Source organism: Blennius ocellaris (assembly GCF_963422515.1).
Source record: "Blennius ocellaris genome assembly, chromosome: 17".
Classification (NCBI taxonomy): Eukaryota; Metazoa; Chordata; class Actinopteri; order Blenniiformes; family Blenniidae; genus Blennius; species Blennius ocellaris.
The window spans coordinates 16,364,148-16,436,236 of NC_137666.1; the positions used below are offsets into that span (position 1 = coordinate 16,364,148).

The 72,089-nt window shown below is 41.0% G+C and overlaps 4 protein-coding genes across 4 annotated transcripts in view; 1 reads left to right on the plus strand and 3 right to left on the minus strand.

Moving 5' to 3' along the window:
- LOC308142063 (cytochrome P450 1B1-like) overlaps window positions 1-1,961 on the minus strand; it is a 2,500-nt gene extending 539 nt beyond the window's left edge. Inside the window, exon 1 of the mRNA XM_080512362.1 lies at window positions 1-1,961. This exon is cut by the window's left edge and continues 539 nt beyond it. Coding sequence (XP_080368488.1) covers window positions 132-1,706 — 1,575 coding nt within the window. The 5' untranslated portion in view covers window positions 1,707-1,961 and the 3' untranslated portion in view covers window positions 1-131.
- A 1,911-nt stretch (window positions 1,962-3,872) lies between these two features.
- Window positions 3,873-5,800, minus strand: cyp1c1 (cytochrome P450, family 1, subfamily C, polypeptide 1). Its single transcript, XM_080512361.1, has one exon. The coding sequence runs from the start codon at window positions 5,674-5,676 to the stop codon at window positions 4,099-4,101; it is 1,578 nt and encodes a 525-aa protein (XP_080368487.1). The 5' UTR covers window positions 5,677-5,800; the 3' UTR covers window positions 3,873-4,098.
- A 29,875-nt stretch (window positions 5,801-35,675) lies between these two features.
- LOC308142310 (adhesion G-protein coupled receptor G2-like) lies at window positions 35,676-42,177 on the minus strand (the record flags this gene model as incomplete). Its single annotated transcript, XM_080512658.1, has 9 exons — window positions 35,676-35,688; window positions 35,835-35,985; window positions 36,076-36,359; window positions 36,448-36,538; window positions 36,675-36,883; window positions 37,904-38,025; window positions 38,118-38,218; window positions 42,001-42,072; window positions 42,144-42,177. 9 exons carry the CDS (start codon window positions 42,175-42,177, stop codon window positions 35,676-35,678), a joined length of 1,077 nt encoding a protein of 358 aa, XP_080368784.1.
- Window positions 42,178-71,697: 29,520 nt separating this feature from the next.
- bmf1 (BCL2 modifying factor 1) overlaps window positions 71,698-72,089 on the plus strand; it is a gene marked incomplete at its 5' end in the record, with an annotated part of 7,423 nt that continues 7,031 nt past the window's right edge. The window contains one exon of the mRNA XM_080513489.1: window positions 71,698-71,869. Coding sequence (XP_080369615.1) covers window positions 71,698-71,869 — 172 coding nt within the window. The remainder of the gene's footprint in view (window positions 71,870-72,089) is intronic.

The window sequence follows — 72,089 nt, forward strand, 5'->3', positions numbered from 1 at the left end:
TCACTTTGTGTGAGAAAACTCAACACATGAAAGCTTATTACATAGAAAATCTCACATACAAAGCATACACGCTATTTTCTCAGCAAATACCTTTTAATTTTTAAACATTGCTCCTGCAGCTTTTTTTTTTTTTACTGGCTTTTAAGTAACTCTCCCCTGAGTCTAGCAGTGATCTTATAATCCAAAGGTTTCAGTGTTAAACCATAAGAGCAGTTAAGAGAGAAGTCCTCATTTGGACATTTTTCAAAGCTACACTGGTGGAGCAGAATGGAAAAGAACAAAAATATCTCCACTTTGGCAATCTGATCTCCGATGCATCTCCTCTTCCCCGCTGAGAAAATCATAACGCTGTTGGTGAGATCCTTATCGAGGGAGCCGTTTTCATCCAGGAAGCGTGAGGGGTCAAAGATGTGTGGCTCCTTCCACACCAGGGGGTCGTGATTAACTGACCACTGATTGATGAAGACCACTGTGTCTTTGGGGATGTGGAGCCCACTCACAGTGACGTCTGATGTTGTCGAGTGAGGGATGGTGACGGGAACGAAGCTGGTGAAGCGCATGGTCTCATAGATGAAGGCATCCAGGTAAGCCATGTGTGCTCTGTCCTCGAGCGATGGCAGCCGGCTTCGTCCCACCACCTTGTCGACCAGCTGCTGGAGTTTGGTTTGAATCTCAGGATGTTTCGCGAGCAGAAGGACAATCCAGTGAAGAGCTGTGGAAATGGTGTCCAGTCCAGCGCCGATCAGATCGGCCACCGTCGCCTCCGCGAAGCTCTCGGGGAGCTCTGTGTCGCCGTCAGTGTTGTTGATGACACCGATAATGGCGTCGCTCATATCCCTGGTCACCGCCGGGTCAAAGCTCTCTCTGTGCTCTTCCACTTTGTTCTTCACAAATGCAAAGAACTCTTCATTCAGGCACTTGAAATTCTCAAAAACACTCCGGACAGGATTGGGAAAAGCCTGGAGCCATGGCATCACATCCACCAAGCTGCCAGCTCCCACTGTCTGTCCAAACTTATCTACCCTCTGTAATAACGCTCTGAACTCCACGTCGTCGCGCCCATAACGTTTTCCAAAACACAAGGCACAGATCACATTCGCGGCAGCTACTGTGAGCTCATGAGCCGGATTGAAATACTGCTGCTTCGCACTGAGTTCAAGGAAAATCTCAACGAGCTCTGTGGCTTCAGCTACAATCTGCTGTTCAAAAGCTTTTTTGGTCTGGCTGTTGGCAGATGAAAAGGCTCTGATTGTTGTTTGAGCAATTTTCCTGTGCATCCTCCACTGTTTGCTGTAATTTGTGAAAGTCATACTTTTCCCATCTGAAACAAACTGGAAAGAGACAAAGTTGGGTCTGCCTGCAAACTCTGTGCTGTGCTGTATCAGGGCCTGACGTATCGCCCGGTCTCCATTCAGCACCACAATGTCACTGCAGCCCAGCCTTATCTGATACACGCTGCCGTACTTCTTGGCCAGCCTGGTGAAGGCGATGTGAGGCATCTGACCCAGCTGCAAGGCGTTGCCCACCACGGGCCAGGCGAAGGGTCCGGGGAGTCTCCTCCTGAGCTTGTGATTCCTGACCCAGAGACAGGCTTCCAGGCAGAAGAGAAAAACAAAAGAGACAACGAGAGCAGGATGGATCTGTCCACCCCATTCCCTGATGAGGCTGCTGCTCTTCACACCAAACTCAGAGTCCACTTGAGCCATAGCGTGTCCTTTAGATTCTGTCCACTGCAAGTTTCATTTGAGAATTGGAAATCACTGATACAATTCCTCTTGTAAATATAAAAAAAAATATAGAAAATTAAAAAATGCTGTATTTTGTTTCTATATCACAACAAAAAATATATACTATAACAAAAAAAAAAGCAAAGTCTTCAAGCAGTGTTACATGCTGTGTCTACTTTAATCCTCGGGAGCTGGTGGGAATGGCTCTCTCTCTCAGGTTGAGCGGTTAGCAGTAGTGCAGCACGTCTTCAGATGACCACTATAGAGAAATGCAGCTTCAACCCTTAACACTTCGCTTATATGTATCTCTATGGTGGGAGGGCTCAGCGACTCAGGTTTTTTTTTATTATCTCTCCCCTCCCATTTAGACCACAGCCTGCAGACCTTCGTCCTATTGCCTCTCAGGAGCGTCCCCGGTAGCACAATGACAGAAATAAGGAGAGCAGCTACTTAATGAGCCATGATGCCAAATTCTACAGATAAACAACTCCACAAGCCCACGTGTGGTCTGGAAGATAATCATCGCACTTTAATTTTTTATTGGTATATTTGTTATTCTTGCAAAATGGCGCACTTAAACCGAGTGATAAAATTATTGGAAATTTTAAGTAAACACACTGAATACAGTTGTTTGTTTTTGTTTTTTGTTACCTCTGGGAATATATTACTTTTGCTCATTCCTGTGGACTTTCCTAGCCCACTTTAAACATGATTAAGTTTCATTGTTTACTACAAAAACTGTTAATTATAACCATACTGGGGGGAGAAAAAGCTCTGAGATATCACCATAAACGTTGTGGGTTTCAACGTCCAAACACACAAATACACTAAACTGTGTCATTTTTTATGCTCGATAAAATATATATGCAATATTATGGCTGGCATAATAGCCCTTTAAACTACAGTGTGTGAGCAAGTGTAGCTGTTATGGCTGTGTCAAATCAGTTAATTCAGAACAGAGGAACTTGCAGTTTTATGTGAGTGCTTGTGCAACAGAGGGGACTTTAATATGCATCAGCACTGGGTTTCAGTGATATTCTGCCACAAGTCGGAAGGTTCCAAAGGTTTCTATTTATGGAACAATGAATAATGACAGATATGTAAACAATGGCGGTTCATGATGTCAAATGGCTGGAATGGTCTGTCAGTGGCTGTAAAATGACTAAAACTCTCACATCCAGAGATATTCACGGAGCTTAGCAGGTTTTATTGAGCGCTCTGAAATAAACTGCACACGCTGACCATTGACAATCAACTTTATTCATTGCAGATACAGCTTATTTTCCATTGTGTGGGCCTTGAATGTTAAAGCGGTCACCACAGAATGAACCTTGTAGCATTCAAGGCCCACTGAGTTTAATTCTTCGCCTTGACACACACATACACACACATAGACAAAAACACATTCTGTGGGCATTGTACCATCAACTCCTGAATACAGAGGCTTTAGAGAGCGTGCAGTGACATCTATGTAGCTTTGAAAAAAAACAATGTTTTGTAAACAAACGTGTTTTTGAGAATGGGTGAACGAAATTTGCTGCACATGTGTTTAGTTGGAGTGGGGAGACATGTATTTGGCTTGCGTAGCTGCTGCAGAGCTGAAAGAAGCCACTGCAAATGCAAAGTGAAGAGTTCCCCCATTCCAGAGTGACGTCTCCTCCTCGTCTGTAGAGAAGTCATCCACGCTCTTTGATGAAAAACTTCTTACTTGCTTCCAAGCTCTTGTAAACATGTCATTATATGTCCTCCTCGGACAAACGTGGTGTGTTTATTGTGTTCATATGCTTTGAGTACAGTAGATGGTAAAACAGAGTAGATTTAAATAAACTTGTCAGACCTGAAATTATATATAAAAACAACTTTAACTGCTTAATGTGGAGAAAGTAAATACATTTTCTTGTTTTTTTTTTTTTTTTTTTTACTTATTACAAAATGAGAACAACAAGTCATCAAGTGACTAATTACCATTCACAAGCATTTCATACACATTTTTATTAGTTTATATGGACCTCTAAAAAGATGAAGTAAGTACCTGGACACATCACACAAGTACACACTCCATAGAGGATGTAAAACAAGAACACGACTAAACAATATGTACAAAACCTGATCAAGTAGTCTGTGAAACAGAAATGCAATACCCTTCCTCTCTCACCCCACAAGCTTACATTTCTTTTTTTAAATCTATAAAATCCTATTCTGAGAACCTCCAAGTACAGTATTTTCAAAATAGAGCATGTTATAGGACATCACTGGAGCATCTTTGTTAAATATGAGAACAGTACTATTAGTGCAGGTATGTTGTTACTCACTGTTGAATGTCATTGGTGGAGAAGTGTTTGATGGGGTCACAGTATTGGAGCGTGGCTGTTCATGCCGGGGAAACTAAGCCAAGCAGCTTTCCCCTGAGCTTGGTGCTGACACAGAATGTGAGGGGTTTCAGCGAGAGCCCGTACGAGCAGTCTAATGTCGGGGGATGCGAGGGGTCACTCTCAATCCTGCACTGGTGCAGCAGGATGGCTGTGAATAAAAACACCTGCACTTTGGCGATTTGGTGGCCGATGCAGCGTCTTTTACCTGTTGAAAAGATCATCACGCTGTTGGTTTTGTCTCTGTCGAGGGTTCCGTTTTCATTCAGGAAGCGCGTGGGGTCAAACACATGCGGGTCCTTCCACATCTGAGGGTCGTGGTTGACGGACCACTGATTGATGAAGACCACCGTGTCTTTAGGGATGTGGAGACCTTCGATCGTGACGTCCGAGGTTGTGGAGTGGGGGATTGTGACTGGGACGAAACTGGTGAAGCGCATGGTTTCGTAGATGAAGGCATCCACGTATGCCAGGCTGCTTCTGTCCTCGATTGAGGGCAGTCTGTCTGGACCCACCACTTTGTCTATGAGCTCCTGCAGTTTGGTCTGCACGTCAGGATATTTGACGAGGAGCAGGACAATCCACAGCATGGCGGTTGACATCGTTTCTTGTCCCGCTCCAATTAGATCTGTGACTGTGGCTTCAACGAACTCTTTGGTCAGCCCGCTGTCTTCTCCATGCTCGATGATACTGATGATGGCATCACTCATGTCCCGGGTCACCTCAGGGACAAAAGACTCTCTGTGCTGCACCACTTTATCTTTCACAAAGGCAAAGAATTCCTCATTGAGGTTTTTGAAGTCTTCATAGACACTACGGACAGGGTTAGGGAAGGACTGCAGCCAGGGCATGACGTCTACCAGGCTACCTGCCCCTACTGTCTCTCCAAACTTGTCCACTCTTTGTAACAGGGTCCTAAACTCGAGGTCATCGTGTCCATATCTCATCCCAAAGCAGAGAGCACACATGATATTAGCAGCAGCTACTTTAAATTCATGACCAGGGTCAAAATAATGTCCATCTGTGCTTTTGTGCAAAAATACCTTCACTAGCTCCATGGCCTCGGCTGTGACATGCTGCTCGAAAGTTTTTTTTGTCTGGCTGTTTGCAGATGAGAAGGCTCTGAGGCTGGACTGCGCTATCTTCCTGTGTGCTTTCCACTGTTTGCTGTAATTATTAAATGTCACACTCCTGCCTCCAGAAATCATCTGGAAAGAGACAAAGTTGGGTCTGCCTGCAAACTCTGTGCTGTGCTGTATCAGAGCCTGGCGTATCGCCCGGTCTCCATTCAGCACCACGACGTCGCTGCAGCCCAGCCGGATCTGGTACACGTTGCCGTACTTCTTGGCCAGCCTTGCGAAGGTGATGTGAGGCATCTGGCCCAGCTGCATGGCGTTGCCCACCACGGGCCAGGCGAAGGGTCCCGGGAGTCTTCTCTTGAGCCGGAGGTTTCTGACCCAGAGACAGGCTTCCAGGCAGAAGAGAAAAACAAAGGAGGCAACCAGAGCAGGGTGGACCTGTCCACTCCATTCCCTGATGAGGCTGCTGCTCTTCACACCAAACTCAGAGTCCATTGCCATTGTGACAAGGTAAACACACGTTTTTTTCTATTAAAAATAAAAACTAACAAAAAAAGCTTTGAACAAAGTTAATTAGGATCTTGAATATTTAAAATTTAAAAAAAATCTCCCATATATCCATATATCACTGATACAAAATATTTCAGATGTGTCAATCAAAGTTTATTGAGATAACTTTAATCAAGATTTAAGGCTTAAGTGCCTGCTTTTTGCTTGACTCCAGCCTCTTATATGTTTTGCAGTAGGTGGGCAGGGCTCAGGGAAACTTTCATACTCCTCCCATTGTGGTAGCCCTGAGCAGAACTCGCTATATTATCTGTGCGCCGTCTCTCGCACTTGGAGGCGCGCGGTGGAGCGCGTGGAGACGCACCGTGCGCAGGCTGCGCGACCGTCCACTCCACAGCAGAGAAACAGTCAGCAACTGGTCACCGGTTCCGTCGGAGCTTATTTGTCTTACTCAGTGGATGACCGGCAGCGATCGCAGAAAGTGTATCTTTCTAACATGATTTCTTCTGTGGCTGCAGGAGACTCAGCGTGCGCAGAGTCCGGGATGAGTTTGTTGACAATGTGCAGCGTGCTTTTAGGAGTGAATGCACTTTACTGCATGTGAGTTCCTCTTGGAATAGACTTTTACCCCCCTCGTCTGCATGTGTCGATAGGTTGTGACATGAACGTCGCATTTATCTATGAAGTGTTCGCGCACAATTTGTTGATTGTGAAATCGAATGACGTCACCTTTGCTTACTTGCTCGCGTGAAGCGTGCAGCGCATCCAGTGCAACGCACGTGCAGAGGTTTTAGTTTGTTTTCTCTGAAATCAAATGTATTATTGTCCCGAGGATTCTTGTACCACTATTAAAAAACAAACAAAAAACGTTCCCCTACTGTACTTTGTAACATTGTGGCAATAAACTTATTTACAACAACAAAATGTATTTTTTGATTTCCAAGAATACCACTTATGTTAGAAATGTTTTGGAGAATGTGTTACTCAATAAGAACATTTAAAAGAAATCACATGCTATATAATACAAATATTAAGCATATATAAATTAGTAACAATATTCCAGTGTTTGTCCTGTTTTTCAATTAAGCATTATTTTCCAAATTGATAAGTAATGTCAGAGTAACAAAAAACATATCAATACTTAAATCTGTCACAAATGATGTAGTCCTCGAGCTGCTCTCTTGCAGACCTCATGTCACATTATACATTCCATGAGCCCCATCAGTAGTAGTGATAATAATAATAATAATAATAATAATAATAATAATGAGAGTAATAAGTGTTTTTATGTGGCACCTCTAATAAAACTGCATCTCAAAGGGATTCACTAAAACAGCACATACACACACACACACACACACACACACACACACACACACACACACACACACACACACACACACACACACACACACACACATAAATAAACATATGTACATCCATATTCAAATGGATATTGTTGAGGCACAAATGCAATATTTTATTGAGTAAAAATCTCGTGGAGAAGCTACAGCATCAAATGTGTATTGTAAAACACTGATCAAACACAGAAACAATACCATAGTGAGAATCCCACCACAGAAGAAGACAAAATAAAAAAAATGGGGGGGAATCATTGTGGTACAGCAAAATCAATAAAACCAAGGTCATAAAGAACTGAGTGGCAAAATAAAAAGAGCTAAATTTGAGGTCAAATCCTTATATAAGTATATTTTTGATCTTTTCATTGGTTTTCCACGAATTTCTTCCCTAAAGCTATATTAATATTCACCACAACTGAGATGTAGGGAAATCCTGTTGCGTCTCCTCAGCCATCAGATCTATTGTCCCCTTTTCTACACTGAGGACAAGATTTGTTTCTTGTTTTCCGGCCGGCTCTGAGGCTTATTTTTGCTGGGAGGTAATGACCCTAATTGAAGGTACTAAAGCGTTTCCTAAGCGAGGCATTAAGTCAAAGGTACCATCACAGTGCTACCACACAGTCGGTCATTATCAGCAGGACAGGAATCGACAAAAGAATATGATGGAAAATGCTAGAAACTACATTTTATGAAGTTTCTAGAACTGTTACATGTGTGGATGGTCTACCATGATGGGGATTTATGTGTTTGTTTGCACACACTGTAAAAATAAGTGATGGATATATGCAGGCATGAGAATTTGTTATTATACACAGTCACACAAGTCCTGCAGCATGCATGTCTCATTAGTGAAAAGCACGCACTGTTTATTCCAACATAAAGTTTCCGTGTCATAGATCACATGACTATATTTGCAAAAAGAAAAAGAAAAAGAAACAGCTCGCTTATTCGATAATAAGAGTTTTTTTTAATTACATTTTTTTTAATGAATTGTTGTGCATTCACAATTCGGCCACATGCTAACAAAGTGCAGTGCAGCAGTTTGTTGATAAATAACAACTTCGACAGGCACAGCATGCTCAAAATGTGAATACAAGCTGCAAGGTATGACAATAAAAGTAATCTCAGTGTAACTGCATGATGTGCGATGTGTCATTCCTCCGCTATAATGGTCCGAACACAGCCTTTTGCAGATGGGGAGAGTTTGCAGAGCTCTGCCTGAGAGCTGTTTGTCTTGAGAAATGTGGTGTGGCCGAGCACCAAAATCCTCCAGAATGATTCCTCGGTTAACCAGAGACATAGCAATGTCTTCCAATACGCTGCCCGCGCTGGGGATGACTGTTTCTTTTCTGCTCCATTCCTATAGGGGGAATCCCCCCCCCCCTTCCTCCACCTCCTCATCTTCCTCCACCTCCTCCTCCTCTTCCTCCTCCTCTTGAGCCTGCTCCTCATACACATGTGGCCACTCGCATCCCCATCACACTAATTAGAGCCAGGTTTGTGGCTGAGGAAGGGGGTGCTTGGGTGGCAGCATGGAGGGGTCGGGTGTAGCTATGTGTGCTTGGGGGAGGGGGGGGGGGTAGATGACCGGGGGAGTTGGGGTGTCATGTGTGCGTTTTGCGTGTGGCTGCCGTGTTTGCCTGTGATTACCACTTGTAACCTGGCTGTGAAAGGTTGGCCCTGACCCTGCGTTGACTCTGGCTGATGGGGAGGGGCTGGGGGGGGGGGGGGGGGGGGGTGTCTGTATGGGGATGCATGTCATGTGCTGGCGGGTGGGCCCTCGCAGTGTAGAGACGGGACCAATGGTAGGCCGGGCCGCCCCGTCTCTGGAGCTAATCATTGTTTACTAGTCTCATTTCCACTTCTCAGTGAGCTACTGTCACGCACACCACCGACAGGGAGGAAGGAAGAGGGGAGAGGGGGTGGGGGTGTGGGGAGGGGGGGTGCGGGGGAAGGAAAGCCAGGGGTCCAACAGGCAGTTGGGGAGCTGGTGGGACTAAAGGAAAGTGGAAAGAACAGAGCCAATCGCGACGATTTGTTAAGAAGGTTTGGGGCTTGAAAAGACAAAGGTGCAACCAAGACTATTAAAAGAAAACAATATAGACAAAAAAAAAACCCAAACGAACCATAAAAAACAGCAACAAAAAACATCTTCTGGGCCTTTGCCATTACAGGCAGCCAGGCAGTAACCACCAGACATTACTTGTTAGAAATGGTGTTTCAAATAATATTTTGCCAGACCACAATATAAGGAAATCCTACTTGGATTTTAAAATTGTCGCTTCCTGACCTGATGGTTGTTTGTGTACAGAGAGCAAAAGTACAATTCATTTCAACAGGGAGATCCCAAATGGAATGTCAGTTTACTAAGTTTTATCAGCAACATCTTATATAAGGTAACATATCCCCCCAATGAAATAACTAACCCTAAAGTTACTTTATGTTTTGTTTGCAGAAATAATCTTGTCTTCCTGTTGATTAATTAACTTTAATTTACTCTCATTGCCTAAACAAGCCAAGACAAATCTAACCTCGACAGAAAGATTATAAAGACCTCTTCTTGTCTTAACGAACCTAGAAATCTTTTGTCGTCCACCTCTGTCATTCTCTGCACTTCTTCTTTAACGTATATCAGCTTTTCAGTTTGGTTTTGAGGTAGATGGCTCAACTGCTATTGTTAAATTTTATTGAACAATAGCACTCTGAAGCACTCTGAAGAGCTCAGAGTATGTGGACTGTGGAGCGGAAATCACCAGTGGTAGGATGAGCAAACTTTGACCAGAAGTGCATTAGTTTGAATCCAACTGCCGACGGGTTACCTGAGTATGGCTGCCGAACCACAGTAGCTCCCTGATGCACTGCAACGGTCGACAGCTCCTAGTATGTATAGTTAATGTACCTATGAATATTATGGGTTAAATACAGAGAACTCGCCCAAGCAAGTCAACAAAAGTAAACTATAACCTAAACAAAATAGCCAGTAGTCAATACAGACTATTTTGACCTCATAAAAAAATAACAAAAATTTGAACCTAGCCATTATCCTGAAAGATTGTTCATATTTTTCAAACACAAAAGTTGCACTGTTTGGTTTAAGTCTTTAGATTTCAAATACAAATCTGAAATAATCAGTCACATGAGAAAAAAGAAAAGCAGAGGTCATCTCACTGTGATATGATACCTGAGGTCTGCAAGTCCTTGAACTGCTCCTTACCTGTTGTCTTGGAATACAACTTTCCACCACAAGATGGTGTATTGAGTCTATCAAAAATCTCAATAGGTGACAATAGGCCAGAATACTGGCCGACCACTTTCTACTCCACAGATACAGTTTCTACACCATCCGCCTACCAAAACTATCAGTATTACTATTTAGAGTTAAGTTTTAAAGTTAAGTTTTAGATCACCAAACTAATATGAATGTATTACTTTTGTGACATGGGTTCAACATTTTAAAAGCTTGCTTATTTTCCACAAATGCAACTGCCAAGAAATGTTAAAAGACAAGCCAAAACTCGACTGACTGTCACTAAACCTAGTCAACACAGGCACTTTGTGTTAATATCTCCTTTTAAGCAAGACTTATGTTCATGTGAATTTTTTTTTTCTTAACTTGACAGGACTCATTATGAGGTTTTCTATGCAAAGTGTCATTTAATAGCCTTGAATATTAGTCTCGAAGCTGTATTATGCAATATCAAGAAAAAGAAGGAAAGAGCCTTGATCAGATTATTTACACCAGGAGTGTGAAACACATTTTGGGTCAGGGGTTTCATTCAGCCCAATTTCATCTTGAAGGGGCCAAACCAGTGTCGTTGCATAATAACCTTTAAATTTAAACTTTAAAGATTTTCTGTACGTGATGCGAATGTCTATATTTTCACAAAACCTGAAAAGGACTACAATCTTCACATGGAGCCAGTTTTGGCCCACGGCCCTTATGTTTGACACTGATGATCTACAACATAAATGCATATTCAAACTTAACATCCATAGCTAACTCTGTCCGACACAAAAAGACATATGCTTGCGATTGAGTTGAAAGATTTAAGTCCATATTATGTGAAACAAAAGTATAATACAAAAAAAGTCACAAGACATTTGCATGTGACGACCACTCTGCGTGTATTATGTTACGTACATTCCAGTACTTCCTAAACAATGAGCCACAAGAGCACAAAACTAAACTTAATTATTCAAAACATTAATTCCATGTTCTTAAAAATGAAAAATTGCTGAAAAGTTGTTTTTTTTATATTGAAATTAATCAGGGTCCAGAAACCCCCGAAATCTGTTTGTCCTGATATGTCAGTCGACTGAGTCCAAAGATGTGTCGCTGAAAACAATATCAAACAGCCCACATGAGAGAGGTGCCCACTGCTTTTGGAGAATACTTTCCTGGAATGATGTAAGATCCTCGGTTTTACCATGAAAACACGGATTAAGGCTCTTTCCAGAAGTACGATTTTAAACCTAAGCACAATATTTTCTTACACTACCACCCTTTCATGTGGTCCTGTAGTTTAGCGTAGCTACATTATAGGCAAGGTCGGGATTTTTATTCCACTCAGTGACCACCCAGGCTGCTCGTTTTTCACAGTTGTAATATGACAGGATGCTTAAGAATTAATCAGGGGTGGGCTGGTACTTCACCCGTGTGGCCGCATGGAGATCGAGGAGTGATGTGGAAGCCTTCGCCAGAAGCTGAACTCACAGCCACGAAATATGAATCAATCTCTTGATGATTTAATTCAACAGGATGTGATTATTATAGAGCATCTCTCTGGTCTCGGCATCATCCTCTTTGTTGAATTAGTATTACTTTTTTAATTGCAGGTGAAGGAGAGAGTTTATCTCCCCTTCATGAAGCAACGTCACCAAAAAACATCGGATAGTCCCTGAATCTATTTCCATAAACTATAAGCTCACGTTCAAGCAGTAGCCTACACCAAGTGGGACAATCTGTTTGAATGCCGAATATATCTCGTTTATAAAAAGAAAGGTGTACATTTCAACATCTAACCAAAATGCATTTGTTCACAAGTGATGTTAGAGTTAATATTGCATCTGTTTCTGAAATGAAAGCATCTGACACTGAGACCATGCTAAACGTTTCACATGTGACAGAGTTTTGTTTGCATGACATTATTGCATTTAGCACAATAATTTGTTGAGTGAAACCAGAAGTTGTAAAGCTCAGTAAAATTAATATTATTTTACCTTTAATCTGGTTTCCAGACATTTTTATTCCATCAGTGCATGGAAAACCACCCATTTCAGCTTTCATTACAAATCGTACCTTGGCAGCAACTTACAGACTTTTAACTCAATTTCTCTGGTAATTGTAATTCCAATATTAGTAAATAAGTTTGTTGTTTAAAAAAAAATCCAAAAAACAACAACTTTCCAGTCATGCCTCGAGCTTTTTGATGTTATTGAGACTTTTTTTTTTTTTCATTTTTGTTAGGTTCACAATAAAGACAATTGAAAGTATAGGGCCATAGGTATTATGTTTGTATTTTGGAAAAGCCCCCAAAAATGTGTACGTGAACCATTGTTTCACGTTTTGCTTTCTACAGCATTAAGTGGCTTTTGGAAACTATAATTCAGGCAAACATTCATAAAATTGCATCATTAATATGGGATAGCAGTAAAAATGTCAATTTTAACAAATTCTCTTCTCTCCTATAATTTGCAATACTATTTATTCTGTGCTATTGTGGGACGGACTTAATGAATCGTGGCCATTTTATTGTTTGTTGATAAACTTGAGATATTTCATGGGTTCATCAGTCAGCTCTGGTTTCCTCATTCAGCATTTTCAGGCTGACGTTGTAGTACGGTAAAACTTCTCCACATAACTATTTAACCAACATAATTATGAAGTGTGTCACCCCGCCTTTTAGGAAACTCTTAAAATTCCAGTTTTCTGAGAAAAAAAAAAAGAGCAGCAGAGAAATACCTGAAGTTTTTCTGTTACTGATGAAGTTACTCATCAGAGTAATAAATCGTGTTTTTATTTCTTCTCTCACACTTCACCCAAAATGGCCAGTCACTCGTCCTCTCTGTGCGCAGACTGCGTGATAGATCCTTGGCTTCATGTGGCGCTGAGGACAGGAGCCATGTATTATGTACAGTATAAGGATTTTTGTTTCTAATCCCGTGGAGTTTTTGCGTGCCAGGGGAGCGGAGCGGGGATGAGCTTGCGTGCCATGCCGGCCTGGCGTGCGCGGAGCTCGGTCTCTGAACTCCAGCTTCCCCGGGGAGCGGGGGGTTCAGGGAGGGGTGCGTGTGTGTGTGTGTGTGTCTGTGTGTGTGTGTGTGTGTGTGTGTGTGTGTGTGTGTGTGTGAGAGAGTGTGTGAGTTTGTGTATGTGTGAGGCTGCAGAGGGTGATTAAAATGAGACGAGGGAGAAAGCACAAGTAGGAATGGCTCCCAGATGACCCCAGATCATCAGAGGCAGGCTGAGACGCGGTCCGCGACGCACTTTCCACCACATGTACATACATTTGCTTCAGTATCGGAAGCAGTCCGTCTAAAGAGTCTACACATTTCACACAAAGAGGGTAATCGGGATCACAAAGTGCTGCATTCATTAATGAAGGTAGGATAATTGCAGTGTGTTTTGTAAACACGTCTTCGGCGGGCTAAAATGAGAACAGCGCTAATTGTCAGTGTAACATTTCATTTGTGTTGATGATGAAAAACATACAACAAAATCTGCAAAGCGAAATCGAGGACAAAAAAAAAAAATGTTTGGCAGTTTGTAAACCAGAATCCCACAACGAACAGGTCACCACTGTGGACCCCAGAGGATGACCTTGGATCCCCATCAGTGCCCTAATGTGGCGGCCCACTGCATCCGAGGAACACAATGGATTAATGCAGAAAAAGGACATGCATTTTATTAAATGTAATTAACTGTGATTAGATAGTTGTCTGTTTGTGTCTGTGATTAGTTGTATAGTTCAGCCCTGAACACATCCATATCCTAATGGCCATTTACAGTCATAGCGCCACCTATTGGTAAGAGGAAGTTTAAGGAATTATATTTTCACATACCATGGCCCCAAACTTTGCGATGTCATATGAATGTGAAGCACATCAGGACACTCAAAAATGTCATGACACCCATACTCTAAACCCAACAGGAAGTCCTCCATTTGGTGTTAACTGTGAAAATCTCATATCAAACTCCTCCTACAAGAGACCTAAAATTTGGCCTTGGAAATACAACGGTCTTTCCTTATGAAAAGGGGATCAAAATTCTTCAACAAAAGTTAAAGGGCGTTGCCATGGCAGCCCTTCGAAAACCCGATGGTTCGCCATGAAACAGGAAGTGATGTGTGACTCTGCTCTTCATGCTGCAATGGGCCTAAAACTTTACATGATCATCAAAGACTTCAGATCAAATCTATGTGTGAATATCACATACACAGACAAAGCATCACTTGCTGGCAGCAGGATAAATCACGTTTTATGATTTTATGTGTCATTATTAACTACATGACAATATCGACCCTAAATGTGATCATGAGTGTAAAATATGTTGATGATGACTCATGGTGAAAAGTGTGACTTACTCAGAGTCAGATGTAAACCCAAATGATTTTCTACATCAAAATAACAGCTATAAAACACAATAAAATGTTTTATCAATTTATTTAATTGAACAGAAAGCTTTAGCATCCAACTATTAATAGTGTGACTTGGTCTCTGAAAGTTAAAGATTGAATGTTTCAATCTAGTAGGAAATAAAAGTATAACGAAAAATATGACGAACTAAAGTACAGATATCTGAGAAGTCTACTGAAGCACAGTAAACACCACAGTAATCAGATTACAGGGTGGTCCTGAGCATTGTTCTGACTTTTTATGCATTAACAGCCTTCCTTTGAACTCGCTTCTCGCCTCAGTCACTCTCATAGATTTGAAAGATCATGTTTTGAATCCAAACTTCCTTCAGTTATGGTTTTCAGTTTGGTTGGACAGAACTTCTTTGTTTGAAAATGTGGCAGCATTGATGTTCGGGACTCAGTAAGATAACTGAAAATTACAGCTAACTGTTTGTTTGTTTTACACAAGGAGCACCAAAAGTTCAACTCATTCAGTTTGTCTTTGACAGAAAAGTAAGACGTTGCTGTTAAAAGGGTGTATTGCTCTACGGTTCAAGCTTGTAAAGGTCAGGTGTGCCATCCATCATCAACCAAATACAACTTTTCTGCAAAATGTGGATATATGCTTGGTATCCAAAAGTTAGTTTAAAAAAAACTAAACTAAAAAGGCAAAATGATTTGAAATACTGTATTGATGGAGGGTGGATATGAATTCTTCCATTGTAATACAATAGTTTTTAAACTTTTTCTCTGTGTTGCATTTTAAGAAAAAAGAGAAAGTTAACACTTCTATTTGGTATTTAAAAAAAAGAACTGATGATTTTTAATTTAAAAAAAAAGATTTTACGTGTGATGATGTGTAACAAATACAGGCAACAGAATGCTCAATTTACATTTTTTTGTTAAAAAAAAAAGATGATGAAGAAGAAGAAGAAGAAGAAGAAGAAGAAGAAGAAGAAGAAGAAGAAGAAGAAGAAGAAGAAGAAGAAGAAGAAGAAGAAGAAGAAGAAGAAGAAGAAGAAGAAGAAGAAGAAGAAGAAGAAGAAGAAGAAGAAGAAGAAGAAGAAGAAGAAGAAGAAGAAGAAGAAGGAAAAGCTTTTTGTGACCACCATAATGTCTGATTTTCAGTTGGGATTTTTAGATTTTAGTTTCTTTCTTGTTAATTTTCTCATATAAAGTCATCAGCAGCAGCACTTTGAGATTTGTTTACCAAATGTAAAGTGCATTCTAAATCAAATGTATTATTATTATTATTATTATTATTATTATTATTATTATTATTATTATTATTATTATTATTATTATTATTATTATTATTATTATTATTATTATTATTATCCACTCATTATTTTATAAGCTTGGATATGGGAAAATGTAATTCAGGGAGAAATACGTATTACAGTTCACATTATTAGCTGTTTTCATAGTTTTAGCTCACTGCGCAGCGACATGGTTGAAGTAGTCTAATTGCACACATTTTAATCCCAAAGACTGAGCTCTGTAAACATTAACGCATGCACAATTCCCATAATGTTGGAGGTAGTGTTCTTCAGGATTTGGTTAGGTGAGGGGATAAAAAGGAAGAGGAAGACCTTAAATCTAAGCGTTTGAGCCACGTGATCCTGTTTTGCCAGTTTTCAGAGCCAAGGTTACATATTTGAAAGCCACTGGGTTTACAGTTCCAGATCTTTTACTGTCTTCCCAGGACCAGAAAACCTGAAGTGCTTTTCCAGAGGCACCTGTCTGCTGCCTTTTCTCTTTGTATTATAGCTGTCTTTTTTTTTTTTTAATAACCCTGAGGTTTTTTAACTCATAAGTCACTGATGTATAGAATAATACACCTTTTCAATTCTGTACATTCCTTCCAATTTGAATTATGATACATTTTTAATTGTGTGAATGTAGACATATATTAACATCAGACATATTTGCTGGTTGGGGAGTCACAGCACTACACCAAGGCTTCAGTAGTTACTCTCATATCGAGCTTTAAATGGTCTCAGGCTGAAAAATGTCTGTGATTTATCATCTGGAACAGGTCGGCTACTGTATATTTATTTAAATCACAACCTAAAATAAGACTCTTTACCAGTAAAGAGATATTTGTAGCTTGTTTGTATTTGTTGGCTGGTTTATTGTTTCATATTTCCTTGTTTAAAATGTAATATCTTTAGCTAATTATTGCCATTGAGTTTACCTTTTGTTTCAGTTGGTCCCACATTGAACAATTTGGAGAATTGAAGTATTTCTGCAGTGCATTGAATCACTTTGTTTCTGTACGGAGCTATTTAAATAAGCCTGCCTGGCCCTCAATCAAACAGCTTTAGATCAAGAGTTGTTTTATGACTGCAGAACAATAAAGTAAATGTCTTAAATTTAATGGTGAATACATGAAGAGAAAAACAAACTTTCTCTAAAATATTGAACAATAAACAATATGACATTTCCATACATAGTTGTTCTCTGAACTCCATTCTCCATAGCATTAGATACATGACTGCACTATTTCTTGTTGTTCAAATGGAATCTTTTTGTTTTGCGCTCATGGAGTAGCCAGAGCAAAACATTTATGTATTTGCATCTCAAAAAAAACAAAAAAACCCCAACAACTTAGGAAGAGTTAACGATGACAGTATTTTGTCTCTCCATTGCAGGAATAACCTCATCCGTGGAGAATCTGCTCGGTTAACTGTGGGAGGACACGAAGGAGGTTTTTCATCTCTGGATGTGAGACAAGATGTTCCAGTTTCCTCTCTGTACTTTTTACTGACTCAGATATTTATGAGCTCGTCCATCTCCATCTCTCTGTGAGACGGGCTCTCAGGTGGGGAGGATGAGCTGGTCTGATTGTGGCTGTGTGTGTGTGTGTGTGTGTGTGTGTGGTGGTGGTGGGGGGGTGGGGGGGCAGTGGTACAGCCGCAGTCACACTGAACATTACGTGCAGTATGGATACTACCAGCGGGTTGCTCTTCTCATTGTGTAATTGGGCGGATAATGTTCCGTGATTCCCTCTCTTTTGCACCTCCATATGTTCCGCTTGAGCAGCTCGGTGCATTTTAGTATCCTGAAAATGAAGCCGGGTCACCGAGCGGTCGGGTTAACCCCCCACCCCCCCCCCATCCCTACCCCCCCCCCCCCCCCCCCCCCCCCCTCACTTTACTGCTCCACTTGTGCAGATTGGATGATGGTATAGCCACAGCAGTGGGGCAGTGTCCTCAGAGGGGGACGTTCCTCCGCTGTCCCAGACCCCAAAGAGCCTTTTGTTGTCTAGTTCGGGGATTCAATTAGAAAATTGATCCAGGCTCTAGGTAAACCTAAGCATTAATAACTGAAAGACATTCATCTAGCATCTATACCTGCTGTATCTAAGTTGGTACATGAAGACTGATGCATTGAACACCCATGAACAAACTCTTTACTCACTCTAGTCCAGGGGTGTCAAGTACATTTTAGTTCAGGGTCCACATAAACACCCAACACCATCTGCTAAAATAATGGCAAAATAATCTTTAAAGTAAAACTCTTTGTTGTGGCGCAGGGTGTACGATTGATAAAAGCCTATATTTTTCCAAATCTGAACAATTAAAAAAAAAAAAGAAATACTGCAATCTCAACAAAAATCCAAATCCAATGAGGCAAAATACAGTAACATGTTAAAAAAAAAAAAAGAAATCTGCAACTGCTGCTTTCGTGCAGGTGTCAGACATCTCCGCTAGGATCTCAGTATACCAATATGTCTATTACTCTTCAGAAAGCTATGATAAATATTCAATATTTTCCCCTGAGATATTCTTTTTTTTTTGGTTTCAGGTTTGGAGCCTGTTGCAGGAAGAGTTTTATTTTGAGGATATTTATGTATATTTTTCTAAGTAAACTTGCAATTAATGCAACACTGTATTACAATAATGTCCTTCTTGTTTTGTACAACACAGTGAATAGTTTACTAATTGCACTGAAGAAAGCAATGTAAGGTAACTCAATACTAATGTTGGAAGAGAATTCATATGAAGCCTCTTCACAAATATAAATAACTAGCTGATCCAACAAAAGCAAGAAAATTGAACAAATTAACTCAGGAATTGAAGGAGAGTTTATTTCTACATAACAGCGTTAAAGGGAATTGTCACTGGCAGCAACCTATTTGATCATATTTGGGTGCCCATTGAGTTCCTGGAAGCTTCACAGAGGAAACCGAGTCTCTCATCTGTAGCGCAGACTTTCAGTAGTTGCAGAAGTGTCTCAGACTTGCTGATGAAGTGTTTATATTTATGTCCAGAGAGCACAGGATGAGTGACTACAGCTCTTGGAGAGATGATGTATGATAACAGTGTGATACTTGGAGATGACAAAACTCCGGCTCCTCGCGTTGTTCCACTCCAGTGTGAGTTCACATGTCTGGCTGCAGCTGACAGATGACCTCTACATTTCCAGGAGTCAAGGCCCTCGGGGCCTCACAGACTGCCTCCGTGCTCTGAGGAAACAAAACACTGCAGAATAGTTGATTTGAAAAGTTCCTACTTGTCTCAGTTCTTAAAACTATTAATGATTTACAGATAAAGATGATTGTTTTTCTACTTTGTGATTTATTTTTGGAGTGGGATAACCAACGTGACCCCCAGTCTCTTGCATGCAGGAGTAAAAGCTGACATAACTTCAAACTGCATGACTTTACACAGAAATATTTACATTTCTCAGTCTCATACCTGAAGAGAAATTAGAGCTGACATGTAATTAGTCATCTCATTATTAATGGTTTGACAGGAGTAAAGGTTTGGGGTAATAAAACTCCCCAAGAATGTATACGGTGGCATCATTCCATCCAGATCATCTCTGGGTTTCCTGTCGTTATTACTCTTTCTCCCCCTGCGGTCCACCTGGCACGTGCACGTGAATCTCTGATGGAGCTGCAGAAGCTGCTGAAGCAAGCAGCAGGAGGAGCGTGGCCATAGATCTAATGAACTCAGAGTTATATAGAGGTTTATGGGCATAGATAGAAAACACTGGATGCTTCACAGTGGCACCTGTGGCGTGCCGACAGCACGTGCCATCTTGGGGCGGTCTCCGGCTTGTGCTATACACATAGATCCCAGGCTAGAAAACCCACAAAAACATTCGTAGCTCTCTTGCTCGTCCACGTGGCAACACAAATAACGCCTCATCCCATGTAAAATGTTCCCCCCTGCCAATCATTTTTCTATGAGGTTTCCAAGACATATATGATCTTAGCTGTCTTTATTGTTTTGGTGACGCCAACACTGAAAATGATACCAGAATGTTCCAGAGGAAATGTTGCTCTCTGCTACCTGAAGGGGGTCTTGTGCTATAAAATCAATCATTTTTGTGAATATGTTTCCACTTCAATTGAAAATAGACCAATTGAGGCAACTCAGATATTATTTCTCATTACACTCACCTTTCTAATGTAAGAACGATTGAAAAAAGAAGTTTGAAGTTTTACATCTACCTGCAGACTGTGTTCAAGCAAACTGAATGAGGCTGATTCTTGGGCCTGCCTAACTATCCTCGGTGGTTGTTTATTTTCAGATTTTTCTTCTTCAGCCATTTTCTGGCTCGTAACTCGTCACGCACCTCTGGGAGCATGGACACAAAAAGCACATCCAAACACGTGTGTTTCTTTATGAAACATTTACTCGTGCATAACATCATAACGTCACTGAAATGCTGGATGCTTGTATTCAAACTTTACATCTATGTCACTGGTCACTGCTAAGTTATTTTGTGGAGTTCCAGTTGTTTCCTATTTCATTTCTTTCATTGCCTTAAATCTGCTGATTTTCCAGAACTTCATAGTGAAGCCAAACAGTGGTGAAGCTGCTCTTATGCACCTGTCAGGAGTGGGGATTCGAACCTGCATCATCCTTTTCAAATCCGTTTCTCAAACGTCCAGGCTTGTGTTTGGGTTTTTTTTTTGTAATTGGAAGTCTAAGGAAAAAAAAAAACAAGTTGACAGTGATTGTATCTTGGCTTCTGTGTTTAGGTACAATACAAGTTCAAACACTGCCCTCAGTGGGTTTTGTCTTTATAAGGTTTGTTCTTTTTGAGCTTCAGTCATCAATGCTGGAATATAAACACACAGCAGCTTGCAGACTATCAACCATCAGAAACTCTATTGTTGAAGGTTTATAATCTGATTCAATGTAATGTTCTCGACCTAAAGATATAAAATACAGGTTTTTTTTTTACTTATTATCTGGATGCCGTCTGTCACTTTCAGGAAGATTTCTGATTGAACTTTTTCTATCTTCTGAAATGAACTGTAGCAGCGAAGAGATTCTTCTCTAAAGAGATTTTCAGACATGTGTTTATTGGTGCAGCAGACTCTGCGTAGGTCCTGTCAGCGGGGAGCGCCAGCGTCTGTTTTTATGGCGTCTAAAACGAGCCCTGCAGGCGCAGCAGGAGTGAGCCGCCATTGTTTGGGAACAATTTCACAGACATATGCGATAAAGATTGACGTTGACCCCACGCGTCACATGGAAGGACAAGGCTGTTACTCGTCATCCGGTATGCAGTGGCAGATTACTGACTTTATAAGGTACCGCAAGGAGAATGTGAGGCGTGTTTGAAATCTGAATTTCATTACATTGCGTGTTTTTTCCGTACTACAAAAACAACCACCATCTCTACATCATGCTCAGTCCGTGTGCAAGTGGACATTGTATTCGGGACGTTGCTGTGTAAATGCTAAACTTTTCTGAAATGAAAACGTAAAAACAATGTGTTTTCACTTGAAACATTGTTGTCTAAATGGATCCTAAGTAGTTTCCATTCTTCTTTGGCTATCTCAGGCCTCGCAGCGACGTAGCGGTTGACATCTTCTGGTCTGTCTGGAATTTGCATGTCTTCAGGTTTTCTCTTTCGATTCAATTTCTTCTCAACAAAACATGCATGAAAAGTGTTTTAGTCTCCCTAAATATCTTGTAATTGTTTGTCATGTAAAGGAACTGTATTTCCCAATTTGTGTTTTTTTTTGTTATTTTTTTTAGCTCAGATTGGTTCATCTGCCCTTCAACCGTCAACTGGAAAAAAGATGGATACAAGCTTGGTGTGTTTTCTTTAGTCTACTGAAGTAGCTTTGATCATTGTGATTGGAAAAATAAATTTAATCAATAATTGAGCAGAAGGAGGGGGATGCATTGAGACAATCGCACCCTGTTTATAATACACTTTTTAAGCTTGTAGAAACCTACATGATTTTTCGTAATTTCACACATGAGCTTCATTAACTCGAGACATCCCATGAAGGCAGACTCAGACACAAACAGCGGTAAAGTTTGACCCTGTGTGTTCCTTTGCCCTCTCACTTTTCCTTTTTCTTCTTTTTTTGCCCCCCCCCCCCTTCCTCCCATGAATGCATTTCTAAGTCACACACTTTCTGTAGGGAAAAGCGGGTACTGCCTAACAAACTAATCAGCTGAAAAGAAGACAGTGTTGGAAGAGTCCCTCATACACAATCTATTCCATATGCTGGCTGAGTTACCAAGAGGCACCCTACACCTCACATCTGGTATAGACCACCTATACGAGCCGATCCTCCTCAGATCATCAGGCTCTGAGTGGAAGGAGGACGGCCCCATGAATTATCTTTGATTTTGATGTGTATGTTGTGAAGCTACAGGGACAGATCAGATAATCAGAAAATGTTTGGAGAGATGTCGTTCCAAGTGATTGTTCGATTATCAAACGGCTGATTGTCTTAAACTCAACATTCTTCTTTGTGACTTCATTTCTGTCAAATGGCTATTTTGAAGACAGAACTACAGCATTTAATTTTTTCCCAGTGGCCCCGTTTACACGGAAAAGCTTTTCAGTTAAAGTGAAAAGCTTTCGTTGTGTTTTGGGAGACTCAGAGTTACTGAAAAAGCAACTTTTGTGAAAACGGCTCCTCGGGGGGACATTTTTGACAACACACCGAATATGTCTCTGTGGAGACAGAGGAAATGCAGCTATTGTTCATGAGCACTGAGGCTGTAGTAAACATTTCTTATGCACATGCGTAAGTAGATGGACAATAACAACAATGGCCGTCTCCAGGGTGTTGTGACTCCCCAGTCAATATTCGTCTGGATAAGATTATAGTTGAGAGTCACTCAAATTTCATTGCTGCTCATATTAATGTCTGTGTTCTCTCGCTGTGTGTGTGTGTGTGTGTGTGTGTGTGTGTGTGTGTGTGTGTGTGTGTTTGGTTTCAAAACAAAAACAAACAACAGCACCCACTTGTGGCCCAACATGAAACTTTTGTCAGTTTCAACGTCTCTTCCATTGCTGTGTAAATGCTAAACATTTCTGAAACTTAAAATGCAAAGCGAACATTGCCGTGTTAATGTGGCGTCTTTTGTTTCACAAGTATTTCGGTGGAAACTTTATATGAGCAATCGCTGCTGACTGTTGGTTGCGTCAACCAATTTCGGTGTGTTTTGGGGTTTTTTCTTCAGCATTGCTTAGTTTTTCAAACTGTTGACAAAAACTATTTTGGACGTGCCCTTGAAGCTGCAGTAGGTTTCACATTGACTGCCAAAGTTGGTAAGAGTCTGTGCTTATGTAGCGTCTTACCACGCATTGATGACATAGACCTTTGTGCTTCCAAAAAATGCTTTTCATGTCGGGTGAATTCAGGACATGCTGTGTGTGAGTAAGACAGATCGGACCGCTCGGGCTCCATACAGGCAGCCTGCTACTCCAGGGTGTGCTGAGGTCACTAGTTGTTCTCTATAACTTCTCTGAAAGGTGAACACTATATCTTCCATCTCACTTTTCTGCTCTGGTTGTGGATCGCTCCTCTCTCTCCTCTCTTTCTCATCCTTTGCTCCTTCGCTTTATTACCTCCGTCAGCCCTAATTTGGGTTGATGGGGTGGCTGTTGCATGATAAGACACATGTCTGGGCCCCTGCGTGAGAAGGCAGGCTCACTCTTGCTGGGCTTGTTTTCTTTGCGTGACCATGTCCCTCCCACTGTCACTCCTGGCACCTCCCGGCAAGCCCCCTCTCTGACCCCATTCATGCCCTCGTTAACGGGCATGCGGCTGGTTTATTTGCTTTGGCCAGTCGCCCGTGTGAAAGGCACATTCTGACCACGCTCAGAGTGGAGTGATGGCAGAGGTGTTTGGTGGAGGTGGTGGTGGGGTGTGTGTGTGTGTGTGTGTGTGTGTGTGTGTGTGTGTGTGTGTGTGTGTGTGTGTGTGTGTGTGTGTGTGTGTGTGTGTGTGTGTGTGTGTGTGTGTGTGTGTGTGTGTGTGTGTGTGTGTGTGTGTGTGTGCAGACAATTGAAAAGGGGATGAGCAGCTGAAAGAATTTTGTGCTTTGCATGTTGGCGGTAATGTGCGGCTGGTATATTTGAGTGTGTGACCTCCCTGCTTGGTCAAAGGGAAATATGTCACAGTGTAGCTGCTTTTGAGGAATGACATGCAACGGCAGGTCACTCAGAGTTTACGGTCCCGGTTGCTGTCCAGAGAGAGGAGAGAGCATGAGGACTGTAGCGGTGCGTGGAGAGTTCACTTGTTCCCACTGATGTAATCCAACAAACGCTCACGCTAACCTTCATGTCTCTGCACATTCTCTCTCCTGCCAAATTCCCCCTATTGTGTTCTCGCTGTGTATACAAATATAGATAGGGGTACGGGGACAGGACTGACACGAATCGGCAAAAGAATAAAAAAAAGTTCATGTGAGGAGAGGAACTCAAGACAGAGCCAGTACAGATTCTGTCCAGTTGCTCGGCACGCTACTGATGGTCGAGTTGCTCTAAGACTCACCAGCACGAAAAGCTGCTTTTCAACAACTTGAACGTTACCTAATCTAAGTCAAACAGTTCTGAAAGTGGGTCGTTTAGGGTTTTGACAGGGAGATAAGTGCAAGAGTAAACGTATCTCCGTCACGAGCAGCAGCCAAAACCTTTGTTGAAAGGACTTCACCACTTTCGTGCTTGATCGGTGGCCACTGGAAAAGTACCCTGTACTCATGTATCAGCCAGCTGGACACTGGGTGTTCACAGTCGGGGAATAACAAATTACAAACACATAAATAGTGACTGTAAATGAGTAGTATTTTTGCATGCATGTTTTTGTGTGTATGTAATTTTGTTCATATTGACACACAAGTTACACAATGCTATTAAAAAAAAACTTGTAATCAAACCTTTTGATCTGCATTTTTTTAGCCAATAAATTTATTATAACAAAAAAAGGTGCCGTTTCTTACACTGTACATCTCTCTCTCTTTTTAACCATTGTGTAGCTTTATCTAATTTATTGTCTGTCTGAGAAATGTGCTTTCAATAAAGATAAGCAATTCAGAGCCACCAGTTAGACTTAACTTTATTTCTTTGGACTTTATAAGGAAGCCATATACATGGAGAAAATGCACAACAAGAAGATGCAAACACCGGTGACCACCTCCGTACAAGAGCAGTAACTGTTAAAACAGTGTGTGGCTGTTTCAGCCTTATACAGCTGCACTTACTGTTAGGAACTTACGGTTTGGAAAATGCAACTAAATCTGCTTAAAAAGTGCCGAACACTCTTCAACTTGAATATTCTTTAAAGGGGTCATATTGTGCAAAGTTGTCTATCTAAAAAAAACTAAATTCATAAACCATTACAAGTTGCAGCCGTGCAAGGTGCTGTCACTCCAATGGGAGCAGTTTGGGGTTCAGTGTCTTGCCCAAGGGCAGTTTGGCATGTAGGCAGGCAGAGATGGTATTTAAGAAAGTTGCATTTCACTCCGTTTCCACAGAGATGGAGTCGGAGGAGTGGAAAGTTCCACTTTGGGAGCCACATTGAAAAAAGTTGCAATCTCAGTGGCTCTGAGCACCTCTGTCATGTAAATAGACACTAAAGACCCAATAAAATGTTTACATTCTCACTTTAAAATGTGGAAAATGTTCAGTAAGTTAATAAAATTCCTGAAAGAAAACTCAGTGAACAGATTCAGTATTCAGTAGTCTTGTAATAAATCTAAACAAGGACAGCAAAGAGTAACTGTATATAAGATTCAGTCACTGAGTCACCTGGTGCCGTTTATAAAGCTCACGGCCCTCTATGTAAATCATGAGTTTGCACGGAGGGGAAGAACATTGGCTGACGTCACTTTGCGCTAATCCTTCGATTCGGGGAGAAGATGGCGAACAGCAGCAGGATGTGGCCCACAAATCAAGCAGATTGTCAAGACAGGAGAAAAACATATCGTCACAAGTATGTTCCAGATTAACCCCTGCCACCCCTTCAGGCCATACTGCTGCGAGGATGGAAGCACTTGGAACTGTTATCGTGGATTCCCGGCACAGAGTTGTGAAATTTTCACACGATAATCCTGAACCATGGTAACTGCTGCATCATAGGGGTAAAGTACCCCTCACATCGCATGCATTAAATGGATTTATTCAGAGAAACCTATTAAGAGGATTTATTTGCCCCACTCATCGAGCCTTAATTGTGTGGTTCGTCCAATAACATTCTGGAAAAAATAAAAATGTTGACCACATATTGCGACAGTACACAAACTGCTCAAAGGAGCCACATCCTTATGTTCTTAGACTTCCATAAAGGACAAACAAGAGACATTAAAAAATGAGCTGCGGAGAGAATGAAAAAAGAAAAAGAAAAGAAAAGAAAAGAAAGAACAGCCTTCCTGGAAACAAACGATTTTGGTGGTCCTTCACTTTAAACCGCCACTAAATCGAATGCAAACACACAGATACAAACAAGATCTGATTAGGATTGGCACGCGAGCGGATGCCTTCCGTGTTTGTCTCCTCATGTGATCTCAGTTCATGTATTCACGCAGCGGAATTTATTCTCACACTTGGATGTTGTGGTAGGAACCGCTGCATGGTGATTAAGGCTTCCCTGTGGAGCGAAACAGAGGAAACAGACAGAAATTATCCTCGTTCAACAACAGAGTGGCTTCAGTGAAGTCACAGCCCTGCGGCCACGGGATATTTGCCATAAATACATATGCATGAGTAGATATTCATCTGGGAATGTGACAAATGAAAGCAATCTGGGGAATCTTTGGACACATTTTAACAAGTGTTATGTAAGCAGTAACAAGTGACCCAAACAATTACTCATTTTCTGAATGAAATCAGCAAATTATTCCTCTTCACTTATCATCCATCCCTCTTTCCCTGCCCGGGCAGCAGTACTAGACCTCTGGAGGTGTGCTGGTATCAAGCAGCAGATCCTTTTTGTCCAGTAAGTTGGGAGGTGAAGGCGTCATGGACCGTACTTGTTTTTCAAGCACATTAAAAAAAGAAAAGAAAGAAAAGCTTGATTGGATTGAGATCCGGGAAACTTGAAGACCAAGTCAACACTGTTTGTTTTGTTCCTCAAACCATTCCTGAGCCATTTTTGTGGCAGGAAGAATTACCCCCACTGAAACAGGCCACCAGGGAATAGCATTGAAATGAAAAGACTGCAACAATGGCAAGGCTGAGTTTTCCCAGCAGAACATTGCCCAAAGCATCACACTGCTTCCTTTAGTTCCTCGTGTCTTCTTCCTACAGGGCATCTCTGTGCCACACCTTGAGTTACAGCTATGGTCCACGCCATTAATTCTTCACACCAGGTTCTTCAATTGACTTCCAACTCACTGTGGATGGCCGATGGTTCAGGTATCCTGACCGCTTCTCTGACCAATTCAGGTGAGGAACATCTCGAAGGAGCTGCCGTGTGTGGAGACGCACTGACCAAGTCATGTGGCATCATAATCTGGCTCATCTCACTCTCGCTCAAATCCTTACGTCTGCCCATTTAGACCCCTTTTGGTCACAACATTTCAGGTAAAAATTCATCTTTTTTGCATTATTCTTCCTGAAAGGTTTTGCATTGACACGGCTCTCAACTGTAGAACAGCCTAATAACATTGTCGTTTTTGTCCATCTACTCACACATCAGAATCCTAATCGGGTTTATTGCCAGGTTTAGTTTACACAATACGAGGAATTTGTTTTGATACCACTGGTGCAACATAGAGAAGAGTGTCTCAGCAAACCAAAGAGGTCAAATTCAAAAAGTAGAAACTGCTGATTTTTTTAATGTGCTTCATCCACATTGGTGTTCAATGCAAAGGGAGTGTGCTCAACCCATCTACTGTGAGTAACACTCGCTGCAGATAACTGCAGCATAAAACTCTGCGTTAAATGATCCGAATCTACCACTTAACCTCGCCGTTACTACTTTAGTAGCCACTAACAAGGATCCAGACAAGGAACACGGAACACACTGATCCGCTATATAATTCTTGAAAGGGTTTTCGCACGTGAGCCGAGTGCTCGGCTTCCACCTCTAAAGATTTCATAATTCCGCAGCATTAAACCAGCGGGTGAATCAGTTCCTGTTGTAAACTGTTCATCATTGCGGGAAAGAGTCCACCATTTGTGTGATGCAAATACCACAACTTCACCAAGTGTGAATTTTAAAGGCCCAAACAGCAGCCAAGTCAATAGTGAGCAAACTAAGCGCAGCGTGAGTGAATCCAGACGGCTTTAGACTCTCAACCATGAGCTTTCATGTCCCTGAAGTGTGCGACCCGAGTGGTGGTTATGAGGTCTGTTTAAATTTTGCCCGAATGAGGACATACTTCAGAGTAAAATCCTGGATGCCACAATGACACGTACACATAAATGACTGTTGAAACTTTATAGCAGAATCAATTTATTTGATATTAGACACATGCAGGGAATGTGTGGGGGTTGTGGAGGGGGGGTGTTGTAGAGATCATTTAAACTTGATTATATCTACTCCTAATTTGTCTAAACTGTACTCAATTACAAGTAAAAAAAAATGTGCATGTTGTTTATGATACACCAGAAATTACACAATGCTCTTTTCCATAAAGTCACTTAAAGCCACTGATTTTAATTCCATTACATCAGAAAAATAATTAAATATATCAAATGCAAATAGTTTGTTTGTTGATATAATAAACTTTTTCGAGGCTGTACAGATAAATGCATATCCACAGGAGTAGCAACTTGTAATTTTAAAAGCAGCCAATGACTTAACACCTTCATAGTTGTGCAGTGGTAATCCCAGGGTTGATTCCAGACTGGGCCTTTCTGTGTGGAGTTTACATGTTCTTCCTCTTCATGTGCGAGTTATCGCTGAGCAAATTGAGACACCATTTATACAACAACGTTTTCAAGTGAAAACACAAAACTTTTCTTGCCTTTGGGTGTTCATTTACTGACTATGCTACTGCGCACGCGTACCACTGATCTAGTAAATAGCTCATGCCATTGTTAATGTTTATAGCCTATTGTTATCTGCGCACATGTGTGTTTTCATTACAAAATCAAACATCAGTACCCACTAGTGACCCAACATGAAAACTACAGCATTTACAAAACATCGCTGTGTAAATGCACATCTTTTCTGAAACAAAAACATAAAAATTAAGTGTTTATACTTGAAATGTTGTTGCGTTAATGGAGCCTAAATGTCATGATTGTGGTGTCATATCACTGCAACTCGGTTTATATTATCTCAGAATCATTAACATTATTTATCCAGATACAGCATGGTCACATTTTCAATTTTTTTCAGAATTGGTTTTGAAAAATATGCGTTGACAGGAAAATATGCACATTAACGGCCACTTTCAGCTAATACTTTTGAAAGGTAGTCCAAAATACTACTCAGTTGCAGTATTGTGAGAACTTAAAACAGTATAGAAACTGGATGTTCTCCTTTGCCTCTGAATGTTTTTTTTCGTGTTTTTTTTTTCATCCAGCGTGCTATAGAAACAAACAATAAATCCCCACCTGCTTTCAATTCTTCGTCTGCTGTTATGGGTGAGGAAAACTTACCACAAAATTCCTTTTGCATACAAAATGTGCAACGAAACCCCCGTGCCCCTACGTGTCAACGGCATGATGGAGTGATTGTGATAAATGGTGACATCTGACAGACACGTCTGCATGTGTGAGTGCTGCTCGGCTTCACCACTTCTCATTGCGGATTCGGGCTTATCGTCACATGACAAGGAGCCGCTGGGGTCAGGGGGGGACGAGGAGAACCCCCGATAAGTGAGGCTGCTGCTGCACATGACGTGAGAAGGGAAATGGAAGGGAGGGGAAGCTCAAAATCCAGAGGTCAAGCTTTGGATGGGAATGTTTCAAGAGGTTGCACACTCAGTCACCCTCCGCCCCTTCCTCCTTCTCCCCTTTCATGACCCCTCCATATCCAGTGTTCCCCATTTCTCCACAGCTGATGAAAGGCGTTGATGAAACGCAAAGACTCCCAGGACTCAGACAAGACAGAGTATCTCCGTCGAGTGGCGTGTACTCGGCCATCTGGCCACCCCTTCCGAATCACAACAAAGCCATGTTTGGGATATTTCACGATCGGTAACCTGAAAGCACCTCGGAGTGACCCTCTCCCCCTCCGAATCCGTCCATTTCTCTCCCAGGCTTCCTCGCTTCGTGCTCCTTGCAGAAGTAGCATAGCTCCACTGACGCGCCGTCACCGGCCGTCATAAATCTGCACACTTAACAGGCTCTCAAATCTATCAGCCTGAGTGCTTTGAGTCTGGGGCCCACAGTGTGCACACGCATGGAGGCGGGGAGGGGGCTCGCAGGTGCCCCTCCGCCAAGACTTATGGCCACCGCTCCCCCACTCTGCAGTCACGCAAACGCTGCCCCGCTCCTGGACCTCAGCTGGATTTTACTGCAGCCTGCGGGGAAACCAGACGCTACAAAGGCCCCGGGTCCACATCAATTTCACGAGCAGAGTTACTAGGAAATAAATCATTTTCAGGATTTATGAAAGAGGAGAAGGGAATGAGGAGGTCCCCCACGAGTGGGTTGCCTTGACCCACTGGAAGAGCGAAACCGGAGAGCATAAAATAAAGTCCATTTAGAGCCATGTCAATGGGAAAGGTCAAAATCTGAGCTTCATGTCAACCCTTAACTTGATAAATGCCAGATATCGAGTGCAGCTCAACATTATTATTAGGTTAAAAAAAAACACACACACACACATCTACCTGCATGCCTGTTGTGTTTGACTAATTTTATTTCCTCTTGACACGCAAGGCTCCAGGAACAAGACCTCAGACTTTATAGGTCATTTGAGATCCACAATTTGGCTTTTACAGGGCAGGATTCAGTCTAGACTGCTGATAATGAAACGTGTACAAAGCTTCTCTGCTGCATATTAATTGAGCAATCATAAATCCAGATATATTCTCTTGGATCTATAGTAACGGGAAACTTAGAGACTTATATATAGTACTTGATTATATAGTGCATATATACATATATATTTCTGATTACCTTTTAGTTTACACTCTCACTCTTTTTCACTCTAACAGAGTGTTTTTGAGTGTGACAATAGATATTCTCTATTATCACACTGAACAACAAAGGGTCAAAATCGGTGGAGGAAAGGTGTCACTCGCAGCAAAATGGAGAAACTTCCTTTCTTTTGAAATAAAATATAAAGATTCAAATGAGGTTTGAAAGTCTCGCTCATGTCAAACTCTCTCAACTCCGCACACTTGCCCATTTATGTCCTGTTTACACAACAACGGTTCGTGTAAACTGTGTAAACAAGTGAAAAATGCATACTTTTTGTGTTTTTGTTTCTGAAAAGATTTACGTTCACACAAATGTCTTGAAAATGATGTCGTTTTTCTGTTGGGCCACTAGTAGATGCTGTTGGTTGTGTTTGTAACAAAACCACGCACATACGTGCAGAGAAAAAATAACTATAAACATTAACAATGGTGAGTACACAAGCATTTATATGAACAGATAACAAAATTGTATTGCTATTGCAGTGACTCTCAACTATAAAACTATCAATTTCCCGTAGAATCTGAACTGTGAGTCATAACAATCTGCACTGTGTTATTGTTGTTATTGTCCATCTATTTGCCCAAAACGATTTAAGCAGAAGTGGTGATCTGTAGCTTTCAGGGTCATTATATAATGTCCATCAGTACATTGGCACTTCTTATTGTCTTCCATAAAGCTATTTTGAAGAAATTCTCCAGATTTCTTTCTCTTTTGAGGGACGTTTTATTAGTTTAAGCTAAATGCCTCTTCAAAGTATTCCCCCCACAGTGTTCAGCTTCTGTGTTCGAGGGCCGGCGTTTTGTGTCACTGAGCCTTTCTAAATACACGCCAGTGTGTTTCTCCATACATGTGGTTTGCGACTGAGAGCAATTAAAAGTGTTTTCTCAGTTTCGCTCCACTAAAGGAAACACATCTACATGTGTTAAAATTGGATTCTGGGGGCCACGTTTTTCACGCCGCTAACAGTTTTACGGCCTCGCGTGAAAACGCTGCATTCCTCGCTGTCCTAATTATCAAATGATCTGGATCGGCCTCCTGCACAGCCGGACGCTTCCACGCCAGGACTTCTTTTTCACGCACTGTGAAACCACACTCCAAATCTGTGTGCTGACTGACTCTTGATCCTGTGAATTAATGATTAAAAAGCTGCTCTGTTTATCTTCAGCTTGAATAAATCCCTTCTCGGGCCTGTCAGACTTCTGACCGTTGAAGTTGATGTATTTGTTGATGTATGTGTTTCACCATTCTTCACCACAGAGCTGTGATTTGTAATCACAGCTTGCGCGGCGAGCTCAGTTTACACACGAAGTCTCTGCTGTGGCTTACCTTGCAAGCCCCAATGTACAGACACTGGAGCTTTACTATAGAGGCCTGCTGTGCTCTGCATGAAAAGCCTTTTTTTTTTTTTTTTGGTGGTGGGGGGGGGCAAATTAGATGTGTTTGGCAGTAATTACCCCAGTTTTTGGCTGGCATGCTGCGGTCATTTAGAAGATTAATCAGTCATAGATAAATAAACAGACCTTCATCTCTGAATGACACCCCTCAAGCCAACATGCACAGGAAAACGCCGCTCTCCGCCTCACATGTGTTACTTTATCATGAAGTCAGTTTATCCGTCAAAATCAAGCAAACAATTGTCTGAAAGTCATTTCTTGCATTTTAATCTGGGGAAAGTTCTTCACCACATTGTATTCTTGCAGATTACAAATTGGTCAATTTTCAGATTTTGTTTAAGTTTAAGTAAAGTAGATTTAGGTGAAGGTGTGGTAAAATAAGCCTCTCAAAAAAAACAACAATATAAATGTCTCAATATGTGATAACTGACAATATTACTGAAGCAGATGTTGGAGAGAACAATGTGACCATGTCAACATGTGAATATTATTTAAAAATAAAATAAAAAAGCTCAAAAAAGAAGGAAATTAGTGTTTAATGGATTAGTTCTTTGTTACAACAATGTTTTTTAGCAATATCTCACATCTGATACTGATGCAATGTTTATTTTCCCCATGAATGGTTCTACAATTGTAAGAAAGCAATGTGTGGGACATTTGTAAGATGAGCAGCAGAGCTGAGTATGTGGCATGCACCATTGAAAATGTGGTGACTATCGTTTCTTCACTTACTGACCCTTAATAAAAGTCAAAAGAAACATGATATCCTACCTATATGCACATATATGCATATATCCTTCAATACATGCAGGAAAGTTAAAGTCAAAATAAATATAAATATAAAATAAACACAAGTTTAACTTAATTTGCCCTGTAAAGGCTGTTGCTTTGGATCACATTCAATTTGTTTTATTTAATGAAGTACATACTCTCTCTCTCTCTCACACACACACACACACACACACACACACACACACACACACACACACACACACACACACACACACACACACACACACACACACACACACACACACACACACACACACACACACACACAAAATGATTCCTTGTCAGGCGATAAAAGTTTGCCAAGATCCCCTTCACCTAGTGAATGCTGTAAAAGCTTGTTAATACACATTTTGTGGAATGGCTTCAAGGAACTGGCATGCCCGCAGGCATCTTATCACTATAGGTAGCCATGAGCTCATTCCTTGTTTGCCAGTGGAGCTCCCTGTGCAGTGGATACTGCTCTCTGTAGGCACAAGGTAATTATCTGCAGGCACGCAACACTAACTGGCTTGGTCTCCCCCCACAAGGCTGCACAGGATGCGAGGGACAAAACATCACTTCAACTTGTTTTTATAGTCTTCTGCCGTCTTAGAGCCATGTGACAAGCACATCAGTCACAAAACAGTCATATTTCTCCTCTGAAGCATTCACTCTGCATTCCAGAGGATGACTGGAGTTTTTTTTTTGTTCGTTTTTTTTAATTGGAGCTAAGTGATGTTTTCTGCATGAATCACAACCTTCTCTGCAGGCCATACAATGAGTAATGCCGACTTTCTTCAGAAACATAGCATTATCTTTACAAATGATTTCCTGGACAATGCGATTTGTCTCAGTGAAGGTAAATCACATGAGTTTATTTCCAAGCACATCATGTGTCGTCAAGGAGTGAGACGCTTCACAACCATACCAGAGTAAATACTGCCATCTTGTGTCAAACACAACAAACTCAGCATCGTCCGTCCCTGCGTTGCACTTAACAGCCATATCATTAAGACCACTGAATAGTGTAAAAAATAAATGATAAGAATTTAACGGTGTTTGACAAAAAAACAACAACACAAAAAAGCCCCAACACAATACAACTCGGTCAGATAATTTCAAGATAAGAAAAGACGTGAACCTGGGAAACAATAAAGGAGGTTTAAAGCTCAGCGATGCACACATGGTGGCTGTGTCGTCCACTCCAACAGTCCAAGAAGTCACGCTGCTTTGGCTCAAACTGCAAAAACAACCAACCGAACATTTGTGTGCATCAGAACTGGACCTCATGTTTTGTCTTAAATCACTGTGGCTGGATGGACTGATGGACTGATGGACTGATGGACTGATGGACTGATGGACTGATGGACTGATGGACTGATGGACTGATGGACTGATGGACTGGATGTTCAGCACAGCATGATGCATTTTTGGGAAAAGGCAAAGCAATGTTCAGCTGTGAAACATTGCCTCTTGCAAGGCTCTGCAACCTTTACCACCAAAAGAGCAGTTTTTATCTCTCTAAAACATTTCTGGAGCTACAAAAACATGTTTAATCATAAAAGATCACACAGCTTGTAAAACTGTTTATGTAGTTTTGCTAAATGTACAATCATGATGTTTCATGACTCCAATTTTAAAAATGTATATAGCCATTTCAGCTTTTGTAGCCGTTTTTAGCCGTTTCGTTTATTTTTGAGTTTGGTTGTTATTTTGACAATTAATTTATTTTTTTGTCATTTTAACTACTTGACCTGTTTTTGTTCCATTCTTGACAGTTTTCACACTTTTTATCCTCAAAGTTTTTAAATTAAATGAGATTGGATAAACCTTTATTAATTCTACAAGTGAGACATTTTAGCAATTTGACCAGTTTGTACCATTTTAAAAAATTTACAAAAATCTAAATAAAATTAAAAAAAAGAGTAATATAGTATGAAAATTGTTCTACATAGAACATTCAGAAAGCTCCAGACAGCCAGTACAGAGGAACTAAAGTGTGACATGCAGGTTGCGAACCCTTGATTTAGACTTTACTTTGACAAAGATTTCACCAAATTTTCAAAGCAACAGAGCACCTCTGGAATGTAAACAAATCCAAGTGCAACAGTCAATAAACATAAACTTCAAACTACTTTATTTACCCCACAAGGAGCAATTTATTGTAGCTTCCCAGTCCACGTTCATGGATACAGTCAGTCAGCAAGATAATGAATCACTAATATATAATCAACCTGTCAAGGAAACATTTTAAGCATGGGACAAAGGGAGATGTCACAATACTACAAGTAGCCTCTGTATACAAATCGCAGAGCACATTAAAACTACATAAAAGAGAAAGGAAATGAAGTAAAACAAGACAACTTAAAAACTGCCAATACCAACCATGACGAGAGTGTTGCAGAGTATTTATCCTCCATAAATGAATGTGACACTATCACATTCATTGTATATATTCATCAAAAATAAAACTGCACAAAACCTGCAAATAAAGGTCTGTATTATTTTTAAAATAATTTTTTCTAATGCCATTTCAATCATGTGATGACCCTAACAATGAAAAAGGTGAAAATGATTACATCATTGGACATTGTTAAATATATTATTGGTTGTTACATGCAGGCCCCACCTGAAGTCCGTACCTGGAAGGGTCAGGGCTGGTTTTGTAGTATTTGCACAATTATTATTTTGATAACCATGAAGTTATGTCTGATTGGTTTGCGGAAACATTATCCCTAACATTTACATCTGTTTGTGCCGTGGCGGTGCTGCTGCTGTCTGATGACTGGTTCACATTGTCTACAAAGATCCTGCTGGAAGTGTAGTAGTAGATGAAAAGGAAGAAACCTTAAAAAAAACACACACACAGAAAAAACAATAGTAATGTTAAAGCATCATATTTTTGTTTCGACACTCGTGGATCAGGTTGGAATCTACCTTGGAAGGTGTTGAGGATGGTGAAGATGTAGTAGAAGGGCAGCGTCAAAGGTCCATGGCTGAAAAAGATGAAGGCCCAGGTGAGGCCGAAGAGGAGGAACAAGGCCAGGATAGAGAAAGCTTTTATCTTAGCCGAACTCTTGTCATGATCCGACTGTATTGCAGATCGAAGCAGAGCCATCTGCCGCACGATTACAATGAAGATGCTGAAAGTAAAGACGAACACTACAGCATAGTATCCGACGTTAACCCCCTGGTGAACAGCAGCATCAGTGATCCAGCACCTAGAGAGACAAGTTATATGTAAATTCACTTAAGAAGGGTCTTTCTAGTTAATCATTTGTCATCAAAAAGGCTCCAATTGTCGCTTACATGTTCACGTGTGTCCCGTCACTGGTGGGGATGCGCAGGAGCTCGTACTTTTGCAAGATGAGGAGGACTACCACCGCTACACCCGGGACGACTAAGAAAACAGAATAAACGTGTGTGATAAATGAAGACAAGTCATCGAAGTAGCGACAAAGTTGTTCAGCTGTCCTCACCCCAGCCTGCAATGCAAATCTTCTTCATGTAGTGTTTGATTTCAGAATGGATTCTACAAAGGCTGAAGTACAGGTGTAAAGCCTGCATGAAGAACCAGGTGAACGTGGCCAGCAGGCTGTAGTGCAGGATGGCGGCGGCGGTCACACACGTAGCCACGTTCTCGAGGCCAGCGATGTTCTCGTTCGTCAGGAAAGACAAGTTCATGGTAAACATCGCGATGAAGAGTTGGATCAGGATCTTAGTCTCCAGGCTTGATTTCCGTTTTCTGTGAAACAAGTGAAAAGATTCAACTGATTCTTGTTGCACTGATCAAATTCAATTCAATTATGATTAAACCTGATTGGTACAATCCTGCTCAACATTATTGGCACAGCTTCGTGTTTTTGCAATAACCTGAACAATATCTTCAGAAATAAATAGAATTGTACCACATTTCTATCATTGGGATCTTTTAACTGGAGAGCCAAAGTATATATTTATATATATTTATATATATCTCTCTATATATATATGATTCCTGTGTCAAGTCCTCCAATACCCGATGAAGCAAAGCAGCCCCACTACATTATGGTTCCTCCACCGTGCTTAACTGTTGGTAGGGTGTTCTTGTCCTGATAGGCTTCATTGTTTCATCTGTAAACAAACTTATTGGAGTGCATTGCCCAAAAGTTCTCTTTTTGTTTCATCTGTTCACAAAATAAATTGTTTATCGAAGTACTCTTTGTTTAATTTTTGGTGATTTTTCCCACAGCAATTTTTCCCATCATTGGCTATTATTTTAAATTTATGTTTATCAATTTGCTCTTTTGTATAAAACACAAATTCTCTACAGTACTCCAAAATACACTTCAGCAATAATAATTATAACAGTTACTAGTTTCTTTAACTCAGCAGTGTCAAACATAAGGCCCGGGGGCCAAAAACTGGCCCACATGAAAGTCCAATCCGGTCCATGAAATAACATCATCAAAAACAGAAAACATGCACTTTTTAAACATTTTTTAAAATAGAATATTAAATATAGAACTCATCACAACTCTGACCTAAAGAGGCATCATTCAAATTGGCTTTATGTTGAGATTTTAGCACTTCTCTGTGCTCATTATTTGTTTGTTTGTTTGGTTTTTTTTGGGGGGGGGGTCACTATTTTAATCACTTGAGATAAAATTGGGCTGCATGTTTCTCCTTGAACTGGAACGAGTTTGACAAGTGGGGTTTTGTTAACAGACACCTTCAATGCAGCCATTTATAATGTAAAGAGGAGTATTACCCCATGGTCTCTCACCTGATCAGACAGTGCATACAGAGAGCGACGACCTGGAAAAACAGGGACAGGCCGCAGCCGATGGACGTGATGATAGTCAGAGACTTCAAATCGGACACGCTCAGCTCTGCAGGTGCAGGCGACTGGGTTTCAAACAAGGACAAAGACGACGTGTTTCATTAATGTGAGACGTGTCAACCAAAGGAGTAACCACGGACGAATTCCTTCCTCTCACCATCATTATGGCGAAAAAGGTGAGATGAGAGCAGAGGCACGAGACGCTGCTGTTGGTCTCCTTAGTTTCACAGCCATCTGTGACCCACACTGGGGCGCCCCCTGGTGGACGGTACAAAGGCCAGGAGAGGACTTCACATTAATTACCCTCCATAGACCTATGGAGGGTAATTAATGTGAACCCAATGAGATACTTCACAGTAAACCTGTTGTTTTACTTATACAATCAAGTTATAACACTATGTTATTTCTTGGGTTGTAGCCAACAGCCGACGGTATAGTTAATAGTTTTAGTATTGTACATGTTTTTTTTCAAATGGGCAATTTAATTTACTTATTTGGTTTTCATCATATTTGAATACACCTAACATTTCAGTTATTTCAACATTTGTTAACCATTTTGTAACTTTGATATCTTGCATTTCCTGCCGAAAAATATGTGCTTTATTTGTAGGTATTTTTTACTGGCAAATTATACTGAGTGCTTGCTATTGCAATATTATCTGCCACTTGATTCAGTTTATGTGTTGAATACAGGAGTGTCAAACACTATTCAGTTCAATAGATTCAAACTTTAAATATTTCTTTGTTGTGGTGCAGAGTATACATGATGGAAACGCTTATATTTTTACTAAACCAAACAATCAATACCAAAAATAATTGCAATCTCTGCATGAAAGCAAATTTGAAGTCAGTCTTCTGCTGCAAAACTCACTAAAATGTAAAAAATAACAACAAAAACACTTCCTGTCGCTGCTGCATTATACATGTTTTTGCAAGTGTTGTATTGGCAATGGCACTTAAGATATTTATTACAAAATCAATATTTGCTTTGAAATTCTAACACCCTTGGTGGTTTGGCTGTATTGGAGCCTCTGGCATGTCAGTTTTGATCCACAGGTCTTATGTTTGACACCCCCAGTCCAATATATCATACATTGAAAGCACATTTCTCAGGCAAATAGTCTGTATAAATTGCATTATGGTAAAACAACTGAATATTTCTTTGGTTGTTAGCGAGAAAACGCTGTGATTATGTCATTTGTAATTCATTACCTCTAAAGTTAATGACTTATAAAGTAACGTTTTTCTTACCTTCACCATCCCAAGACCTGCACGAGAAAATGCTCCCGTTCTGCACCAGAAACCACAGAAATCAGCCTACATTTTCTCTCCACTTCATAATAATCACCAAGTTCGTCAGTATAGCCGCCTTACCATTGGCACTCCATTAAAATGGATGCTTATGGGCTCAGCGAGATTAACAATTCTTGCTCCCATTTCAACTCCCACTACCTGATTATGTAAAAAAGTGCTGGAGGGGTCGTCCTGTTGAGAGTCAAAGACACATTATTTATTACACATGAAATAGTGAAAGGGAGTGGAGGGGATGTTGCTTTACTTAATATCAGCATTGTGTTGAAGGTTATTACAGTGATTATTCGGTGTGACAGTTACACACCATTCATTGGCTTCTTATGATGCCAAAATTCTTTTTTCCATCATTAGTTTTGTCTGTACCAACATTAACTGTGCCACCACTAAACCACAGCGTGATTTTTGCTAAATAAACCCAAAGAGATTTCTGGCTTCACCTCTTTTCAGTTGTAAATTGCGTAAGACTTTATTATAAGTCATTTTCTGCATTCTATCCTGTTTTAGTTGCATCGCTACAATATCTTTGGTACAACAGGCCTCATGCACGCAATTCCCCTCATTTGAATCCACTCGAGTGCAAGATGTCACTATCAGTAAATCAAGCCCCAAGCTGTTTACATTGTTATATTACTGTATATCAACTTTACCTACCAGCTGCATCCCTGGAAAAAACAGAACTGCAACCAATGAAGAATTTTTCGCCACAGCCACTGTGCTGGCTTCTTCTGGGATTTCGACTGTTTGTGAGTAGGCCATCCCCAAACTCCTGTTTCCAAGCACAATCTAGAAGAAGACCATAGTTAATGTTGTTGCAATTTCTCGACTTTTCTGATACTGTGTTGTGGAACCTGAATACCGAGAGATCGCCGAATGTGTCTCTGTTAAATGACATTTTTGTTGGACTTTTTGGGAGTTTGGTCATGATCCCTTTGACATTGCCGACTGTTAAAGCAGCTGTGCTTGAATTCCCCATCTGTTCCCGCAGAGAGAAAACACTCTGCAACAGATTTCTGAAATGAAAACTCAAATTAGTCAGATAAAAAAAAAAAGTTCTTGTTTGTTTTTTTTTTTTTACTGTGTCACACAATCATTTTAGTACTGTGCATTCATATCTGTGAGTGAGTGTGATATTTACGCTGCTTGTTCAGAGCTGGTGGTTTCACTGCTGTTGGCGACAGGGATTGTGATAGAGGTTTCTGGCTGGGACCCACAATGGTTCTCCTTATCAAATATGACCTGGAAGCCTTTTGGAACACGAGCCGACGCACACAAACAGAAATGTTGTACTATGCACTGCAAAACAACCGACGATGATTTCATATCTTGGTATTAAAACGTCTGCAATGCTGCCATATTTGCCTGTGCGTATATTGTATGTATATATATTGTGCATGAATTTATTTATATGAAGTATGTTGCTGCTGCTGTACTTGTTTGAGTCTTTTTCTGTTCTTTCACACTTGTAAAGTACAGCTCCACAGAATATCTCATCTCATCTTATCTCATGCAACATCCACACCCCTGAAGTCGTCAGGAAGATGTTGACTGAGCGTTTCAGAATCAGACAAAACGAGGTGAAGCAGTGTTTAGCTCCTGCGCTCCTCACCTTTGCCAGGTTGTGTTGGCTCACACTGGTTAACCAGCTTTGCTTTAGTCAGCCTAATATTTTGGACACCTTAAACAAATGGAAACGTTTGTAAGTCATAGTTGACAGGGTTGATCTCACATCAGTGCTGCTGCCATGGAACAGATAATTTTACTGGCGTTGAAGCAGTTGTGGACGTGGTGGAGGAAGCCTGCAAGAGAATAAAATAGGATTGGTGAGAAGAGAGAAGTTTGTTGTGTAATTAAACTTTTGGACCAATAGAGGGCGGTGTCTCACTGCTCTGTTTTCAATACTACCTGGTTTGTTGGAATCGTTTTTTATGCATAGGAAGGGAACTGGTTGCTCTGTCAACACAACAATATCCTGTTTGGATAAGGCGTCGTTTTTAGTTAGTCGGTAGCAGTCCCCTTTACTTGATATTACAACTTTGTAATCAAAGTCTGTGCCACAACAACGCCCTAAAACAAAAAGCACAATCTTGGTTAAGCACTCAAAAACGAATCAAAACCAAACAAATAAGCTGTAGTTTGCATCAATATAATGCAAACTTATACACAGTGCTAAATAAAAAACATTGAAAACCAGTGGGATTGTTTACCTTTTAAATAATTATTAAAAAGATGCAGATCATAAAGTCTGAATTTTAAATCTAAGACTCAACTTTCTTCATCATCATTTCTACTTTAACAAGCACGAAGAAACCAAACCAAACAAATTAAACTATCATGACTACAGATCAAGTAAATATGAAATAAATGGAAAGGTACACACTGTGTGGTGCAAATAAAATCAAAACCTCAGCCATACTTAGTGGAATGTGAATTATATTTAACTAAGAGTAAATAAAATTTTTGAATTACATTTAAAAGTCCCTAAATGCTACTTGATCACAGTCATGTTAGAATACAGTATGAAATTCATTACTGCCGGCACCGAGTGTCAAAGACATCCAACAGGCTGTAACGAGACAAAAAGAAATGACCTTTGTCTTGAATGAAACACAGCTTGACTCCTTCTTCTTGATAGAGAACGTCTGAAATACATTTTAAAAGTCTTAATTTTTCTGTGAAATCTTCATGTTAATTCAACAAGATCTGTCATTTTTTTTTGGCCAGCTTACCTGCATCTGCATGAGGGAACTCTTTGCTCCTGATGAACAGTGTGTTTTTGGGCTTGTGAGCTACATTTGCGTCTGCACGGAATGACAAAAACAGAAATTTATGGCTGATTCAGAGCAAGTTTATCTCGCTGAGCTTTACTTACCTGAACTCTCACATCTGTGATTCATGAGGAACATCCCGGAGAACAGAATTATTGTCTTCAACATGCAGCGATGATTTGCACGCAGCAGTAACATCATCCTCCAGAGCAGAACTGTAATATTTTAGGTACTAGCCTGAGTAATAGAAGAGCTTCACTGACTGCTACCTGAGTCAGTTGATATTCAGCAACGTCCCAGCCTCCTACGCCCACAGAGATATGATACTGATCTTGTTCCTGGCTGATTTCCTTTCCAAATGTGCTCATGTTGACATCGCTTTTTTAGCAAACATCTGGCAGGGTTCCACTTTAAACGGTGCGCCAAGATGAAATGTATCAAATCGTTTTGATGTTTGTTGCTGCAAACACTTTCAGAGTCACATTTACACATGAATCCTGGAGAGAAGCTTAAATTCATCATTAAATTCCCTGTGTGCAGTCAGTATTGTTAGGTGTGGCACACATTTAGTACTTGTTTTGTCATTTAAGGTCATTTTGTTTCTGTCTTTCTGTCTTCAACCCCTTGTTTTAAGTAGCCATATTTGGTTATTTATTTAATGTTTTTGATTTCTTCTAAGCTCTCAGATGATGTTAAAAATACATTAAATCGGGTGCTGCTTGTGTCTGAACTTGACATAAACCAGGGGTGCCCAACATTAAGGCCTGTGGGCCAAGACCGGCCTCCAAGAGGCTCCAATCCGGCCAAATCACCAAGCAAATAAAAAGGAAACATAGATTCTTTTTTCCCCCCACAAATTTCTTGAGAGTAGTGACACAAGACCACACTGAGACCCGGGCTGGGGTATCAGGGATGCCACCATGAAAGTGAGCTTTCCTATCAAACTCGCCCTGCTGTCAGGGTGAGTTTGTAAAAACATACATAATGCAACAGCTACAGTATAGGAGAAGTTCTCTGGCCATTTCACTGTATTTCTGCACCAGAATAGGCTTTATGTTGGGATTGTACTAATTTTAAATTGTAATTGTTTGGTTTTGCAAAAATGTAGACATTTTATCATATACTCTGCACCACAATAAATAAAAAGTTGAAAGTTTAAAATTTAAAAGGTATTATGGCCCACTCAAGATGAAATTGTTCTGTATGTGGCCCCTGAACTATGATGTGTTTGACACTGTTAGAGAAATCATATTTTGTCTCACAAAGACCAATGTTTAATTTGCAGTTTGTGTTCAAGGATGACCTGTGTCAGCAGTTTTGGAGCCTCTGTGGTGCTTTTGGTGTCCTTCAATGCAGACCCAAAACAATCTAGCCTTTAACAAGGTGCTGTCTGTCTTCAGAGTTAGACAAACACCTGGACAATCATGCAAAGGTTGTACTGTGACTTTGTCTCTTCTTGCAAGAATAATGTAATAGAATTGTTTTAAACCTTTTAAAAGGCTCTCAGTCTATTTCTTGTGTATTTTGTCTCCCTGAGGTTTTTTTTCTTTTTTTTTTTACGAGGTAATTCTCCTGACAACTTGGTCCTTCCAGCTGGATTCCAACATCGCTCTCACCACCAGGATCAGGACTGAAATGTGCTCGGGGACAAGGCCAGTCTGGTCTTTCCGAGAGAGAAGTCCTCCAACTGAATTGTTGCAAGAGGTCGATTCCCACTGGAGGTGAGAAGGTGATGGAATCCTAACAACAGTTAACAAACGGAGGCAGATCCAGGATCAGCTGAGAGCGAACGTGTTCTTTTTAGTGTGAAAGTTGTCATGTGGACGGGACGGTGTCGGATGTCCGTTCATAGTGCTTAGTAAGGTTGCACTGTGTGGTAAAAGCTAATACAAGGTTATTCCAGACTAAAATATCAGACCCAAACACACAATTTCACACAATCAACAAGATCTTAAAAGTTCTTAAAAAAAAAAGTACCCCATTAAAAAAGCTATAAATTACAAATTATTGGCATATTTGGTCAGTGACACTATTTCCACAGATTTATTATGAAAATAAATTGTACGAAATTATTATTCTTCCCTTTGTTTTTCCTGTCAGCAAGTTTCCTGTAAAAATTGGGCACTTTAGTATTCCTTAAAAAGCCCCTATATCAGGGGTGTCAATTAAATTTTACTTCAGAGGAAACCGACAGCACAATTTGATCTCAAGCAGGTCAGACCAGTAAATAATAGCACTAAATCCACAAATAACTCAAACTCTAAATCTCTTTCTTTGTATCAATCCGACAAGGTATTACTATATTATAACGTTCATATTCAATGATCTAACCATTTACATCACTTGAACAATTTCAATAAAAGAACAACCATTTCACAACAATATCACACCTCTGATCCCCATGTGATAAGTAGATTTCTATCTCCTGATTTACATCTTCAAAGGCATAAAGCATTTGGCTGGAACTCAACAATATAGTCACCTAATTCATATAATGATCAGAATAACTTCTTGAATGATGTTTAATGGAGACTGATTTCTACATCGGCTCACCTGAACAGATTCACCACATATCACAACAGTTATACCCTGTGTGTCTCTGATGGGCCAATACATATATTGCCTTTAATGTCATAATTTTTCACAGATGGAAATTTTCCTCTTGTGGCCCGATTGGACTCTCTGGACCGTATGTTTGACATTCTGTCCTCCGGGATTGAAATCTGAATGAGGGTTGCTGAAGCCCCATTTGATCATTGGTCAAAATAAAGTGTATTCAATATAAATCTTAAAGGGACCTTTTACAGGACAACATTCAGGTGAAGATGACAAACTTTGTTGGGAGCCACAGAAAAAGGAACCGAGTACATCACCTGGTCTGGATCACATGTGGAGACATATGTCTTTGTGAGGCACAGAGAGGACATGGAATTTGAATATTCATGTAATCTTTTGCTCAGGTTTTCAAAAGCACACTGTGTGTCTGCTAATCTATTATGAAATAATTATAAAGCCATCGAGGACTTTTACTCAAAAACAAACACTTCCTCCCTCATTTCAGTAAGTTGTTTTCAGTATGAGCATTAAAAGACCTTATTATCTTCTATAAACTCAACGTGTTGCCTCTGATCCTGGTATGTCAGAACAGAATAACTGGTAGGATCCTCTGAATCATTGTAGAATTTATTCCGACATGCTGGTGCTTTATGCAAACCAAGTAAACAAAGTAGTCCATGTCTGTGATGGAAGGGATAAGCAAGACCACAAGTTTGCATTTCGGTTGCATTTTGCCTCAATATGAAATAACAGAGTTCATTTAGAACTGAACCTAACAAGAGTAGTGCGTTTGTATTCCTTGAAGTGAAGGAAATACAATGTGGCCAGATATGCAAATTACCATTTTTTTGAAACCTCGTAAAAGGGAATAATTGTGTTTGGACTTTTAGAATTAATTTCATTCTCTAGAGAAATTACCTATTGAACCAAGCAGTTGACATAAGAAAAAGCTTTAAAAAAAAAAGAAAAACAACCAACTAAATAAACAGTCTCTCACACTTTTTCTCTGTCAGATTGATTTTTCAATGCTGTTTAATGCCTTGAGATCACCACACAAACTACACTTAGTATCACTGCTCCTGATGATGAGGTACAACAACTAAATACAAAGAGTAACGACTAAAGATCTGTTTATCTTCAGCGTTGTGTTGTACACTGTGCAATATTTAACTGCATCTAGACAGTTATCATGTCCTCTCTCCATGACAGTATTTTAACAATTCAATTCAATGCGATTTGATTTGATTACATTCGATTCGATTTGATTCGATTCAATTTGTATTGTGCCCAATACAACACTATCATTGGAACATTGTCAAAAAGTTCCAACTTGGAAGCCGTTTTCAAAAAGTCATGTTTTCAGTGTTTCCGACCACGGTTATCATGTAAAGGGAAAACCAAAACGCTGTATAAAGTTTAGCGTTTTTACTTGAAAACATTGTTGACCGTCGGCCGTAAAATTCTCCTCTGCTGCCTCCTGCTGAAGACCTGGAGACAACGGCTTGTTTCATCACACAACACAGCACGTTTTAGCTGCCTTTTTGTTTTATTTAAAAATTTAAAAAAAGCTTATCAAATAGCACAGCAGACAACCTGCACAGCAACCGACTGTAAACTGACAGATGACAGAGCCGTTTGGAGGAACAAGTCAAGCTTCTGTGTGGCTGTTAACAGGTCGGTAATGTCATTACAGCCAGCCTGCTAGACTGCTAAACCAATTACTGCATGGCCAGGAGCACTAAACACATTTTAGATCTAATCCAAGTCTGAATGGGCTTGCTTGGATTCATTGATTGAGTTTTTATTGACAGTTTGGAGTTAACTCCAGCTATTGAACCATGTGGTCAGTCTGATGATGTCATTGTTGTCTTAATATTGGCGACTTAGGCCATTAGTTGGATGTTGACACAGGAGAAGCTCTTGATAGGTGAAGAAGCATCTGTCTATTAAACAGTCAGTTGTCGGATTAATCATGCAAAAGTTTTGTACAGATTAGATCAGAGGCCAGTTGATTTCATCTCATTGTGACCAGAGCCAGAATGATAAACTATTAATAATAACAACAGCAATTCTTGGTCTTTTTTCTTGCGTGAAAGTCTGCATTTAATGCGAAACTCAACATAAACGATGCAGTGAAATGAAATCCTAATCTATGATAACATGACATGCTAATGCTATTTAATTTCTCCCAGTGGACAAATCAGGAATATATTTACTGAAAGAATGCAGTTATGATCTTATTTGTAATTTTTATATTATGTAAGGTCAAAGTCTGGTGGCTTTGATCCATGTTCTATATGTTTGGCTCCGGTAGTCATGTTGCACATGGTTGTAAAACTCTTGCTTGAGCATGAAGGTAATAAAGGGTTTTTCTATCCTTGAGATTCTTCTCTCACTCCATGTTATTGTTGTTGTTGTTGTTGTTGTTTTCAGGGGCAGATTTCTTGGTGATTCGTTACACAGCACTACGGGGGTACACGCTGGGGGCTCTGTGCCGTTTGGCAGATGAATATTTGATGACCCTTAATGGAGGCTTTGCCTTCGTGCCACAGCTCTGTTGTTCCCACCACTCGCACCGGGGGAGCTTGAGCTGAAGCTATGCGTTCGGCATCCATTTTGGAAAACTTCTGTGGTGACTGTGGCAATGCGAAGTGGCAGCTGCTGTGATTTTATTGTGCCAGTTGGTGGAGAAGCTTCGACAACGGAGAGGACAACTTGCTGGCAAGAGAGGCTGCAAGATCGATTGCAAATGTATCAACATTACAACATTTCAAAAGACTGAAATACAATAAGTCACATATTTCCTTGCACTATGTATTGATTCTATCCACGTCAACCTATTTCGCCAATCAGAAGGAGCCTTTCTGTACTAGATGCCATTTGGTAGATGTGAGTAGCTAAAGTCACAAAGTACATGGGGAGCATTTAGTAAACATCATTATACTCCACTGCGCAACTTAATTTGAATCTTGGTTATTTTATGTTATGAGTTTCCACTTAAAGCAGATCGATGTTACTCGGGCAGTATGTTTAGGATATTTTCTATCATATTTTCCCACTGCCCTGGTAACCCACTAATCCTGACACCTCTGAGAATTTGTGTGTAAATGTTTAATCAGCATGGGTCAGCTGTTCTTCCAGGCTTTCAGGCCCCATTAACTCGGCCATGTTTACAAGTGCAAAGCAGAAAACATTCACTGTGTTGGAAAGTGCTCCCAAGGTGGAACTTTCGAAAATTCTCTTACTCCACCTCTGTGTAAACGGAGGAAAATGCATCTTTTTGAATACGCTGCTACTGCACATGTGCACACGGCCGTCGTCAACAGTACTTCTGCACATGTAGATGGACAATAACAATGATGGCAGCCTCCAGAGTGTCATGACTCCCAGTCCATATTCTCCTTGGACTTTGTAGTTTTAAAAGTGAGAGTCACATGGAATGTCAATCCAACTTGGTTGTCTGTCTATATGAATGTCCGAATGTGTACACACCACTGTTCGTGTATACACATTCTATTTTTGTTTTCTGCGAGTATGTGTGAATGTGGTTTCATTAGAAAAACGAACAACAGTGCCAACTAGTGGTCTGGCACGCTTGACTACATCATTTAACAGTTGATGTTGGTTTAACTAGTCAATTTAGTGGCAGAAGCTATGTCGAAAGCCACAACTGAGATTGAGCCAACAGCATAGTTCGATCTGATCATTTTGAAAATAAAATCTTATCATGACGGTGGAATGTATTTCAGTCCTTTAAGTCATTACTGGTGTCATCAGTATGAAGTCATGTAACATTATGGAAAATCATGTTTTTGCATTTATAGACACACAAAAGACCCTTTTACACACCACATATATGGCACCTACAGGGGACAGCTGGATACTGTCAGATGCTCCATGGTGGGACACAGTATATCACGTACATACATGTACAGACAGCCATGCTGCTCCACGCTTCACCCCACGCCCTGTCCCTGAACCTGTCATCGCCAAGGTCACCTGCCATCTACGACACACCGCCAGCCTTGTGTTACACGGCCTTCCAAATACATCTGGATACGTGTGTCAATATTTATGTCCACTGGGTATAAAACATTGTCGGCATCAATCCTGTTGAAGAGATTAAGATCTTAACTCAGGAGATATATGACCCCCGCTTGTCCTTCCAATTAGAAAAGTGACAGTGAGGCAGAGCAGCGACGGTGACCTCACCCTCCATACAGCCCGATCCATAACTATCCCACACAGAAGGTACTCCCACTGACGTTTTGCTGTTAGCTCGGTGGTGTATATGGATCTGGTAATCAAAGTGCTTAGAAGTCTTAAGAGTTTCAGCAGAGGGCATGAAGAAAAGGAGGAGCTGCCTCGGCCTCGTGCTGGAATGTCAGATTTCAGGGTCTTGGTTGTGCATTCTGTGTGTGTGTGTGTGTGTGTGTGTGTGTGTGTGTGTGTGTGTGTGTGTGTGTGTGTGCGTGTGCGTGTGTGTAAATATATCTATCCATACAGGCTCAAACTTGCAAGAACAACATAGACAGGTGCCTTAGAATATGCACACACACACACACACACACACACACACACACACGCACACACACACACACACACACACACACACACACACACACACACACACACACACACACACACACACACACACACACACACACACACACACACACACACACACACACACACACACACACACACACACACACGCCCATTAGAATCATGCTATTTCTGACCTGCACAGTCAGCGAGTGCCATGGGGATGAGCACAAGAATCACCAGTTTGTTCTGAAGGATAACTGCTGTAAAATTGCTTCAATTGTACACAATTACAAGTAAAAAATTGTGTTTTCAAAGTACTCTTTAAAACTATTTAGATTGCGACTTACTTTAATCCCAGATTAAATAGCATTTTCAATAATGGCCACCCAACTGAATTTGTCTGTATAGAATGTCTGAATACGTTTGAAGCACGTCATTCTCAGAAGAAAAACTATAAAGTATATCAAATCAACACGATATTAAACAAATGTATAAATAAAGAGGATATTTCAGATATAAATATTAGTTTGCATTGTGGGCATGCTAAGTTGTTAACCTATGTTTGCTTACACAACAACATTTACAAGAAAACCAAACAGGAAACAAGTACAATTCATTTCATTTCCAAAAAAGCATTTTTGTCTAAACAAACACCCAGAACACAACAAAATTATAGCAATTTCACTTAATCACATGGTGTAAATTTGGATATAAGATAATTAATTCAGCATTTTTAAAATGCTTCAAAAGCGAATAAGTGTTGAAATAGCTATCCCACAAATATTTTCCAATTGAGATTACAACGTGTTAATAATACAAGTACAAAAATAATGTATTATTACAGCAATGTGAGTATTTGGGATATTATTACTCCCATCCCTCGCTCCTTCAGATACGTGCTGAAACATATACATATCAAACTTTATATATTTTTTGTTTTGAAATGTAGCGTGAAGTCAGTGACTGTGACTCTCCTGCTGTGAATCAAAACTGACTCACAGATAGTTCTACAACATCAGCCCTAAACTTGATCAACACGCAGCTAAAACGTCTCACATTTTCATATAAATCACTTTAATGCAGTTTGGCTTCATCCTCGGTTACACAACTATAACCATTTCACCCACATTTGGTCTGTGTCCAAACACACAGTGAAGGTAATTTGTCAACTGTGGACGTTCTGTAGTCGCAAATGAAAAAAGAAAAGAGACGGTAGAATTTCCTTCATTCATTTTTTATTGCTTCTCTTTTACAAGGTCATAGGTGGCAACTTACACTGACCAGTGCAGCACAGATCTCCACTGCACGTACAAACAAATAGAAGACAAACAAAAACACTTTGACGAGCCTCTTTGAGAATTCGATTCGAGGTGTAGTGATTCAGGATGGTTGCATTGCCAGTGTAGGCAGTACAAACGACAACAGAAAGAAGATCTTTGCTAATCCCCTCTTGTTTTCATGAATTCCCGTTTCTGCACTGCACTTCCCGCCATCTGACTAATTCCAAGCACATTTTTTTTCACAGAATTTCCGAGCCCGCTGTGACATCACCCGTCTGCAGCCCAACCCCGCGGCATCTCGCCGTGACATCAGTGTCTGCGGCCAGACGGTGGGTGTCTCTCTCCGCCACGTGACTCAAAAAAACGTATCGCTTCTTACAGATCAGCAACCCCGAGTACAGTAATATTACTCTCGGACCTCTGGCTTGACCCTGACGCAGGCCGGTCAGCAGGGGGTAACAAGGAGGAGACGCTTAGAGCAAACTGAGATGGCGGTGATGAATTAAGGAGGGGGGGGGGGGGGTTGACCAGATAATCTGCTTTCAGGTGTGGAGCAGGGAGGCCACACTGAGGTGTGAAGGGCTTTTTGAGGGAGCCAGCGGGACACTCACATCACAATAGAAGTAGAAACTAACGGATGAGTCCCATGGTAGTGTGAAAATGTGAGAAACGGGGTGGGGGGGGGGGGGGGGGGGGGGGATGAGGAGAGAATTGGTGGTCTCCTATTGAGATAGTGAAAAAGACTAACACCTGGGTGAGGTGTTAGATTATTCAAGGATTTGGAGGGGTCGTTAGCAGTGCAAGTCACTGGAATCACTTCGAGGACCTTGTTTATGCGACAACGCTTTTCAAGGGAAAATGTCAAACTTTGGATGCATTTTTGTGCTTGGAGCCACTGAAATCCAAGCTTTTTGAAAATTCCCCAACTCCAGCGCTTTATAGTTGACAGTCATCCGCAATGGCAATCCAACTTCGCCATCTGTCCACATGAATGTTCGTCTACTCATTTCTAATGTTTATAAACAAACAACAGCACCCACTAGTGGCCCTACATGAAAACTACATCATTTTCAGCCTCTCTGCCGTTTCCTTCTCAATAAACATGGTTTTATTGTACCAACGTAAAGCTTTTTTGAAACCCCCCCCCCCCAATAAAAAGAAAAGTCAATAGTTAATGAAAATGTAAAAAAAAAAAAAAAAGTAGTTAAGGAGGTTTACAAAAGGTAACCTTTCAGGGAAAGAAATGTTTTTGCTAATGCTAACAGAAGTCCGAGTTATTCCGTGGCAAAGGAATCGATGACATTGGTCAGTAGGTTACCTTATTATCACGGAAGTATCGTCAACACTTCACAGCGTGCTTGAATTGCAAAGAAAGCTCTGCGAAGAAAACACTTTAACATTCTATTTATCAGGGTTTTACCTCAGATTACCATCTGTTTAAATTCTCCTGACCACATGCCTTCATTCTGTCTCTAAAATGTCCCCTGAGGTTCGTCTGAAGGGGCAAATAATGACAGGAATGATCTCACTTTGGGAAACGCCTACAGATCCACTTTCATTATGAATTGACGATTTCATCACACAGGGGTAGAGTTACGACCGAGAGGCCAGTTGGACACTTCCAGGCAATTTTAATGGAATAGAGAGATTTTTGTGGTGTGGTGCTCCCCTCCACACTCTTTATTACGAGTGCTTTGTGGTTCTCGCCATCTTTCAAATGGACGAAATCTTGCAGATGCTGTTGTTAATAGCAGTCACATTGGCTGTGAAGTGCCAGTGCTGCCAGGCAGGAGACAACCTGACATCATTCTCTTTGTGTTGAGCTGCTGTGTTGGTGGCTGTCTGCTATCTGTCTGAAAAGCTGCCAGCAGCTTGATTTGTCTGTCTGCCTGGTGTTTGCCAGGAATCCCTGCCTGGCTCGGTGCCAGCGGACAGAACAGAGGCTCGGTTGTCATTAAGTGGAACACCGAGGCTCTTTCAGACCAATACTTCCACCTTTTGGTCAAAGTATATGTTTGCTTTCATGTTGAAGAATGAATCAGGAGATCGAGAGCACTCACATGAGGAATGTCATACTGCATTTACTTCTTTGAGATGGTTTGTTTATGTAAAAGTTGCAAGAAAGTGCCGATATATTTCTTAATTGTACAGATAAATATTTCTATAACACAAAACCTGCAACATCAGTTACTAATTGCTGATTCAGAAGAGTTGTTTTATTTGAGAAAATGTCCTACAGAACTTCTTTCCATAATTACTTTTTTTTGGCATGAATTAATACAAAGACTATATATTTTTTTAATCTTGTAGAGTTATTTTGCTTATCAGTCAATATATCTACAAAGATTCCTTGACCCCTTTTGGGAGGGACACAAACGATCACTGATTGGTCAAGAGGGTTTGAGCCGATCAAAATGTTACATATATCAAAGAAAACCAGAATAAAACCTGAAAATTGTTTATTTTGAGGGTTCTATTACTATTTTATATATGTTTCATATATCTAGTATATGTCCATATATATAATTAGTATGGTATCATATGGCTTTTTATTCTCGTGAAGAATAGTCTTCTTTGCGCACGCGACGGCAAAGTTCCGTCTTTCCCGTTTACACAACAATGACGTTGGAAAATTTTCAAAAAGTTATGTGAATTAAGTAAGTACTCACAATTTGAAATTAAATTAATTGTGTATATTCAATTGTTCACCATTGTGTAATATTAATGTATGTTATTGTTTGACTTAAAAAAATTTATATAGATATTTTATATTTTCTAAAATGAATTGAATGCCTGCAGCACAGTCGTTGTGTTTGAGTTAAGATTTTCTTTGGGGTTATTAAACTAGATATTGCACACTACACCGCAAGCTGAAGTCTGCAGCGTGATTAGGAAGATCTTTGTGTGCACACTGATCATATCGGCCGTGCACAGCATGATATCTGAGGGAGAAGTAGCACTTCATCTAATGAACAAACTGTCTCTTTATCCATCGTAGCCATCAGCACTCACTGCCAGCACAAACAGCTTTAAGCTGCCAAATGAATTCTACATAGAGATGTAATCTCAAATGCAAATATAAACAATTCTGCATTTATTTAAGGAGCTTCTCTTTTGTTTCTTGGCGAGAAAGGGGTTTTAGGATGCTGCATAAAATCTTGTAAACATTACCTTTGCAAGTACTGATAAAGATAAGAGTTCACACAGCTTTAGGGAAAGCTGCACAGCCCCCCCGGTCACTGTCCTTGTTGTGTTGGACACAAAGAGGCCTCCCAGCTTGACCTTAAAGAGGTGCTTTTGTCAAAGAAGTTGCCTTCGTTCCCGGGCTGTCCCCCTGCTGCAGGTGGTCAGGAGCTCCCTGCTGAGAGCCGGAGAATCCCGAGTCAGCACATTAGCCCGTCAAAAGGAGAAGATTAGACAACTAGGGAGAGCTGGAGGGAAAAACCTCTGCAACCCCCCCCCCCCCCCCCCCCCCCACCTCACCCCACACAGTCTCCGCTGCTTTATGATTGTAAACATTTGTACTTGCTTGAGATAATACCAACTCAATTATGTCGTGCTGCATTATTTCCACCAGATTCATTATACATTAATGTGTAGCTACAGAGATTGTTTTTTTTTTAATGCGTCTGAGACTCCCTTTACAACTTAATTGTTGGAGCTTTACATTATTGCATTTTATATATAGAGAGCTGCTGCGGTTGATTTATGCACTCCTGGATAATCTAATTATTATACAAAGGACAACATAGTTCATAAGGCTCTTCTCAGTGGTGGTCGGAGGCAAATGAAGCAGCGATGCATTCAGACACTAATAATTTCTCTGACCTGCTGGATGGAAGCAAACAAACCCGACCTGCCGTCGAACTCGCTGGGATCGTACCAGCAAAGGTAGGCGGCGTGAAGCTTGAGGTGAGAGCTCGGAGAGAACTTCACAGCGCATTTGTCTGCTGTAAGAAATCAATAAAACTGCTTTCAAGTGAACTTCGCGGGAAACAACGACCTAGAAAAAAATACTCACACAGGTTCATTAGTGATTATTCTGGTTTTTTTCTCTCCACAGCAGGAAGGAAACTGTGAGAAGTTGCCTGAAGGCGGAGTAAAAGGGCAGAAAAAGACAAAAAGAAATGTTTTTTCAAAAACTGTGAAGCCCATTGGCTCTGTACAGTAGATTTCTCCTCCATATGGGAATGCCAACATAAAATATGCATGCTAATCCATATGTTGAGTCTTTTACACATCAATATTTAACACAGTAGCCACATTGTGGGATACAACATGAAGCTTTGCAATGTCTAATAACAGTTGAGAGGTCCTAAGTGCAGAGCCAGCCCCTCTCTCTCCTTGATTATCCAAGGCATTGCAATCAATAAATCATAGTGTCTGACAAGCTGCATCAAAAGATATGAATATCAAAGTCAGCTGGGCTGAAGCCAAGCAACACACACACACAAAAAAAACTTTGTTGACCACCTGGATCAAAACATGAAAGAACAAAGCCACTCCGGGAGCAAAATATTGATCGAGAGCCACACTGAGGTGTGGAGAGATCAGGTGTGTGTGAATATGGATCTGAGCAGCTATAGTTTGGTGGGACAGATGTCGGGGTTATGTGGGGGTGAAGGGTCAGGTTCACACACACACACACACACACACACACACACACACACACACACACACACACACACACACACACACACCCTTCGTCTCCCTTGCCGACATGCAATAAAATCTTTTGTCTGACATGAAAAGCGATTTAAAAGATTTTTCAAAGGGTTGGAATACCTTGAGGATGTTATTTGTGGGAGATGGATTTTGTTTGATTTTCATTATCTAAATTCTCTCCCACTTGAAAGGAGACCCTTCCCCTCTATTAATAATTGACATTTTATGACTTATCCTCCTCGTCGTGGCAGGCCGGCGCATGCTTTGATGTGAGCCGGTCTCTTTTATCAGCACCACGTATTGATCGCTGGGCAGATAGGAGCACTATCAAAGGGATTCCTCGTGGGGCAGTCAACACTCGGTCACCTCACAGTCCTGGAATGTGGTCAAGCGTTGGCCCAGCTCACTCTCACTGTTACGTCTCCTCGCATCCCTTTATAGCTCGTTTGGTCTGCCTGGGGTAAATATTCACGAAGAATAACAGAGCTGCTGAAGTGACGTCATCTGAAGGAGAAGGAGAGGATGTGTTGAGCAGGGAGGGCAGATTGCCAAAAGAAGGGTGGGGAGTGAGGTTGGTGGTGGTGGTGGTGGGGGGGGGAGGGTTTCCCACCAAGAGAGAAACTGCCTGAGCCGGGTGGACTGGTTTTTCTCCATTATCTGCTCAGTCTCGTGCTCTGGCTGAAGATTACAGCGGATGATGATCTCATTCATAATGCTCATTACAGTTCATGGGAGATGCTTATCTTCAGCCGAGGAGCAAACAACTGCAGACAGCATGTAAACACTGTAGATTACACTGGGCTGCACTTTATCAGAGAAAGTGTGAAGTGTGAATTTTCCTGACAAAGAATTTCTATTCTATTTTATTCATCATCAATGCTCATTGTGGCATTCTAGTGTTTCTATTGTTCCGATCACACTTATGAATTCAATTGTAAAATGTATGTTTACATTTTTCTTTTTTTTTAAAGTATAGCTCCGCTGGTTTGTATTTTTCACGATTTCATTTTGACTACCTGCATTTTCCTTTTGTTTCTTGAAGCTTTCTTGTCAAAATGCCAGAAAATACGCACATTAGCTGCAATTGTCTCTTGAAGTCATTCTGAATTTTCTCAGGAATGTTGGCAGAATAATGCATCAACTCTTTTAAATCAGCTTCGAAATTGGCCTGAAGTTTTCATCTGAATTGTGCTTGAGCAGGATTGTCACCAGATGAAATTGGACTATTTTGTTAGTAATGACACACAGAGGTTATTTGTGACTATTTCTAATATCTTAACCATATAAATACTGGACATGTTCCCAATCCAAACATCACTTTTCCATCAGATGTCGAATAAATGTAAGTTTATAAAAGAGGAGCAGAAGCTGCTGGACGATGATCCCCACCATGACACACTGGAGGCTCATTTATTATTTCTTTTCTTAATTTCAGAAATTCATAAAGGTTCAAGACAAGTTTGACACAACTAGATTATATTGCAAATTGATTCAAAATCCAAGCGGCATGTTTTCAAAACCCAAAGACTCATGTGAGGAATTGCAAATCCTTAAGAGTGTTTAGTGAAACTTATACATGAACACGGTTTGCAGTGTGTCGCTGCCACACTTGAAAACAATGTAAACTGAAGACTCTGGTTCGAGTGGAGCTGGGATTGGCATTTAGTGTCACGATTACAACAACGTACCCGGATAATCACCACAACAATGTATAATCGTCACACGTGAGCAGTGGGGAAAGTGTTCAAATGCTTTGCCTGCTACACGTGAGGAAGGGGGATTATAATTTCAGATTTGTATAATCTGTTTTACCGAGAAATCTTTTGTTTGTTCTATCAGACACTCTCCCATTTAAATACTTTTCTGTCCCCTATGTAGTTGCAGCAGCTTTAGAGGCCAGTCATTGATTGTTATTTGACACTCGGAGACCAATCGTCAAAAGCACTTACGACAAGACACAGAGAGCAGCCATAATGAGCATATCCTATTTAACCGAACAGAAAATACATAGTCCATTTTCACTGGCAAACACTTAGAGACCATTAGCAGCCGTAGTGTAAAAGCTGGGCGTCTTTCCATCATCAATATCCCATAAGAGAGTGGCTTCATGAAGGCCCGCGCTGGTGAATTTCTCCCAGGCCGGTGGTGCCGCTGTTGTTGATGACTTGTCCGGTCTGACTGACAGCACTTTTGTTTTCCATGGATTAGGCAATCTGACTTCACCACGGTCCATGAGGGGGTTCACGTAACGCGGCCTGGAGGTCACAACACCCATGTGACCCACCCCCCCCTCCCGTCTACTGGCTGCCCCGGTGACAGGCCGTCAGCCCTCCAGACCCAGACGAGACGGTGGACGGAGTGACCCCACCCCATTCACACACACACACACACACACACACACACACACACACACACACACACACACACACACACACACACACACACACACACACACACACACACACACACACACACACACACGACACTCTCTCAGACCAGAGTGTAAATTTTTAATGAAATATACATTAAGGAGCATTCACGGGCTGATACATGATGTTTACCTCACAGCTAATATTTCAGCGGACTCTGTATCAGATTGGGATTGAATGATCGATTTTCTATCAGGCTGCTTCTCTTAAATGAATCATTCAGGTTTACAGCTTGTTACATGATTTTTGTCAAAAGATGCTTTAAAAAAAAAAAAAAATAACAACATATTAATTGTAAAGAATTGAGGCTGTTTGATATTTCTGAAATAACCATCCACTTTATGTGCTCACTTCTACATTTTTCTGCCTCAGCACTTTAACTGAGCATGCACGCATCTCTATACATTCATATGCTGATCCTGATGGCAAGCGTACGTGGTGGTTGATGACTTTCTCTCTTGGCCTCCTGTCTGTGGAGAGAAATGAGAGACGGCAGTGTCTGAGGTCACACACTGATTACTTGTCCCCACACGGGGTCAAATGACTCCTAAATGTTTTGTTTACACTTCTGCAACCATGCCGAGGCTCTTAAGCAACTACAGCAAACTCGATTTTAGAGATTTGCTCCGAATTTCCTTGCTGATGATCCATAAAATCAGCAAAGTATCAAAGAAGGAAGAATCCACACTTCTCATTGAATCTTTACAATAGAGACATGTTTCCAACTACTATAATTACTTTAAATTGTGAAGCATTCTAGGTATTTGACGTTGTTTCAATAATATATCTGTTAAAAGCTCACATTTTTATTGCGAGAATTGCAAAATCACAAGCAAAGCCAGGAAAAACAATCTTGATTGTTTTTAGGCCTGTTTGTTTTAGTTCACAGCTGGGAGAAAGAAGATATAGCGGTATTTTTTGTTTAATAGCTCCTGCATCTTTCACGAGCATCTCCTCTTTCAGCTGGCCTGAGTCCTAGAACTTGATAAACAAGTGCTGGATAATTATCCGCACCAGTGTTAAGTACAAATTGCACAGACTTGCTGGAGCACATCAGATACAGTGACTCCCTCAGATGTCCACTAGCAGACTTTATAAGCAAGGCAAAAAGGCATGAAAAGACAGGTGAGACCACACAAATTACAAGTATGACCAAGCCACTGTAGCGAGAGATGTGCAGGGCATGACTCGCCATATTCTGTTTCACTTCAATGACAGTAACAAGGACAGGTGGCCCGAGCAGACGAAAGTCATATTTGATGTCCAACATCAGACTACTTACACCTGAGGAGTGTGACGTCGTGATGACTCCGAGCCGATAGCCCAGTTGCTGTGAGGGTAAAGGATTAGCCTCTGTTTGCTTTTGCTGCTCTTTGAACCAGAAAACGCAGAAAAGGATTCCACATGAAAGGAACCAAGTTGCTGAGAAAGCACTGAATTCAGGGCTCTACGGCGCATCAAAGAGGCTGAGTCACTTCAAGCTCCGAGTCACCCCGGGGCGCTGCTGCAGCCCTGCCCAGACTGGGAAGAATACTGGAAAGTTGTACTCAAGTGTTCCTAGTGTTGCTGAAGTTATAATCAATTACAAGTATGAAGAAAAAATAGAAGACAAGGAATTGGCAACAAAAGTGTCAAAAATGTTGGATTATATACTGTGTAGCTAAACGTATAAATAATTTCTTGTTGTTACCTCTGCCTCTGCCATTGTTGTTTTCCATCTACTAGTGCATGTGCAGTAACAGCATCTCAGAAAGTTTCATTTTCTCCCACTTGCATGAATATAGAGTTTTCAAAAAGTGGTGTTCTCAGTCGATCGGACCACAGCTGCCGTGCAAACAGTCGCTCCAAACAAATCAAAGGTTTTGTGTAAATGGGGCCTTTTATTCACTGGGATTTGTGGATGAAAAAAAAGAGAAGCTGTGATCTAAAGGTCAAATAGAGACTGGGAAACCACAGGATGGTTCTGGGTTTTAAGCTTTTCCATGTGGAGGTTGCATGTTATTTCTATGGATTTTCTTTAGAAATATTACTTCTTTTCAAAATATTAAACTTATTGTCTACAAAATTGGAAATCCCATGATTAAATATTAATTCAAATTGTGGAAGTACCAAGTACGGAATTACGGTTTAATTAATTGTGCTAGAGTATATCTGAAATGGCAACAATACTTGTAAAAATACACAGTATAATTGAAATAATGTGTATGATTTTATCTTTTTCCTCCCATCTCAGCTCGCTGCTGTTTGTACTTGCAGGTGTCGATGTGAGTGTGCGTTTGTGTGTCTATAACTTTCTTTTCTCTCTGTATGTTGACCGTGTCTGTCTGGCGTATCAGGTAAGGTCTCTGTCTCTTTCCTATATTGTCGGTGGATAATGAGGTGTGATTAAATATGAATGCTAAGTGTTTGGTGGCTGGAGCCCAAAGCTGAAACAGGATCCAGTCTGGCCTACAGGCAGCATAATTAGTAGCTGATGATAGATGCCATTAAGGCCGCTTTTGCACACGCACACAGACTGCGTGTAGGTTTCTAAGCTGGACCTCCACGAGGCGACGTGCTGCCTGTGGGCCTTCCGCAAGTTAATTAAACCACGGATAAATAAATTGTGATCCAGCTGTTGTGAAAGACAAATCCCTGATTGTAATCAGCTCTTCTGTAAATTGCTTAATGATCAGCGCTGATTAAATATTAAGCCGTTTGTCACTTTTATTTGATCTCTTTATTATCACCTCCAGGGATTTGGTGTTGAAAGCATGATGAAAATCCTGTGGAAAACAATATCAGCATTTCAAAGTGGCGCAGGACCAGTGTGACGCCTTTAATGGTGGAGAAAAGCCCTTTGTGCACGCTTTTAAAGGGGCTGTGTTGGGGCTTTCGAGGGCTCTCCGGATTGTCATATCCTATGCTCCTTGTGCCGCACAGACCTGGACACCGCTGTGCCGCCGCACTTCAGAGGGAGAGACGGAGTCGTGTCCACAGCTGTAGGGAGCGTGTCTGCTTTGAGGTGCCGTGGCTTTAATGTGCAGACCAGCTTAAACAGGGCGCCTTTGTGAACGTCTGGATAACTGGTCAGCTCACCCACACCGTTATCCAATCTCATCGTCTCCATGTGTGCATGTGCGCGTGCGAGTGTTACGGCACCCACACACACACACACACACACACACACACACACACACACACACACACACACACACACACACACACACACACCTCACAGGCTCCAAAGAGCAGAACAGAACAGCTTGACACGCCAGTCAGTCTCATTAATTGAGGCCCAGAGTTTTCAAGACGACTCCTGCCTCCGAGTAGCCGACAGGCAAAACATTGAGGGAAGCGTGGAGACGAGCTCCCGCATTTCAATTGATTCTTCTTCCTTGACATGAAAGCCTCACCTGCAGTCTGCGCATTTCTGGACCTCGACGGGTCTCAGCTGAGACAGAAACTACAATCTAGCGTGCCGAGCAGTGCAATGTGAGGACAGCAGTTGCCTGCAGTGAGGATAAAACAGTGGTTGGTTCAACAAAGGGTCACAGAATGTAGAGAAGTTACACATGCTATAATGAGACAGGTTGTTTTTTTCTGTTTTCCTACGCAAGGGATTAAATTGGTTCGTTATGGATGGGGGAATGACATATTGATGATGTACGGTCGTTACAGAGGTCATATGATGTGCTTTCAACTATTGAGGAGGCAATCAAACATGAAAATGTATTTCTTTATAGAATATGTGGCAATATTTGGTAACTGCTGCAATCCTTCCTGTTTCTTCCAGACTGTATAACCATCAAATGTAGTATGACGTGTGCTGCTGCTGGTATGTTTTGACCTCTTTGTTCCGCCACTTTACCTGATTGATGCATTTAACCTGCAGACGTCGTTCATAAACTACAAAGAAATTGGGATTTTGCAAAAAATTGTTTAGAGTAATTTTTGGTCAAATAATACACTATGTATTATTATTATGTATTATCACCCATCTTTTACAGTAATCCAGTGTGGAGCTTTTTGAGGTAGAAATGAAGAAATATGTGTGATTGTCATCAGTTTTGCTATTTTAAAACATCATTGGTTGTATGGATGTAGCATGTAAGAGTTCAGATTCTTCTATCCTTGTTTACATCCTTTATCCGTTTATAGCCTTTCTCATCTTCCTATTATTCAAGAATAGATATTCATGGAAGGGTTGTTGGTGCAGTTGTGGCTACATTTTTAAATAATCGGTAAATGATAAGACCTTTTATTGTCCATACTGGTTTGGTCTTATTTGCCTTCCATTAATCATAAAGCACTTTAAGTTGTTTCAACTTGAATGAAAGGTTCTCTTACAATTGTTTGAGTTAAGGTTTTTGGACAGACTTGGATGGTTTCTATGCAGGCGTAATCGATACACTAGCTATTCAAAGAATCATTCCAATCTCTGTTTATTCTTTCTATTTTGTCAAAACAAGAATGAGCACTGACATCAGATGCTTTACAGGAAATCTCAGCGGGGTGGCATCATCAGGCAGAATACAAAGACGTGGGATGTTTCTAACTGTAAGATGCAATGACCTCATTCACCCAACCTGAAGCATGTTCCATATTTAAATCTAATGTCAGAGGGAAGGAAACTGCTCATAAGGTGTCTACATGTCATGGAATTTGCATTGTTTTTATGTGTGCAACAATCACTCCCGATAACAAGGGCCTTTTGTGTCCAAGTGACTCTTGAGAGTGTGAGCGTTGGACAGTAGTCTGCAGCCAGACAGGGATGTATGATTACCAGACAGGCCTTACAAAAGGTGGCCATTTGTGTCAGCGCTCTCAGTTACGGCGCTCGCATCGGGTGTCATTGCTTCATAACTAGCCTCACCTTCAGGATTTCTAAAAGAGGCCAGCTTCACGCACAAAATTACCCCTCTCCATCTCGCCACGCCTGCTGCATTATTCACTGCGTCTTCACCTGAGATGACCTGTCAGGGGCTTGTCCAAGCAGAGAAAATGAGCTGCTTCTTCCTATTTGCCCCATCTCTATTGAGCCTTTATTTCAAAACAAATCTGATATTATACGAATGGCGAGGAATGATAAATTATAAAGCAGCTGAAAGATGAGTACAGACACTTGTAGCATCACATAGCTGAACAAACTAAGGGCAGCAAGAAGTGTAGAATGAAATTGGAACAAATACCTCCAGTTTTACCTTCCAAATATTTATTCTAACCATGATTTTCTTTTCATGGTTAAAAGGACATAGTCATGCGGGGAAAAGCTTTCTCTGGACCTATATTTTAAATTCTTTCTTTATTTGATATTCTGTTCTTGTATTTCTTCTAGTGACATCTGTTTATTCTTGTTATATTTTATATTAATCTATTTAACTCTGTTCTATCAGATTTTAAGACTTTTTTATTGTTATTTTTCTGTTATCTTTATTGTTTTCTTGTCCTTTGTTCTCTTATTATAACACTGACAGTGTTTTAAGAACTGACTCTATTAACTTCAATATTGATCACACTTGTATGGAAAGAATTAAGATCATCACCTTCATCATCATCATCATCTTCATCATCATCATCACCTTTTTTGGGACTGGATAAAGCAAAAATCTACAAGACATTTTTCAGTCACTTCTGGGAAATAAAATTCCTTTTTTGAGACTCATACCTGAAAGATGGTCAAAGAGAGATGAATACCTTTTCAATATTCTGTTGGTGGCAGGAAAACAAGCACTTACCAAAGAAAGCCTTTTACCAGAGAGTCCAATTCTGAATATGTGTGTGTACATCACAGTGGCCGGAGAGAATAACAGCACATGCGAATTATGAAAGGGACCTATTTATTTCACGTTGGAAGAAATGGATGGACTATGTAATACCACGCAGACCGGACTTTGACCTTAGATAATACAGTGTGTGTAGCAATAACCACATCTTATGTTTTCCATTATTTATGTTCTTTTTGTTCTCGTAAAAAAAGGACATTCAGGCTGAAATGTTGTGACTAATTATTGAAGTTAATTTACAAATTTGCCACTATATGTCAATAAAAAGGAAATATGATTAAATAAAAATGTAATCTGACATTACCTGAGGTTCACGATCCCCCTTATTTGTGATTTTTGTTCCTGGTTAAATGTCACCAGCCCTAATTATGTCAAGCGTGTCACATTTTGAGAGGAAAGAAAAACATGACCTCAATGTGAATCAAACTGATCTGAAAGAAGGAAATCTGAATCTGTACGGTGTGGAAGAGGGCAGGAGAGCGAACCCCCTTTGTTTTATCAGGTCACTGCTCCAGTCACTCCTCTGCCATTGGATCAGTGAGCCGCACACGTCTCCACTAACTGGCTTGTAGTCGGGATGCGGTTGCCATGGGTCTTGTCCAGTTGGAACAAATGAGCTTGCTCCTTTCCAGTTTCCAGGCAGGATTCATGTGCTGGGAATGTTTTGATGGAAGTGTGTGCATGCGTGTTTGAAACAAATGCGTGTGCCTGTTCATATGGGGAATTAGAGATATCAAGAGGGAGAATGGGCTTTTGAGGTTACAGAGGAAGTAGGGCATGTGATTGTGCAACCATGTGTGTATGTTTGTGTGCACACTTGTTGTGTGCACGCTTGCCTCTGTGAGTGTGTGTGTGGGCGTGCATGCACTGCTCTTCAGAAACAGCTTTCTGATGTAACATAAACTGATGCCTGCCTTCTCTCTCCCAGGGTTCTCAGGCGTCTGTGGGAACTTATTTATAAACCCTTGCACACATAAGTCAGAGACATTCATGTTTAGCTTTCAAAGGGCAATATCTTCCTGGTGCTGTTTTTTGTTCACAATTAGAATAATTGCCATTATATAATAATTTGTGACCGGTCACTGAAAAGATCTTGACAAATGTTTCCCATCAGCACAAGGCTATAATCCACATTCTAATAAATACAGCTCACTTACTTAAGCCAACAATGTATTATATTTAAAATTCATGTTCTTAGATAGAGACAAGAGCTGCAGGAATTTATCCATATTCATTATTTATGCTTAAAAGTCTCGACTGCGTGCCCCACTGAGAGCTGCCTTATGGCCTCAATGATTTCTGAGCCCACTCTAAAACAATAATAGATCACACACTGATGCATGTTAATGAATTACTTACATTTGTTATTTTTTTAAGATATGTGTATGGTCATCAATATTATATACTTAGATGTCACGTTAATATTTTATTCTTTAAGTGAAACCAAATGATGAACCAGTCAAATTCCTTGAAAGAAATCGCTATAAACAGTTACCGCCTCTACCTCAGAGGGCTGTGAGAAACTGCAAACTGAATTCATGAAAGAGTTTCGAAATATCTTGACAAGTTCAAAAACAATTTCCTTAAACAATTTCCGGGGTCTTATGAAGGTGTTGGCTGAATTTTGGAGACAGGTTAAAAAAAATACATAACTCATTTATGTTTTTTTCATCAAATAGGGCCTCAATGTCTGAAACTCTTTGACATGTAGATTTACATTTTTAGAAAAAGTGCCATAAATGATCTTTCAGGATGTAAACCTGGTGTTCATCCAGGCTGGGTTTCTTATCCAACAGCTTTTGCAATTAAGTATGTATGTATCTGCTTAATTTTGCATGACATTTGATGGCAATAGGATTGTTGAACTGGCTCGCTTAAAGTGACTGATGCACAATATTCATCCATCTGTTGCAAGACAGTCGCTGCGATCGTGCAAATGTGAACTGCTGTGTGAATGTCGACCGTACATCCAGTCAGTCTATGGAGTATAGACACTGTCGTATATCTTTGTACTTGTTTTCATTGCAAAAACAGACAACAGCACCCGCTAGTGTAAAGGAAGCATTAGCTGAGAATTTGTGCGATATTTGTGATTTTGATATACAACAAATTTGCATAATTTCCCACAGTTTTGTTTAAGACCAGTTGTGCATGGTCGACATGGTTTTTGCACATCAGGTTGTTGTTTACCTTTGACATGCATTGTAGCACGAACTTCAATGTAGTAATTGCAACAAAGTTCTGTGATGAACAGGATTCAGCAAAAAAAAAATTATATATATAGGTGTTTTCTGTGTGTGTGTGTGTGTGTGTGTGTGTGTGTGTGTGTGTGTGTGTGTGTGTGTGTGTGTGTGTGTACTATTGTTTGGCGAGAGCACAAAAGGAAGCTGCAACTAATGCTCCCACATCTTTAAGCCTTTTGTTGTTTACAGCGGCCACTCATGCAAAGCGATCGAGTTTCCAATATTACAAGGAGGAAACCAATCCCCCCCCTTTCACTGCCGCATCCCCGACTTTTTGGAGAGGCTACAGGTGGGACAAAGACCAAACCTGGTCGTAAATAACACAGGGGCGAGGGGGGTGGGGGTGGGGGGGGGGGGGGGGGGTGGTGGAGGCAGGGACCCGTGACTTCTCACACAGCTCAGTGGTGGGACATGATCACAGCTGAAGGACGGGGGAGAGGGGGGGCTGGAGGGGGGGTGGTTCAGGGTGATGAGCTGTGAGAGAATGCAGAGGGTGGGCTTTAGCTCCAGCTGTCCGGGGCTTTATTGATTAGTGATAACCCTGACAGGAGGGGGCAGATCACCACCACCTGCCCTGCTTTCCATAACAACATGCCTGAGTGAATAAACCAAGGACTTGTAAAGAAAGCTATTGGATTGTAAATTAGCAAGAAACGATTGCATAACTTCACCTTCCTAAATTGTGAATTACCTGCAATCATTGTAATTAAATGTGCCTGAATATAAATCATCCTTATGCACTTTTAGTAGTGCTGTCAAAACATATCTATAATTAGAGTTCTTACTTACATCCGCATGCCACTACTTCAAGAGTAATTGGTTGCTGAGTTGTCGCAATAATGCAAATAAATACTGGGCAACATGAAATCTGTAATGAGTTGAAGAAATTAGTGAAAACATTTCAAAAGCCATTCTTACTTGTGTGACTTAAATTAGGTAAGTAACAAACTGATGTTATTCAGGTTAATGTAATCGAGTCATAAAATAGATTATCCTACCTTTTTTGGAGTGCTTTACTTTTATTCATATTTCAGTTCAACGCACTCACATCAGTTTCTTCTGGCTTTTTCATAACAATAGATATTTTTCTTTATCTTGATTACAGTTCAAGCAATGCAACATGAGTTGTATTTAAGAAGTGCACTTTCTACCTCTGCCAGCATGTGTATAGTCCAGATTCAGCTGCTGAATCTGGACTATTTGATCAGGATCAGAGAAAGAGAGAGAGAGAGAGAGAGAGAGAGAGAGAGAGAGAGATGGAACGTGAGAAAGGAAAGAAGCTCAGTGTATGTCCTATGTCGAGTTAAGCTGAACCTATTTCAGCTTAACTAGAAAATGCTCCAGGGTTTTATGAACCAGTCCTCACTGTAAACTTTATTAAATAGAAAGTCTTAAGACTGACCTTCAACATAGAGACTGTGAATCAGCCTCCTTAACTCAAACCTGTTCCTGGTTCCACATGAGAGGAGCCTGAAAGCTGAAAGCTCTGCCTCCCATTCTACTTTTAGAAAACCTAGGAACCTCCAGTAAGCAGCACTCTGAGAACCAAGTGTTCTTCCGGGTATTATTGGACTAATAATAATATTAATATATGATGGAGAATGGTTGTTAAGAGATTTTTAAGTTAAAAGAAGGATTTTAAAGTCTATTTCTAAGCAGTTATTGGGCCACCCCGATATTAGGAAGTGACAATAGTCCAGTCTTGAAGTAACAAGTGTGGATCATTCTCTCAGCGTCACGCTGAGCCAACAATACGCAGGTGAAATAAAGAAGTCCTGTAGAATGTTGTTTAATGTGGGAGTCGAAGGATAAGTTGTGGTCAAAAAAACAGAAGTCAGAACTTCTGCTTTGGGTCACACTACATTATGAAACCTGAACCATTATAAAACCTGCTGATCGAGTGCTTTCAGATGTATCTATTACCGGAGACAGAGTCTTTCTTTGGCCATACATATCAAAAAAAAAAAAAAAAAGTCTGATACAAATAAACCTGTCTCCATTTGGACAAGGCCTTAGTTGAGTTTTTGATCGAAGTGATGAACAATGCCTAGTAAGTCATAATCAGAGGATTTCATATATGGTCAATGAGGGAACACAAACTTCAAGCAAGACGAGCCTTCTTAGAAATCTGGTCAGACGACTATAGAATGCACATCAGTCAACAATGGGCCCAAACAGGGAGAACATATAAACTCCACACAGCAAGGCCCGGCTGGTATTTGATATCAAACCTAATGTTTATGTTGACAGTGGAAAACGTACACCCTCCTTAGAGTGAGAGAGATTTTACAAAGAAAATAAATAAACACATTGAACTACTTTACTAAAACTTCATTTACACAACAGCGTTTCAAGTGAAAACATCGTTTTCGTGCTTTTGTTTCGGAAAAGCTTTGCGTTTACGCAACATTTCAAAAACAATGTCTGTTTACACGAAATGGAAACAATGTAGCTTTCGTGCAGTGCCAGGAGAAGCTGCTGTTGTTTGTTTTTGTAATGAAGCCACTCACACATGCACCAAGAACAATGTGCTACACAGACACAGACATTTGTATGGACAGATGAAGAAGTTGGATTGCTGTTATGAGTGACTCAACTACCCAGTCCCAGGAGAATATGGACGGGGAGTCATTACACTCTGGAGGCAAACATTGTTGCGATGGTCCATCTGTGCGGTTTTCAAATAGTTGCTTTTTCAATGGCTCCTAGCATCCTTGTCATGTAATGGACACCCAAAATGCAACTCATTTTGCACTTTTACTTCAAAACTTTGTTGTCCAAACTGGGCCTATTTCCACTTGTCTGTCAGAATATTTGAGATAAGCATCAGTTTCAACCTTAATCTTAATCCTTTTTGACCTGATCGCCCCTGACAATACAATATCCTCTGACTCCATAAATCAGCATTCTCTCTCTCTCTCTCTTTCTCGTCTTCCCAGCCGTGCGCTCGCAGTAGTAGAGTGCAGGCTGTCTCGTGCTCGGGGGAATTTCCCGTCCACGTGTCTCGGTGCGACCTGAAAACAAACGAGGCAATTGGCTGCGGCGCCTGTCTGTCACACAGTCTTAAAGGAGCAAGGCTCTGTGCGCTCCGGGACTCAGCGGCGTGAGGAGGACGGAGAGAAAGGCAGTCCTCCTCTTTTTCTTTTTTTTTTTTCTTCTTTTTTTCAGGCGGCTTTATTTACCCACTTCGTGCACCACGCCCCGGCGGCGGAGTCAGTTTGGAGCTGACGTCGGCGAAATGAAATCGGCTTGTAGCAGTTTTCCTCACAGAATGGAAGTAGACGTGGAGGCGATAAGGACTAAACGCGCTTGACTTGGCAGGATATTCAACACTTTGTCCTATTTTTTTTTTCTCAAGTAAAGGTGGTAATTACAACAAACTCTGAGGTAAGTCTTCTATAGAGCTTTGTTCTATCCTGATCCAAGTGTTTGCCGCGCGTGTTTATAAACAAGGAGCGCCACAAACGCAGGAAATCCTCGTGTTGTTGTTGTTGTTATTGTGAAACACGCGACATGTGTTTTCCAGCGTGTGTTTAGTTCGGCGCCTTGTCGGAAAGCAGCCGCTTTAAAACGAGCTGCGCCCTGCCTGCCATTCATTTCACACAGCAGTGATTTGAATAACACCGGCTTTCCCGGCTCGCGGGGCTCCTTGTGGGCGAACGGGATTTCAAAGTGCCGGTGTGGCGACGAGTTTTGTCCCCGTGTTACAATGTAGCCCCTGTCGCGTTCTCCTCGCGGGACACAATGTATCTTTTAGTTTAGGAATTCTAATTCAATTTGGGTGTTAAAAATAAATAAATTAAAAAATATATATCATTATAATCCCTGAGTAAAGTTGCAAATTGATGTAAAATATTGGAATAACATTATCTCCGCGAACACTTTTTTTGCGCTCGAGGCGGCTGAGTCATTTAAGGTCGTGTGTTTAACGTTACATAAAGTTGAGATGGTGCGATGCGAGGCTCTCGATGCCGCCGGATAAAAACTGTGTCAATAACAGAAGCGCCTCACCACCACCACTACTACAACTACTACCACCCTCCTCCTCCCTCCTTCTCACCCGCTGTCGGGTTGTTTTCTGCAGCAGGGGGAGCCACTGCCTGACACAATCATCCAGCCTCTAATACACAATCTGCTGCTCAGAGGTGGGGGAAAGTACTGAAAGCGAGTAGAACTGCTTTATACTTTGATTGAATTCTACTTAATTCCAAATAATAATGCTGCTGGGAGAAAAACAATCCCCGAAACTAGTATGAATTCACGTATTAATTGCAATGGGAAGAATCAAATAATTGTTCTAAGTATTCCTCTTTTTTTGTGTCTATGGTTTGATACAGTGTAATTTGCTCTTTTTGTAACTGCAGCTACTGTTGTATAGAGTTCACTCAACTTAATTACAAGTGAAAGTGCTGCTGTTAATTGCATTGTTAGTAACGGCAGCTGTAAAATACCTGAAAGAATGGTGAAAAAGTTACAACAAAAACGTTTTTTTCCCAGTTTTTCACACCTACCTTGGTGTGATGAGGTGCAATTTGCAACTTTGCATATATTACAGACAACTCTGCCAACAAGTGAAAGTGCTTTCCACCAAACTACTCAAAGTATTAGTTACTTCCTAACATTTAATCATATTGTCAGTAACAGTTTAGCTCCAAAGAATGTGTTCAACAGCAATTTTTTTTTGTAGTCAAAAATAGATTTTGTGAATTAAATTGAAGGATAAGATACACCCACTCAAAATTCAAGTTGAGAAGTAGGTTAATCAACTAATTAAAATAAAAAGTAGTAGATAAGTTCTGTATTTGCATAATAAATAGTCCAATATTGTTGGAGACATGGCACGGTGTCCTGTTTGTGTTGATGTGGTCGGGCTCTACTCCTCCTCCCGCCACATTACATGGAGCAAATCACTCAAATATGAGTGAAATTCTAAACATAAAACTAAAAGTACCTCAACATGCTCCATGATTGCAGCAACATGATTTTTTTTTGTGTGATGTGTTACTCTCACCCTTGTTCGTCTCTGGCTCCCTCCCTGAGCCCATGTTCTTGCCCTGTGTTTGTCAAAACAAAGCATTAAGTGGTTTTACACACAGGGTTTATTGTGAAGGCACACAGTGTATCGTGAGGTCTGGGCATGCTCGAGACAGGCCAATCTGCTTATGTTGGGTGAAGAAATGAAAACTCCTTCTCAGGCAGCTGGCATACTGACAGACCGAGGTAGGGAGAGTGGCTCAGGATTTTCCTCAAAGACTGTCATTACCCTTTAGCTGTGGACCCTAATTTGGAAGTGTGGTAGTAGTCTAACCCTGTATTACAACTCAGTGGTGACTTGGGGGGGGTTTCGCTAGTGAGGCAACTTGAATTTCACTCATATTTTGATAACTCCTTGACCCGCTATACAACTCAGGGTTGAGTGCAGGGCATCATTGACGTTGAGGTGATCGCCAAGTGCTCCTTAAGGTACTTGTGGCGCGTTTTTGGGATAGGTTAAATGGATCATGATGAGACGTTTTGTTATTCCTGTCATTAAATTTGTAAAAATTGTTTACATTGCAGATATTTATAGACAGAGTGCTGTTACTTGAAATAGCTTTGCTGTAATAAATACCCAACATCTCCGGTACCGGTACTGGCAAAGTTGCTGCTCTGGAGATAGATAATGAAGGCCTCCTGTCAGAGGGGCTGCTTAGCAGAGACAACAGATAATCTACCTCCCATTTAACCCCGCCAGCCAAGCTCCCTTCCATGTAATCGTGGCTCACTAGAGTCGCCTAACCGCAGTGAACGGCGTGGTTTCATCACTGAGTTGGACCGAGCCATTTGTCTAAATAAGCCCTGAGCTCTTTGCCACAAATGAAGGCAGAGCGTTTGCTCCTTTTCCCCAACTCCTCCACTGTGGTTTCATTGATTCGGGGGCACTCATTACAGGCCAGACAGGTTGTCTGTAATGATAATGACTGCTATGGAGGGACGAACAAATAACGAATGTGTCTGAGATCATCTCATCAGCTCTAATGCAAATTTGTCACCGTCATTAGAGAGGAAAACTCAGGATGCCTTTGATTTCTGCACTCGCTCAACAACAAAGCGATCCATATTCAGCTGTTACAGCAACACTTCTTTGTCTGTCTTGTTCCCGTCAAGGCCGCTCATCTCATAGTGCCCCCGTATGGACGATGAGGAGGATGATGTGTTCGAGCCAGACCCACGCTGCTGGCGCACAGCATTCAGGGAGATAAAGTGTGAAGACCGGGGCACACAGACGCCTGGCCCTGCCCTGGTGCCCGACAACGGCATGCTGCCCTGTGGAGTCGCGGAGGAACCCAGACCACTCTTCTACGGTGAGGCTGATGACACACGGGATTTCAACAAGGGAGAAAAAAGGGAACACGGCCACGTGCGCGATAACTGCCGTTATAAAACTGCTGCGCCAAAGACTCGGTGCGAGATGCATGTAACAGTTCGCCTGCACTGATCTCAGCCCTGGCGCCAGATAGTCGTCATCACATTCACTTTTTATGGTTGGTGTCCAGTGTACTCAGCTGCTTTGCCATTCAAAAG

Bases quoted from the DNA above. Each gene is read 5' to 3' on its own strand.
- cyp1c1 (XM_080512361.1), bottom strand. From the start codon at position 5,676: ATGGCAATGGACTCTGAGTTTGGTGTGAAGAGCAGCAGCCTCATCAGG.